At 39.9% G+C, this 64,134-nt stretch overlaps 4 protein-coding genes and 1 pseudogene across 6 annotated transcripts; 3 read left to right on the forward strand and 2 right to left on the reverse strand.

Annotated features, from left to right (window-relative positions):
- Positions 1–1,470: 1,470 nt before the first annotated feature.
- mmp13b (matrix metallopeptidase 13b) lies at positions 1,471–7,215 on the reverse strand. The gene is made up of 11 exons (XM_071909609.2): positions 7,110–7,215; positions 6,728–6,838; positions 6,007–6,134; positions 5,693–5,841; positions 4,828–4,953; positions 4,556–4,711; positions 4,042–4,162; positions 3,420–3,553; positions 2,754–2,913; positions 2,358–2,461; positions 1,471–2,236 (listed from the first exon to the last, which is right to left on the reverse strand). Exons 1-11 carry the CDS (start codon positions 7,197–7,199, stop codon positions 2,136–2,138), a joined length of 1,380 nt encoding a protein of 459 aa, XP_071765710.2. The 5' UTR covers positions 7,200–7,215; the 3' UTR covers positions 1,471–2,135.
- Positions 7,216–20,410: 13,195 nt separating this feature from the next.
- Positions 20,411–41,592, forward strand: LOC139919772 (uncharacterized; annotated as a pseudogene). The gene is made up of 20 exons (XR_013504924.1): positions 20,411–20,549; positions 21,294–21,532; positions 22,584–22,732; positions 23,082–23,207; positions 23,420–23,578; positions 23,797–23,968; positions 24,368–24,501; positions 24,849–25,005; positions 25,918–26,021; positions 33,891–34,178; positions 34,537–34,653; positions 34,969–35,096; positions 35,358–35,506; positions 36,513–36,638; positions 37,020–37,181; positions 40,143–40,329; positions 40,457–40,584; positions 40,718–40,883; positions 41,095–41,198; positions 41,352–41,592. The product of XR_013504924.1 is annotated as an uncharacterized LOC139919772 (transcript).
- On the forward strand, positions 27,459–33,108 carry LOC144539393 (matrix metalloproteinase-20-like). The gene is made up of 10 exons (XM_078284049.1): positions 27,459–27,581; positions 28,547–28,803; positions 29,084–29,232; positions 29,413–29,544; positions 29,800–29,958; positions 30,078–30,189; positions 30,331–30,473; positions 30,690–30,846; positions 31,838–31,941; positions 32,479–33,108. Exons 1-10 carry the CDS (start codon positions 27,462–27,464, stop codon positions 32,577–32,579), a joined length of 1,434 nt encoding a protein of 477 aa, XP_078140175.1. The 5' UTR covers positions 27,459–27,461; the 3' UTR covers positions 32,580–33,108.
- Positions 41,593–43,806: 2,214 nt separating the features above from the next.
- tbrg1 (transforming growth factor beta regulator 1) lies at positions 43,807–52,534 on the forward strand. Of its 2 annotated transcripts, none has more exons than XM_078284048.1 (15): positions 43,807–44,064; positions 44,538–44,701; positions 45,568–45,625; positions 45,757–45,839; positions 46,379–46,415; positions 46,790–46,852; positions 47,180–47,416; positions 47,779–47,849; positions 48,259–48,500; positions 48,625–48,761; positions 49,144–49,290; positions 49,995–50,092; positions 50,568–50,678; positions 51,266–51,411; positions 51,867–52,534. In XM_078284048.1, exons 2-15 carry the CDS (start codon positions 44,583–44,585, stop codon positions 51,953–51,955), a joined length of 1,638 nt encoding a protein of 545 aa, XP_078140174.1. In that variant the 5' UTR covers positions 43,807–44,064; positions 44,538–44,582; the 3' UTR covers positions 51,956–52,534. The 2 variants fall into 2 exon arrangements, with proteins under 2 accessions (XP_078140174.1, XP_071765712.2); XM_071909611.2 differs by having other exon boundaries at positions 43,807–44,069; positions 51,867–52,403.
- A 53-nt stretch (positions 52,535–52,587) lies between these two features.
- Positions 52,588–59,422, reverse strand: siae (sialic acid acetylesterase). The gene is made up of 10 exons (XM_071909627.2): positions 59,229–59,422; positions 58,568–58,729; positions 57,676–57,830; positions 57,094–57,232; positions 56,426–56,606; positions 56,173–56,255; positions 55,207–55,340; positions 54,806–54,960; positions 53,784–53,970; positions 52,588–53,372 (listed from the first exon to the last, which is right to left on the reverse strand). The coding sequence occupies exons 1-10, from the start codon at positions 59,287–59,289 to the stop codon at positions 53,124–53,126; spliced, it is 1,506 nt and encodes a 501-aa protein (XP_071765728.2). The 5' UTR covers positions 59,290–59,422; the 3' UTR covers positions 52,588–53,123.
- Positions 59,423–64,134: the final 4,712 nt, after the last annotated feature.

Here is a 64,134-nt window from a genome sequence, read left to right on the forward strand (position 1 = left end):
AGTTATCACGAAAACCATCTACGAGTTTCACGCTTTCCACTGAGATAATTGGCTTTAAGATCTTATGCTGGGCCATGAAGACAACTTACCGTGTGTAATGTCCCTCTTTTAATATGATTAGTGCTTAGTCTGTTTGATGTGTGGTATGTTCACAGCTAATATGGTTAGGGCCAGAGATTTTAGCCAACGTTTTGCTTGCCAATGAAGCACACACTTTTTTTCTTTTCTTTTTTTCCCCAAAGCCAGGCATGGAGAGACACATTATTCTAGAGACTGAAATCTAAGCTGTTTTGGGGTATTATCTTTATGTACTTGTATGTTGCTTTTAATCTTAACACATCTCACTTATCCTGTCCCATTATTACCTTCAGGACTGGCCTCAGCAATACTGTACAGGCATTGAAGCACTTGAATTGTTGATAAGAGTGTCCTCTAGTGGGGTAGATAGGGAACTACATGACACAGGAGTTTCCAATGTGGGAATTTAAAACTAAGGAGTGCAGACAGAAGTTTTTTTGTAAATCATAAATAAATTAATTAATTAATTAGTTGATTAAGCAATTAATCACAATACAGTAATTTAAGTTGTCTACATAAATATAAAAATACAGTAACCACAAGATGAAATAAATATGTTGAGATCAATATATCATAGTTTGTTTAAGTAGTTAAGGTTTAACTATTGTATGTGTATGGACTGAGCCACATGAAACTTTTATTCAAGTACGTTTGCTTTGATCAAGTCTTGCAAGACGCTTGGAGTAAAAGAGGGCTCAGTCCATTGAATATTGACACAATAAGATAAGTAAACCTCCAGTGCTCCACCCTGGTCAACACTAGAGTCTGGCAGGATTTTAATTGTACACAGCAGCATCTATTTTTCATACCATTCTTACCTAATAACCCTCTGCAAGCTTACATGCACTGAGAGCCCACATTTGGCTTCCAGGAAAACATTACAAATGCTGGAAAGAGGATTATGAATAAACCTATTGCCAACTTCAGTTAAGTCTCCTGTCTGGTTTGAAGGCATTACGCACAGCCAGCGTTTTACATGCAACCATGCAGCCTTATGCAGCTTTATACTTTAATCAGGCTCTCAGGTTGAAGCGATTACCTGCTACAGGTCCGACCTGTCACACTAACAGATGACTAGTAACAAATGAAGTCAAATCAGTTGCATGTGTGAAAGATGTTGTCTGGTCCAGGGTTTTTTATGAATGGAAGCAAGTAAAAATACTACTGTGTATCATATGAGTGTTGACATATGAGTGTTGTCATATGAAAAAAACAACACTTATTACCTAATTTTCATTGAAATCGGTGTCATTGACATTGACATTGATAGTAATATCATAAGTAATATATTGATAAGAAGGCCTTCCACCTCAAGTACAATACTTACATTTTACAGGACAGCTCTGGATTCACATAGGAATGTATGCATTCTCTGTCACATCCATAACACATATTTGCCATGTTATTGTGGTTGGAAAATACATTTTTGGAGCGCAAATGTCACATAATTTTGGAACTGCTCCAAAATGTCACTAGTTGGGTGACTATATAATTTTTCAAACTTGCAATTTATGACATTTTACAAATAAACACACATAGGCTTATATATTATATTCAGTCTTTATTAAAACAATATTATCACTGTAACAGGTTGTTATATCATTAGTTAACAGACCTGATCAAACCAACACTTGTTTTACTGCCAGTGACAAGAAACTTAACCTGCTAAGGATCTTGCTGTCCAGAGTAAAACATTTAGGTACAACATAAAGGTGTGAAATAAATAACTTTAAACGTATCACAAACATTTGCGTGGAATTTTCCAGCATTCTGTGTCTGACAAATTATATGACATACAGGTGTCCAGCACAAATAGAAATATATAATTCTCATTTATCATACCATAAACCTGCTTAACTCTAACAGACTGACCCTGCCCCGCATGTCTCTGTTTATTCAATCTACTGCATCTTCCATTGTCTCATTTTCTGTGTCTGTATTTTGTTTATTGTGAAGATTTATGGTGTTGTATGCCTTGCTGCCAGACAAATTCATACAACAAAGCTTTGAATCTGAACTGAACAAAAAGCCCCAGGTGACGGCTCCACACCACATGATCAGCAGTTGAGAATGGAGTTTGTTCTCAGGATGCGCATGACCTTCCTTGAGTTGTAGCTGTACTCATACTGCACGTGTTCATGGAAGAAATACAAGTATCCTGGAAATGGAAAGAGAACAGAATGGGCTAATTATTAGACAATACAGTACAGTAGTAATGTTGAAAAAAATCCTACTTTTGTGTGCTTCTGGATATTTGAGACTGGGAGATTTTGTGTTACCGTAGTGATAAGCAGCTGCATCCACTTCATCTTCCATTCCAGGGAAATCTGTCTCAGTGGATCTTGGGTAGCCGCTGTCCATGGTGCCAGTGTTCTCATCATAGCTATAGGTGATAAACGCAAGTAATACAACATGGATGAAATACAGAAATGCTATTGGGATGAATGACTCAAGTAGGCTCACTCGCTGACATTACTGTAGACTACAATGAGTATATAAATTATAAGGAACAGTTGCTCTTTTTCCACAAAATAAGCTCATCAGATGAATGCAGGTCAATTATTTTCCCCTGTTAAATCCACTTCAGCTATCAAGGCATGAGACAGACTAAAAGACTTTTACGTTTTCAGTGTTCTTCATGTTTTGTACCGTCAGTGCATCTCATCAACACTTACCTCCAATAGTCCTCCTCAGCGAAGAATAGAGTTTTCCCTGTGTCTCTGATGTACACAGCTGCATCAATTTCCCTCACGGTCTTGGGAAAGCCCAGTTTGTGTATATACTTTGGGTAGCCCTCCACAAGGTCGTATCCGTTCAGGGCCCACATTCGGATCCCTGTTGAAAGAGTTTTGTTGCAAAATCAGACATATACTATCTGAAATAAAAAAAATAAATAAAAAAAAACTAGCACCAATTGTTTGTGTGTTTTTAAAGGATAGCTGGCAATCATTTTTTCAGCAAAATGGATATATAGCGCTAGGGGATATAACTCCTAATGCGCTCTTGATTATACACCTTAAATGGGTTTGTTATTTTGAATAGGTCTTTTAATGCAACTAAAGAAAAACTTTTGTGCTTATGAGTGGAAATTAGTGTTCAGCTGATAGGAGAGGTAGAGAGAGAGGGAGACAGAGAGAAAGAAATCAAATATCAAATGCTGAATGGTATCTACAGTCTACTGTCTATCGTCTGTTTTGCACTGTGAGTGAGTGTGCTGTTGCACCATGACTGTCAGTATGTGCTGTGAAACTGCAACTTGTCAAGATACCAAGACAAATTCCTGTATGTTTATCCCACTTGATGATTAACATGATTCTGGTTGTGATTTAAGAGCAACCCACCACTAAATATGAAGACTAGATCCTTCTCTGGGTTCTCGTACGCTGCGTCCACCTTGTTGGGGATAGAGGGCCAGGTGGACTTGATCAGCGTCTGCTCAGGCTCAGGCATCTGGGGGTGGAGACGCCAGTAGAACCTGCAACAAGGTAGCACGTTTTAACAAATGCCATTAAATGCCAATAAACCATTCTACAATATGCAAATTTCATCAATGATACATGCGATACATTACGATATGATACGATACAATAGTCCGGACAGGAGAAAACTCCATTAAAAGAGCACACTGTATATTTCCACATAGGACTTTTCACACTGTGCATTCTTAGCCAAGGGTTATCGTTAACTCTGGGTTAACATTTAGCCCCAGGTTAGTTCAACCCCGTTTCACACACACCCTATTAAACCAGGGCTTGTCTTAAACCAGAGGCAAAGGGATTCATACTGTGCTCTTCTTATCCCAGGGTTAAAGCTGCACTGGGCAACTTTGCATGTTGGCAGCTCCAACGGCGACAGTTGGCAGTGAGAGCCAGCTGTCTGAAAAACTTGAACTTCAATACCCATAAATCAGTGAACTGCACGTTATGCTCACGTGTAACAACCATACAATAGCTTCTACTGTACCTGTCTTTGAAGATGATGGTTTCCCCTCTGAGCTCTGTGACGGCGTCGAAACTTAACATGGGGTCACACTTGTTTGGGGCGTCAGGCTTTGGCTTCACTTTCCTATGGTTTGGGTTCGGGCCTGCGGTTGGACATTTGACATTGTGTGATATTTCCATAACAAAACAATGACAAACAGTGTGTTTACTACTTTTCATGTTTTGGTAATCTCTATGGAATGAGTCAGAGTCAGTGAGTCAGAGAAAGAATGCTGCTCACTGTGCAGAGGCAGAGAGACACACGCACACACATGCATACACACAGACACACGCATCCATGACACACACACAAGCCCTTGCCACATATCTAAAAAATTGTGATTTTTTTTTTTGTCGTTCCCTGTAAAGCATTTGTGTCAATCCTATTTTTTTTTTAAAGCATTTTCTACATACATTTGATTTGACTTTGATTTGACTGCTCCAGTCTTATCTGTATTTTCATTCTCTAAATGAACAGGAATCCTGTGACTGCTCACCATAGAGAGACTGAATGCCCTCAATGTCGTCTTCAGACAGTGGGTAACCTCTAGCATAAGAGTAGACGGGGAACATCAGGGCACCCGGGTCTGAGGAGTGGGACAAACCAAGGGCGTGGCCAAACTCATGGGTCGCCACTAGAAACAGGTTGTACGCTGTTGGGAATACAAGTACATCAGTCAAAATATTGTTAATATCAACCTCACTGATTACATTCTTTAGGGGCATTATTACAATGGTTGACTGTTATCACGTCATGCAAAAGACTTACCGCTTGAATCTTTGGACCAGTGTTCGTCCTCGTCAAAGTGTGTGTCTCCTCCGATGTCCTTGCCAGGCGGATAGGCATGAGCCAGCAGTCCATCAGGCCCGTCAAAAGGGTTGTAGTCTCCATGCTCTGGAGAATACAGGAGCCATGACAAGGTGGAGGAATTTTAAATATGGAGAGCTGAATGTGCACTACTATATTGTCTATTAGACCCACCAAGGCTCATATATTTTTTATGTATCTTTATTCATCTTGCTCATGGTTCACTGGACCAATAGCAATGCACCGGTTAGTCTCGACACTTCTCTGCATAACTGCAACCATAATGTATGCTACACTGCTCCAACACATAGAGCTATTAAACAGTGAATATATACATTATGAGTGTGCTTTGTGTCAGTAGTATGTACGCTGAAACTACTGAGCACCATCACCAAGACAAATTCTTGCACATTTATTGTACTTCACTGAGTCCATCTACCCTTTCTCCACATGAGAACCATATCACACCCCTCTGAACAACAAGTAGATGTTAAGATATTTCAAGATTTCATTGTAAATCTTGAATTCTAAAAGGAGAGTGGCTGCCCTAAGGTACACACTGTATGTATAAAATATTAGGGTCGTCTTCCTGATATTGAGTTAGAGCCCATCAGATGTGTCAAAGTATAAAAATCCTTCCTTCTATGCTTCTCTTTATCTACATCTCCTCCTTTGTGATTGGTAGAGATTTAATAAGGGAAATCAATAAGGGATAATGGCTTTTACCTGGATTCACCTCACCAGTGTACTACATGAGAAGAGTAAGTGTCCCTGATATTTTGTACATGCAGTGTATATCAGAATTAATACTAAGGGTTTATTGTACCTTTTGTTCCGAAGCCTATCATAATGTCAGCGTTGCCCTCGTACAGTTTCTTGAAGGTCAGAGGGGTGACACCGGCCCAGATGTTCAGCGCGTTGCGGATGGCTCTGTCCACATCAGCCTTCTTCAGATCTGGTGTATAATTCACTATCCTGGAACATCAGGGGATAGAAGACATGTCACTGGCAGGGAAAGTGAATGAATGAATGATGATGGTGTTTCGATGTACGAACGACAATGGAATTCATTGCAGGCATTTTTTTTCGCCACATTGATATGTTTTACATTACATTCACATGTATTAGGTTGATACACACCTGAAGGTGACATTGTTGTTTTGCCATTTGAGGTTTCTGGGGAAGTGGTTGTATTCCCCAATATCCGGGACGCCGCATCTGGCCAACTTCATCACTTCCAAAGTGTTGGCATCCAGATTCCCTGTCACCTTCAGAGGCGGAAAGAGTATTGACATATTTTACAAAAGTAGATGTGCTACTTTTTTTTTTTTTTTTTTTACAGTACCCGTACTTGTTTAGAAAGTTACTCAAGTAAAAGTGTGTTCCAATAAAAAAAGATAAGCTAAAGACATTAAGATTTTGCCCCTTCCTCCCCCAAAAAACACAAAAATGAAATGTACAGTCTTGGAATCACAGGTATTCACAAGAAAACATGTAGAGAGGACTGCAAGAGTATTGTGGATCAAGAGTATCTACACTTGGACACAAGCTGGGGGCTGATCAACCCTCGATGGGTTGCCTCGGTGAGGGTGTTTGATGTTGAAAGAACCTAAACACCCAGTGATATCAGGTTACAACTCCAATAATGTGTTTAAGTGCATTACAAGATATAAGTTTAAATCACATCTCATTGTACTCACCACTATTTCGTCTATGAATAAAACTTAATCAAGCAAAAATTAGAATAGCTTCCTGAAAATACTCAAGTAGAAGTAGTATATTCTTTAAAAAATGCTCGGAATATCTGCTCAATCTCAGTAAGTACAGTAGCTGTAACTAGTTACTTTCCAGATTTGGTCACCTTCAGTTTGAAGAAACTCTGCATCTCCTTGATCTTGGTCCGCATGCCATCTGAAGATTTTTGGGTTCCAAGAAGACCAGCTGGAAGGTCATAGAACCGCCGAAGGTATTTCTGTATATAGAGAGAGAACAAAAGCTTGTCAACTGAATTGAACGACATAGGTAGTGTTTAAAAAAATAAGGATTGGATTGGTGCAGCCATTCTAACACTATGTGCAGTCTGAAGAGGTATATTTTTTCTTAGCTTATGACAGAGGTAAGGTCACTCAGCTAATTCAGTTTTACAAGATTGAGTAACAGGTAAGTTAAGCCTAGTAGTATTGATGCTTTTGATGCTTATTTCAATTTAATAAAAAGTCATAAATAGAGACCCCAGATCTTACCTCTGCTAACAGCCAGTTGTCTGTGTCCCCAGTCGGCAGAGGCAGAGCAAAGGAGTGGGCCGCCATCAGCAGGAGCAGTAAAGCTGTCATTGCTGTTGTCTGTGTGTCGTCCCAGCCAGTCATTGGGGTCGAGGAGCTCTGAGGGGTATTTATAGTGTCTCAGGTCCACGTTTTTTCTAAGGGTCCCAGTGATTCATGTAAAAGCACCTAGCCACTTCCTCCATGGTCATTGCAAAAAGTGCTTGTAGCTCTGAAACCAGAGTGCCTGTGGTTTGAATGGACTGCTTTGAACCCACCTCAAATGCTATGATATGACTTTTTTTTGCCAAATGGCCATGATTTAAGGAGTTTCTCAATAAGTTCATTGAATCTAATGTATATATGGCAGCATGTTTGACTTTTCAATGGACTTGAAAGAGTTTTTAATAAAGGAATATACAGAGAATTTGGTGATTCTGATCTTATGTTGTTGTCAGATTTAGAGGGGATGACCCTTGTTGGCAGAAAAAGACACAGGACGTTCTGTCTGGCTTGTGTAGGAGGATAACACACCTTCTCTACATCCTCTAATAAGAATTATGGTTAGATATTTATTAAAACCATCCTCTTCGCTTTGGAAAAAAAATAATGCCCCACTGTACAAAATGGAAGCAGTTTTGTGTGTTCTTTGAATTATTCAGGCGCTTGTCCCATGATAGTCATTCTGCTTCTTGTTATTTTAGGATAAGACATCAGAAGTGACTAATACAAGCCAGTCACACTAAAAAAATAGATTAAATTTAACATTAAAATGTGACATGTTGCTTTATGCTATATTACGTAGCCCTTTATATTGAAAACCAATGAGCTGGTTCCATGCAAACCGGCCCAGCTTGATTTTTGTCTGGTTCTAATTAAAATGTGTACTCCCTGATTCAAGTCTCTTCTTGTGGCCACTTTGTCTGATTCAGTTTCCTACAAAAATTGCGCAGCATTAAAATGACTAATTGAATAAGTAAATAATTCCTTGTTTCATTCTTCTTTCATTCATTCTCCTGAATTATGAGGAACTCCAGTAAACATGAGTGGGTTTTCTTTACACCATAGAAACCTGCCGAAATGGAAAAAAAAACAAGCAAATAATAAACTACATCATAAAGTGATGAACTTAGGAGTAATTCATTATTTCATTCATTATTACGCCATTTAGTAGTTTTTCCTCCATAGAACTATAGACTATAAAGTTAAGTGGGCAATTTATTCATCATTAGAACTGTAAAGTAACACATTGCCAACCAATTCATAGTGGGATTCTAATTCGTAAAAAGAAGTGAGGAATAAATATAGACACTTGCAAGGAAATAAGTATATGCATTACCCAAATATCAGCTTTATGCCATTCCTATCCCTTTCCCCAGTTTAATCTGTATTTATGAACATTTACTACTCTCTCCCAGAGTAGAGAGAAAAAAATGTCCCAACCCTAATTTGTGTTATTTGATTTTTATTTTGGTGATGACATTAAAACACATATGTGGATACAAACAAATTATTAATCATTCTGTAAATGTAAAATTATTGAGGATAACCCTGAGGTCCTAATGATGTTAAGATGGGAAGGCCTTAGAAGCTCATAGGATGGGTTGGAAAACAGAGAGGGTAACTGTAACAAAACCTAGTTTTCTTTGGATAAGGTTAAAGTTTCTCGAAGGGAACTGACAGCACTGCTGCAATATGAAGCTCATTTGGATGAAAAAGATCTGACAAACTATGTATGAGTACACTGAGTCCAAAAAGTCAGTTTATTGACATTGTAGTAGCACTAAGCTATACATAAGTATAAAATCACAGAATTTTGATGTGATTTATTTCTGGGTTCTACTGCAGTACTGAGACAAACTTCTTCTTGTTCACAAGTTCAAATGATTGGCTATCCAAGACCATGAGAATGTAATGCCAATGAAATGCCATATGAGAATGAAAGAGTATAACTGCGGGTGGATACCTGGAGTCAAGGCAGGTCAAGACATGCTGTCTGTTGCTGTGTTTTCTACTGCATCCATCCCCGTGTGACAACTAAGGCATATAATTATTAGCAATTGCTACAACAATGGAATTCCTCAACTTCTACGTACTCTAAGGACTACATATGACCATCAGTATGTCACATTTCAAAATACCTTGCATACATCCTTGTATTTCAAAGTGAAAATTCACCCAAAACCAGAATTCCCACGTCATTGCTATGAATTTGGCCAATTTATATTTGTATACACGAAGAATTCTCTCCCAGAGACAAGCATCCAAAGACTCCAGTTGGTCTTTCTACTAAGCAACACTTGAACTGAAGTTGCTCCATTGACAAAAATTAGGAGATGGGTCTAAAAAGCTAAGAAAACATTTTGTGATTCCACAGGGTCACTGTTCCAGTCTCGTCCTGTCCCAGTGTTGCATGATTGAAGTTCATCTTGCACCCAGTTGCAGCTTATGTAACTTTGTAAAGAAGGAACAGTAGTTAAACTCTGAATATTTGCCACATACTGGGAGTTAATGTATGTGACACATTAACTTTGGTCACATTATGATTACAGATAAGGCCTACAAGCTTCCTTCAAGAAAAAAGAAACATAGTAAGTCTATCATACATTAGGGTTAGGGTTAGAAGGAAACTATTCAAGTATGACAGTAAAGTTCTAATATTCCTGTAAATCCCTATGGTGATAATGTGTAATAATCTGTACAATCATTTTGCCACAACACTGCTGTCCCAGAGCCAGATATCTGCGGAGTAACATCACTGTTTAGACGGCGGTTAACAGACTGCTCCTGAGTCATGCTAGGGGAAGTTGGCAGTTAGGGGGATTTTTGCTGTTATTTTGAGTTGGTCACTGACAAACACACACACACACAAACAGAATGGAAGCAGAGACACTGCTGATTACTGTTGTGACCCACTGACTGTATTCAAGGAACAGGCTTGAAGCTAGATAAAAAATTGCAGTGTTGTGTTCTGAGAGATATGTGGTTGTGATCTTAACATTGTTTGTATGGCAGGTCTGATTCCTGGAAACTGTGGCCCACATACATCTGGTGCACAGAATGATTTCCCTTGCTGGGAGTCTTATTGTTAGAGATGAAAGCATGTGATCTGATGGTTGCTGGTTTGAATCTGAAGTAACCAACATTACCAGTATGTGGCTGTTGGCTACTGGAAGCTCATATTTGTGGATATTTGTAGCCTACCCTCCCTCCCCCTGCAACTATTCCCAGCAGGTCATTGCTAAATAAAAATGTGATCTTAGTCAACCTGCCTTAAAGGAAAAATCCATCTTATACTGTTAAATATCATACATTTTTTATATTTAATGCATTCCAGGAGTTATTTTGTGATTCATGTAATTTACCTTTTTGTTTTAACCCCTATTTCTCAACCTGTCTAACAACTCTGACCTTTCTTTTGTCAACATTTTCTCTTTGAAAGTTCTTCTTGTCTACATGAATGATGTACAGCAAAGATGTATTTTCAGTAACTAATCATTTACCCTGTTGCCCCACCATTGCCACTGACTGCATCAGCAGCCCAGCCAAGCATTCGCTGCAATTATATGGAATACACAATTTTCACTTAAACTGTTAGTAGTTGTAACTACACACACCAGAATATTTACCAAGTATTTAGTATTATGTGTATCAAGCTGGTGAGTGCTGATCCTCAATTAGTTTTGTCTTTCACATCATTGTGATGTGTTAGGGTCAATGAGATTTCATGTTCCCCTCAAACATGCTATGTGTTTTAGATTTTATTTTTTGATAAATATTTGCTAAATACATTTTTGGAGTTTGCTAAAATTTAAACTTTAAACCTTTAAACCCTGTGTAGCCTAATTTTAACCTATAGACGCCTATAGAATTTTTTAAACAGCTAATCAACGTAAAATAGCTCAGTGGTACATTTATATTTTCCACATACTTAAGAATATGTTGTTTCAACATGCAAAACTGTTGCAGAATGTATTTGTACCTGTAGCTCACATTCAGGTTCAGACTTGTACGGCCAAAATATGTTTTGGTAACCTTGCGGATATGTTATTGAGGGTTGGAAATAAAAAAAAATAAAAAAAGAACACACAACCCCCTTATTTTTTATTTATAGCTATTCTGATATTGTAGTCTCTTATTATGGGTAATGACAGCTATTTACTTTCAGCAGTAGGTGTCGCTATAACACCAACTCAAGCCATAGCCAGTCATGTCATGTCTTGCTAGTTGCAGAATAAACAGCTGTTCACACTTTGCACACTAATCACTTCAGTGTCCGTTTCCTTATTGCTCCATAGGTATGTAAACACTTTAGAAACACTTTATTTTGGGTTAACACTGTACTAAACCGTTACATAAGCATCCGATTAGGTTTGTGAGTGACAGGAATGTTTTATGACAGTTTAAGGGCAGTTTTGTCAGGATTGTGTTCCGTGTATCTTCCAAGCTAACGTCGAAGGCTAGCTCGCTTCAGTTAGTGGTAAAAGTGAAAACATATATTTCATGGGTTTAATTAATCTGTACAAGAAGTGTAATGTGATTTGAGATAATACCAGTTAGTCATGAGTGTTTGGAAAGAGTATTTTGGTTATTCTGAATTCATGGTATGTGTTCCATAGGTAAAATACAGTAATACTGTAACGGCTACCCTCACTTGGCGCATGTGTTAGCATGCAGAGATTGAAGTTGGTAAATTGGTGCATTTCAAATTAATGGCATCTACATGTATATAAATATCTGGCAAATGTCATTATTGTTTCAAGCATTTCTCAAAATATATTCTGAAATATTCAGTATGTGAAATGTATTTTTGCAGCATGGGCTAGCTCTGATGTAACTGAATTGTGTCTGATGATCCCAGCAAGCCATGAGCAAACTGCATCTTGACTTTTCTCAGCCAGGCTGCAGGCATAACTGTGATTGGAAACAAGTCACTTAAATTTCAAACTACAATGTTGGTATTCCCTGGGGTAATAATTGATGCCCTGTATAGGGTACAATAACGTAATTAGGGGGGGACTAAACAAATGTTATCGGTGCTTAAAGGTTCATACACTGGAAAAAGGCCATTGTAAAGTGCTACCCATGTTTCTATTAACTACATACAGGATGTTCTGGAAAAATAAATTCTACACCTGAAAAGCTGAATTGAAGATGAATAACTTTTCTTTTTATTTTCCTAAAGTATCCCCTCAGATATGATAGTAGGTAGTAGTAATAGGTAATAGTAATATATAGTAGTAATAGTAGTAGGTAATAGTAAGATTAGAGTGAGCTAACTTGTGGCTTAAAACAGTGAAAGTGCAATAGGAATTAGCAATTAAAAAGATGTTTTCTGCATAAAAAAAATACAGTATCTTACAAATTCCAAATATTCAGTTATGTGTTTTTTAATCATGTGTAGTTTATAAACCATGCACGAAGTGGGACATCTCTGTCGTCAAAGTTTACTGGAGCCTGAGCTTCATCTGATGAATCATAATGCAGCTGGACAGAAGGCAGCAGAGTTCAGAGAATTTAGAATGTCAGTGTCATAAAGGAGCGATTGACCTGAACACAAACACAGACTCAGACTCACAGTTTCATCTCTGATCGGTGTTCACCTGCACATTGAGACAGAAAACTCATGTTGCATTCATTTGGAGAAACATCAACAATATCTACCTTTTAGAAAGGAAAACATGGAGAGTGATTTCCATCTTGGTAAGCCACATGTTTTTATAATTGTATTATTTAACAGGAAAAGATTAGTACAGAGGATTTTGCTGAACGGATACAAACAAGAGACGGACAGTCAGGATAGACTAGTTGTTTTTGTTGAAGGATTTGCATTTGTGTTCAGTTCTTCCTTAGTTTGATTTACATTGTAAATTCACAGTTAGATTTGTTGTTGAAACAAACAAAACTATGATGAAATGCATAAAGTGAAGCTATGATGGAGCATGTTGATGAATGAAGCTACATCAGGTGGCCTTATGGTTATTTGATTATTAAGATGTTGCCATTGCATTTATTTCAGCATCCATGCAAACGGTCGCTCGACTCAATGCCCTTAATGACGATTGCCATGAAAACATCAACTACATGTTTGCGAAAGTCCTGAATAAGGAGCAATACCTTTATGCTGAAGCCTCTAGTTTCTCTGGAGTGACTGCTGAGCTCGACTGTGACCTTTCACCTCAGTCTGCTGTTGGTCTCGGCTCCAAACCTGCTTGTGGATTTGAGAGCCTCAATATATGGGAACCAATAGCCAGTGCAGCTTCATCAGCATACAAACTTCTCATGGATATGGACAAAGGAGACCTTCCTCCCACAGAGAAAGAGTCTCCTCTCATGACCGAAGACACAGAGTTAGGTAATGCTGGAGCATCCATCCACCCAGCTCAGCATGTTGAGGCTCAATCCAACCTGCTCCGCCTTGTTGAGGCTCCATCCCATGAGGCTCAAATGACTGATGACTTCAAAATCATTGAGAGATCGAGGTTGCTTCAGCACTCCCCCTTTGGTTTTGACAATGACTACCACCTGGAGGCAGTTGGAAAGAGATACCTCTATGCTCCCCCATGTGACACATCTGGATTTGTGGCTGACTGCTGCTCATCCTGTGGATCTACTCTGGGCTGCCTGGATGAGTGGGAGCCACTGGTCAAATCCCACTTTGACTTGGAGAAGGAGGGATTTGGTGAGGAGCTCCTCTACCCTTCATCACATCTCTCTAGATTTGTAGTTGACTGCTCCCCACATGGGCCGACGCTGGACCAGCTTGACAAATGGGAACCTGTTGTCAGCAGCACTGATTCTCACCTGATGCAGTACCTCTCAGTCCTCCTGGAGGAGGAGGAACTTGGTGAAAAGCACATGAATGCTTCCTCAACAGTGAGTTCTACATTTATGGCTGCCTGCGCTGCACACCATGCCCCTACTCAAGATCATCTTGATGAATGGGAGCCAATCGTCAAAGCTGATTCTAAACTGATGCTGTTCCTCCAGGACTTGGAGAAGGAGGATGAACAATGTCCTTTTATCATCAAGAGGGAAACAGTCAACTCCTGTGCACAGACTGAGGCCGCTGCTGAAAGCTCTGTCACCGTCCTGCATCAACCTGAATGTTGTGAGGGAACAAAAGTCAATGTCTTCTCTGCTGGACCTGACAATAGCTCCACCTCAGAGGAGGTTCTCCCCATCTCTCTTGCTGAATACACCCTGATTCACCTGCTTAAGGAAGGATCAACCAACCTGCTTCAGGAGTCCCAGGCTCCAGCCATCCAGGTTGAGGTCAAAGCTCCACCAAGCCTTGTAGTTGAAACTGTAAAGGACACCAAGGATCTGTCCGGTCTGACCCTAGAAAAGACACTTTCACCCGTCCAACTGGTCAAACCTACAGGACCTCAGAGTTCCAGTGCCAAAGACAGCCTGTCGACAAAACCAAAGAAGAAGAAGAAGCATGGCTTCTTTTCTTGGTTATCCCGTATATTCCGGGGGAAGAACAAGAAATCTGCTGACAACATGGCTACAACAGCAGACACGCCACTCCAACAGACCTGCCAAACAGAAGGACATGAGCCAAAGTCCTGCCTGAACACCCTCTCACCTGCAGTCCACTTCTGAACTCCTGTCATCTTCCTATCCACTTTACACAATTAAACAACTGAATCATTTTATTTGAATACATTTATTTGCACACTACTGTTATAGTGTCTTTCCACATTTCACACCTTTATTCCTACAGTTATGGGTAACCTGTAGCCTAAAGCAGTGAAAGTGTAATGGAATTTGTTAATATATGTTAGCCATGAACATTTTCTTTACCTCTATTACTAACAATATAATCAATATTTATTCTAAATGTGGCTGTTTTTTCACTGAGAGTCCATTTTGTTTTTAATATACACTTGTTTTCTGTTAAAATTATTATTATTATGGTAACTAGGGACTATAGGGAACAAGCACTGATAGCATTTGTTTTGTCCCCCCTAATTAGGTTATTGTACTCTGTAATTATTTTTTAAGTATTCAGTAATTACAAAAATAGTTACACCATAACTACCTTATAGATCTCTTGTAATTACAAAATTGTTACCCCTTAATTCCTGGACTTCTGCTGTTATTACCCTGTAACTACAGCATTGTTATTTTATTAGTACCCCATAATTACAAACTAGTTACACCGTAATTAGCGGGCTGTAAAATAAAGCGTTACCAATCATTCCACCACTGGGGAGCTGCATGCGAGCAGCCGCTGGGCACCAGGGGCTCCTCATCCTCAGCATCCTCAGTGCGCATGAAATGATCACGTACTACTACATGCACTATTAATCTTTTCAGATCTCTGAAAAAAACACAGTGTAATGCTTCATTGCTCTCAGTATCGAGTTTGATTGTGACTGAGGCTTGTGAGCTTGGCTTCTTGCATAATGGCTAACAGCTCAAAATGGGTTCAGACAAACACAATGAAACTGGACATCAATGCCAGGAGCACTATTTGCAGCATGCATGGCAAAACTCAATGCAAATATACAGTATATGCCTTTACACACTTGTTTTATGTCTGCTGACACTGGGTATATACAGTTAGCACACTGCTTTATACAGTAGTCGATTTGTACACAAATTTCAAGGGGGATGGTGGGGTCTTATGGAGAAAAACAATTTGGTATCTCAAACAAATCTTCCATTTACAAAATATAATATAAATAGAAAAACCCATTGCTGACTGCATCATTAGACATAGGACTGCAACTCCCAATATAAACTTATTTGTGGTACACCAAGCTGAAAACATCAGCACATCTTTTAAGCTAAATTTCTGCTTAGGCTGCTGTATAGTTACCAGAGGCAAAACTGAATTGATTGAAGAGACAAAAAAAGTAGAAATGTAAAGTTCCATCTGTGTTCAGAGTAGTTAAGCTGAGATATTAAGCTTCTGAGTTCTCACATCCTATAGCAGATTGCAAAACTAATATATGTATCAAGCTTCAGCAATATGTTAAGACCTGTTTGTTTTAGGGCTGCATTACTGTATATGAATAAATGATTATTGACTAAAATGTTAACTGGAATGTTATAATTCCAAGGTCATGATGTGACTCCAGGATGAGACAAATGTAGAGTAACATTTCTGAAGTTGCACTTCTTTGGCTTCTTCAAAATGTCAGCTTGCCAGGTCAGCAAGCTTGGCCATCATGCTGTTCTCTGCCTTGGCCCACGCTTGCTCCCTCTCCTCCAGAAACCGCTCGGTCTCATTTTCTGTCCTGTGGAGAGCGGTCTTCTCCTCCTGCCACTGGAGGAGGCGGCTGTCCAGCTGCTGCTCAGCCAGCTTGACCGAGGCCATGATCTCATCTTTTTTGGCACTTGTCTCCTTCTCCTGAGCCTCCTCTTTCTCCCTTTGGAGAGTCTCCTCCAAAAGTTTAAGCTGCAGGCCCAGGATTGCAGCGTGACTTTCATCTGCAACCTGGGAGCTCAGCTGCTTCTCCCTGTGGAGCATTTAATTTAGCTGCTGTATTTCTTTGTCAAGTGCCTCCTGCTCCACCTCAAAGGCCTTGATCTTGTTAGCCTGCTGCTGTGCCTCATTTTGAGCTTCCTGAAGCTCAACCTGGAGCTCTGGGATAGTTTTCTCCAGCTCAGCACTGTTGGTCTCGATGGCCCGCTGCTGCAGCATCTTCAACCAGCCTTGGCTAGCAGACACAGAATAGACCAGGAATGCCCTCCAGAGGGATGTGTATGAATTTGTGTCATAGCTTAAAGGATCTGCTATGAGGACCTAATGATAGAGTGTGCTTCTCTTTCAACCATAAAAGACTTGATATACACCCCACTTTTGGCAACAGACTAAGGAAAAATCAGTTTACAGTTCTGAGCTTGTTACCTACAGAAAAATATGCTGTACTATTGTACAATCGTGGTGGCATTATGCCTTGGGTTGGAAAAAACATTGTTAAAAGAAACAGTTGGAAAACGGATATGATCAGCGAGCCAAAACATGAATCAGCTACAACAAAGGAAAGACTTGAATGGCTGCCACCGCTAAGGCCAGCAGATTCAGAAATTACACAATATGTAAAAGCAATACTAGCAATTTCAACTATGCACATTCACAAATAAAATAAGCTAAGGGTTTGAAAATACACAAAAGCTGAGCAGCCCTTCAAATTCAAGCCAAAGTACACTGCTGTGTTGTTGATGCCCACTCAGCAAAATTCAGACACCCTATTGATGCAAAGAGATACCACAGGAGGGCAGCAGAGACTCTAAGAATAACACCACCTACTGTTGTACAGTGGCAGCATACAAACCTAAGGCTATTGCTCCTTGACATGTCGCTCATCATGTCCCACTGTTATATATAACCTGATGTTGAAATGTTGAAGATCAACAGAGGTTAAAATTAAAGCATATATATAGAATATAACATTCTTTTGAATGTCAGACTTCCTCCAATGCCAAAAGAGAAAAACAGGCTATTTTTGTGAATAACCTGAATTAACCTCACAAAGTGGAAGAGTTACATAAACTGCTGTTTATAAAAGCACATTTCAGGCTTTTGAGGAGCTGTAGAAATTCCAGCATTTCATGAGGCTACAATATTTTAGAGACAGAAATATCAGTATCACCACAAAATGAATAACCATCATACAATGAAACGGACTGAAGAGTTCAGTCTCTTTCACAGACCTGTTGCCTCGTACAAATGGCCGAGAATATTTGTCAGAGGCAACAAGTCTGTGAAAGACTTTACAATTCTAACCTTATAATTCTTGTGTGTTGTTTAGTTGAGGTTAAGGCATTCTGGTAGGAAAACATGAAACTAGTTTGCTATCTAATTTGGTTCCCTGTCATTAGCCTCATCTCTTGCTTTTACAGCATGTCAATGAACTGGAGACATTTTGTATCGATGGTGAACACATTTCTTGTTGGTGTTTGTTTTCATCACATGTGGTTAAAAGCAAGCTGACTTTGGTGCAGATTGTGCAATGATGGCGTGTACATTAGGTAGCGTTGCATGCCCTTTCTGGCTCACTGGCCTCAGGGTTAGGGTTAGGGTTAGTTATGGATTGTGAAACTTCTGAGAGGAACAAAATATTATCATTGTAGAGAAACAGTGAGGCTTTTTGGAGTATGAAGTTATGTTATTTATGGAAGAATGTTGCTGTTGTTTGACAAAAAAAAGTTTTTTAAAAAGAGAAAAACAATGAAGAGGTAAAAACATTATGTAACCATTTTGAAAAGAAAAACTAAATCATTATCCTTCAATATATTTAAAATATAGAGAATCCAGTCTGTGTATCAACTAAGGAGAAGAGTTACCTACTATGCTTTAAAAGGTATTACAATTTGTTCTAATTTTGCGCCATCAATCCCAGTAGGTGTAAGTGTTTGCAACAAAACCCCTAAAATGTTTACTTTCTATTCTATCAATTTTTGAAATTATACAACAGGGTTTAATCAGGTTTCTAGGGCCGAAGGGTCATGAAAATTACCCAACATGTAAATGAGCATCCATGCAATCAATTTGAATAAGAATTGTATGTTTGGACCAATATTGGTGTTGTTGTAATATGAATATGTGCTGTGTTTCAGGAGTATAGTTGATAATGGTGTGTAACACTACCAACAGGTTTTACATAAAACAGGACAAAGAAAGAAATCAGAGGCAGAGGAAAGTTAAACATTTTGTTTGTTTTTGACAAACATGAAGACAGGTGCATTTTCAGAGGGGAGAAGGAGACATGACATGACATGAAAACATGAATTTGTAGGTTATGATTGAGGTTGGGTTTGAGCGGGTATATAATTGATATTAATTGATCTATGTATTATCAGTAAATCTCTGTCAGGCATTGATATCATTATCTGAAGGTTCCTTAAAAATGGTAATCACTTAGTTTTATCTCCATGCTCTAGCTTCCTGCAGTCTTTTATGATGCAGGTAGTCTCGAAGTGCCGCACCAAGCAGGAAAACATAGAGAAAGCTTTTGCCTCCTTACCTAATTTGAATAAATCATCACTGTAGACAAAAAAGATGCTTTACATGATAGATATGTTCACCTCAGCTACTTGCTCTGAACAGATATGTAACAGCTCTGGCACTTTGTGAGTGTGAAAGTGTATGTTTGGGGCAAAGCAGCAAGGTTTCTGCTGGTCTAATTACCATGGCGGTCGGAATCGTCTCTCCCAGCTTGTAACCTTTCAGCTCCAAACTCCACTCTCTAGATCACTACTGCCTAAAATGACTTCATTACCTCGTCTGTTTGACCATAAAACCAGAGCAACAAAAATTCTTTAAATCTTTCTGCGAAAGAGCACGATGTATCCTGGAAAAGTCGGCTCATGTTGCCCCAGCAAAGGAATGCTGTTGGTCCCATAAAGCCCCACAACGCCCAATCAACCCTAATTGTACCCTGAATTTACCAAGGCACCGCCCTTGCCACTCCAGGCGTCCTGGCTGGCGGCCATTTTCTTTTTCGAAGGCCCCAAATCCATCCCTGCAATTAGAGTCAGTTTCAGTTCCTTTTCAGAGAGCTCTCTCATTGAAAGGACTTACATGCATTTGCTAAAACGGGACAAGAATGGGCTTTGATGGGGTTATTTTGGGAGAGCCTGCAGAATGCGTGGGACTGAGGCAGTGCCGCCCAGTTTATTGTGTTGCATCAGTCTGGATGGATTCGGTTGAGGTGGCCATCCCGTAGAGAAGCGGTGCAAAGGGAATCATTTATTCAGATATCACAACTACTTGGTTTTTGACTGGAAATCACATTTCTGCTGACCACATTCATAGTGACAGTAATGAGCAGATCGTGTCCAGTAAATATTTTTATATCCCCTCATGTTGTACATAGTTTCGCCATTTCTTTGGGATTATCTGTGAGTCAGCAACTTGCGCTCTAAAAACTGCCAGCAAAAACTCGTCATGTCACAACATCAGTTATTAGCAAAGTTTAATGGGAGCAAATTATATCAGTCCTACATTTATACAGAAATTGTTGAAATTTAAATTATAAATTCAATATTATATCCATATGGTCAAAGGACAAATATATCATATGAAATAAAATGTCAAAATTGTCATTCTTTTCCTTTCTTTTTTTTTTTTTTTTTTTTTTTTCTTTTTGCTGTCCTACTCTAAGCAAACCCCTCCCTAATTCCATAGTACTGTCTGAGGCTTCCTTGGCTTTGGCGTGGTATGAGTCACAATAACCATTTAAAAGGCTTTCTCATTAACCAGAACTTGCAACTCCATGTGTTTAAACTAGGCCACTACAATTCCTGTAGTGTTACGTCTGTGAAATGCCTGTCATGTTGCTCTCTTGCCTCTGTGTCTTGGTCTTGGTTTTGCCCGGTCCATGTTTCACGGCTCCCGCATTTATTCCGGAGGGAGAGAGGTCTCCATCCACAGAACCACAGATTGACTTGAAGCTTGCCACAGTAAGTGCATAATTGCATGAGCTGCATTACAGATATTTGAGATTGACTGCATGTGATAGCATCCGTTGTACTTTTTGTAATTTCAAAACATGCTAATTTGAAACTAATTATATTGAGGGAAACGAAGTTGCAAGGATCTGTGCTACCAGACTCTGCTGTGTGTGAGATATTGAGATAATCTTTTTATCTATTTCTTTTTTGTGTGGGTGGGGGGCGGAGGTAAATACATGCACTGCCCTCTGGGTCTTGGTAGCAATTATACTGTATGGTTTTACAGATTCTTTTCAGCCGCTTCATTTTCTCTCTCTCCCCATCTTAATTTCCTTTCTCTTGTTTATGTTTTTTTTCTTTGGTGATAGGAATGTTTATAACAGACAATGATGGATGAATGGGATGTTGCATGCCAAGCTTGTATTCAGTTTATTGTCGGGATTTTTTTAAGACAAAGTATAGCTCTAAATACTGGACAGTTGGTGCTGTTAATCTGCTCACCAAAAGGTTGCAACACATTTATGTAAATGAATTAGGAATTAACATAACAGATGCCATTTAATAGATGCTTTTATCCAAAATGTTTTACAGTACCAGGAGCCCATACATTTTTAGCCTGTGAAGCCCTAAGGAGAATTAAACCTTTAACCCTGGCATAGTCGGTATTCATTGAGCTGTACAGGACCAATTAATTTCACTGACTCTTCAATACAATATGATAAATATGATAGTGGACGTTGAATCTGCTCACAGGAATACCTTCAGCAGTACTACAATCTGAAAAAGGAACCTTTTGGGCGCAGGAAGCGGAGCTGGCCCTCCTTCACCTCCAAGGTGAAAGACATGCAGATATTCTTCGGGCTCAACACATCAGGTGTCCTGGACTCGGAGACCCTGGAGGTGATGAGGAGCCCTCGCTGTGGCGTCCCAGATGTGGAGGACTACAGTCAAAACCAGGGGACACGATGGAACAAGAATATCATCACCTACAGGTATCCAGGTTTCTGTTGAGAGCCAAAACACAAAGGTCAAGTTTCTTCTGCCTGTTTCATTTCTCTATATCATCAGCATTTATTGTAGCAAACTTATAATCAGATGTTGGTGTTCAGTTATGAAGTGTTTACTAAAAGATACTGAAAATACTATCACTCTTTTACTTTCCAGTGCATTGTTGAATTACTAATTGAAACACATGCATTTCTGAGATAGACTGATCTTGTCTTGCACAAATGAATGAATGTTTAGTTGTCCTAAAGATGGCAATCATGCCAATCTTGAATTCCAGGAAGACTAAAACACTTAAATTTGCTGAAAGGATTTCAATTTATTTCAATTGGGGTGATACATGGACAATATTTTGAGGCAGCACAAACAGTCAATAATGCCTCCGGCAGTGATGGGTAATGGCAACTGTCACAAATAATTACGGATAACAGACTTTTGGGCTTGGGACTAAAGGCATTTATGACTTGTTATAATATATTTAAACAGCCTGTTGTGAGGATTTCCAAATATAGGACAATGACAATATCAAACAACTCAAAAGTCCATGCAGTATAATTTTCTGTCATCGACAACTTATTTTGCACTCTAGCACTGTCCCCACCCATCTGGTATTCAATGCAGGTAAAAAAAAAACAACACTAATGTTTATATGCAACTTCTATCTGACCCTGGTCTGCTGGATAACACAGTGGGCTATAGGCAACAAAACTATAAAGAAGAAAATCTTCTAGTTATAACTTATGAAAAAGTTAACCATTTGTCATTGTTCGAAAATGTAAAGTTAATTTCCAAAAAAGGCTTTATATCCATACAACATCTTGAGAATATTAGGGAATCCAGTCTGTATAAGTTTCGTCAACCAAGGACTTCCTACTATCCTTAAAAAAAATGTTTACATTTTGTGCTATCAATCATTTTAAAAGAGTGGATGTAATTGTTTTTTTTTTGTGTTTTTTTTTATTAGTAGATAAGCCATTTTGGAATGATACTCATCAAACGTTGCCCACATAACATGACATTTGCTTGTTGCTGTTGCAGCATTGGTAGATACACTAGAGATTTGCCTCGCAGCACCGTAGACTCTCTGGTTGAGTCAGCTCTCAGCGTCTGGGCCAGAGCCAGCAGCCTGACGTTTGTCAGGTCGTACACCCGTAACGCTGACATCATGGTGGAGTTCGTGACCTATGGTGGGTTTCCCTTTTTATTTAAAATGAGACATTGATAGCAGATATTGTGGGAGATACATTTCATGAAGCACTACAGTAAACAGTTCAAAAGTTATGATAATTTGAATTTGTACATTTCAGTGGGCACTTTTATTTTTCTTCAAACTACCTAACACCTACATGAGGGGCCTCACTGGTAATTTACAGTAACCCCTAACCCGGGCAGTGTTAGCATCATGCACTACTGACTGAACTCCACAGATTTGTTTAGATGAGGCGGACAGAGGCCTGTAATTTTCTTTTGGCATAAAGCGTGAAATGTTTTCTCAGTGGTTTCTATTTTATGTTTTGGCTGGGCTGTATCATGAAGAACATGGTGACTTGTATCCATTCGATGGCCCCAGAGGAACACTGGCACATGCTTTTGGTCCAGGAGAGGGAATTGGCGGGGACACACACTTTGATGATGCTGAGCACTGGACAACAGGACAACAAGGTAACTAGACTGTGTCACGTTTGCTCTGCAAGTTCTTGTACTACAGGAATTTAACCAGTTGGATTGCTGCACACATCACTTAGATAAGGCAATAGATAGTATTCTTTTTAAAATCCATGATATGAAATCTGAAATGTTGATCTTAATAAAAGAAGAAGAGAAATACTTTATGTTTTGATGTATTTGTATATATTTTCTTTGTGCTATTGCAGGGTTTAACCTGTATTTGGTAGCTGCACATGAATTTGGTCATGCTTTGGGCTTGAAGCACTCCAGAAACCCAGAGTCACTGATGTATCCCACTTACAAATCCCCCCGTCCAGTCAACTTATTATCCAGAGAGGATGTAGCAAATATCAATGCACTTTATGGTAAAACATTAAACACATCTATCTATCTGTCTATCTATCTATCTATCTATCTATCTATCTATCTATCTATCTATCTATCTATCTATCTGTCTATCTGTCTATCTATCTATGAATTTACAGTACTTTACTATGACTACAGGAAATCTTTTTGACATTAGAGTATTTAGAAATACAGACAAGTGGAACCCAACACTTAAGTGTCTGCTGATGTGTGTTAGGTCCAAACAGAATTCGTCCAAATTACCTTTCAAGGTACGGCTGGAGCGCTCAGTACAACCCTTGGCTGTCAGGGCCCCAGTTCCCCCGACTAATGCAGGACAAATGTGCCCCGGACCTGACGTTTGACGCTGTCTCCACTCTCGGGGATGCCACCTTCTTTTTCAGAGAAACGTAAGTTGATGATCTTTCTTTACTTGCAGAGTTTATTTACAAAAATCCTCTTTGAATAAAAAAGAATCAGTTCATCTTTCAAGGTTGATAGATTGATCTTAGGATCTGAAGATTTACTCTGTAGAAGTGTTATCACTTTCACTCATTGACTTATGTTACCTTCCGTTTTTTAAAAAGTACTATAATATCAATCCATAATCTCAATGATTTTATTAGATATTGCTTTTTTTCTAAAAGGTGGTTGTCTCATTTTGGAACTAAACTCCTAATTTCTTAATTACAATTTCTCTCTTTTTGTATCATCATGCTAAAACTTATGATTAGTAATGTGATTTGCATAACGCAATGATCAATGATTAAACTGTGTTTTCACCTAAATCATAATCATTTTCCCATAAGGTATCTCTGGATTAAACATAATGAGCAATATGACATCAAAGAAGGTCCTATCACCAACTTTATGCCCAAGATTGAAACCAACATTGATGCTGCCTTCTGGGTGCCTCGCAGATCCACTGCTTACCTCATTCATGGTAACTATTCTTCATCGTTGAATATTGCAGTAGCTTTCAATAAGTAAACTGGTCAATATAAACAACCAAAAAGATCATCCATATACAACTCAACCAACAACAATTGAATAGTTACTATATATAGTATCTGTTAATTTGAGGAATAAAGGAAAACCATCATCACCTGAAGTTTAGCATTCAATATCTATAAACGTAGGTGGTCTATAAAGATGTAGGCTAATCATTATGACAACCACTGAGTATTTCATTTAATTCCTATAATTATATTTGTTTTTATGTCATTTTGTGAAAGCAAGGTGTCATTTCTTTGTCACCTGGATCTGAAGATGTTTCATGTATTTTGTCAGAATCCATGTTCTGGACAGTGAAAGGCTCCCTTGTGAAAGGAAAACCTAGACTGCTAAGCCACTTTGGCTTCCCGGCCTGGGTGCAGGACATTGATGCTGCAGTGCACATAGTGAAAACAGGACGCACCCTCTTCTTCATCCATGACATTTACTGGAGGTAAGACGACAAGTAAACAACATGAATCCATTAGACATTATCAGTTACATAATGTATGTTTTGCTATTATATAACTTATGGCAGTACTCTGTTCGGTACTCTTGAGTTGGATTCACTTCTCCTCATATCTCAGCTTCGACTGTAGATGAATCAGACTTGGATTCAGACTCAAACTCAACATTTAATGAGTCTTAAAACACTTGTGACTCAAACTGAACTTAGCCATGATAGCAAACGCTGCCAAAATGGTGACGGTAAATTGCACTCACTATTAGGTGCATTCCTATTTCCCTATGTCCATATCTCCATATGTCTATATCTCCAGTCTGGCTTGCTGATTCTGATCATGTGTGTTTACGTGAGCATGCAGTATATGCCACTTGTACACTGGGATGAGGATGCTCAAGTTTGGGATTGGGGAATTCCTTCTTTCTTTATGTGTAAAAGAGGCTGGAGTAAGTCTGGCACCATGCATTTGTAAAATATGACATTACACATCCAACGTTTTGCTTTTATCCTGAACAAGTGCTTGGTGGGCAGCTTGGGGAATGGAAATAAATTAAAATGATTTGATGTACAGTTTTGACTGTTTTGATGATTTGTGTATAAATGTAAATATTGGTCTTTATAAGTGCGGAGTCAAATCAGCAAACATTGGTAGATATAAGAGGCACTCCAGCTGGACTTGAACATTGGCAGATGTGACTCAGACTTGACTGAAACATTTCCGCTGTGATGTGGACTTCACACAGAGCTAAAGGCTCAATTTGGACTTGAGGTTTGATGACGTGACCATGCTAGTAGCAGCTATAAACAAATGTTTTTTCTTAGCTTCGAAACACGAATAGATGATGATGAGTAATTAGACATTACACACACTGATACACATTGTTTATGTCATGTCTTTTGCAGTTACAATGAAAACCGAAGAATTATGGATATCGGTTACCCAAAATACATCAGTGAAGACTTTCCCGGACTCAACACAACAATAAGTGCAGCCGTTCATAAAGAAGGTGAGCTATTGTTTTGTTTATTACAGACTGTATGTCTTCCATCCAAGTTAGTTGTTCGATTGATGCATATTTATTTGCAGAATTTGATGTGTAGATAGCAGACAAACCACATAATGTACAAGAGTTGGCAGACTGGGTGATGTTCAGGTTTGTAAGTGCAGTAATCTTGTTTACTTTTAGCAGGCACTGTACTTCTGTCTTTACCTTGAAGGGCTTTTGCACTTCACATTGTTTTCAGGAATGCTAATTTACAGACATGCAACATCAGTCGAGTGGAACTGAATTGGTGTGGTTCACCTCTATCGTTTAACATTTATAATGTACCCACTTTATCACTTAAAGTACTTTATATTATATACTGTAATTTCAATTGCTAGCAAAAGTAGAAATTAATTTTCAGTTGCATGCTGCTCATCATCGTCGTCACCACCACTACACCCACCACCACCAACAACAACAACATACAAGACATGAAGAAGGTGAAATACATAGATCACTTTGTTTGCCACTTGAAGATTTGTTTTTTGTCATCTTAGGCTTCATCTACTTTTTTGTCGGACCGCAAGTCTACAAGTACGACTACACCCAGAAGCATATTGTTGGAGTTGAGAAAGCAAATACCTGGCTTGGATGTTGAAATACTGCAGTTCTGTGGAGGCAATGAAGACATTTACTGATAACCTTTATTAGATTAATTATACTAAACAATGACAAAAAACACTGTGCTTTTTCAGTTTTGAGTGGAGTTTTATTTATCAATAAAGTGTAGGTCATATTTTGTCAAAATAAAGAATTAGAATGTAAAAGAGACGAGAAGTGTGTTGTTTTAGTGTTGTTTACACTGCAGTAAAATGCTTCCAGCAGAGCAGATCAACTAATGTGGTGAGTTTATATGAAATACTTCCATCAAATTTGCTACACCTCATCACTGCGGTGGAGATTGATATATGCAAATATTATGCTGCACTGACAATGTGGGACCGCCTCACCTTTGGCTACATGCCTGATTGATTCAGTACATGACAATATAAAGTAGTCTCCAAGGTATTTATTTATTAATGTTTTTGCTGTTTCCAATTATGGGTATGTCCAATCATCATTGAAAACCTCATTCAAAATCTTTTGCAAGAACTGAATCTACAAATCATGTGCATCACTTTTGGCCAGAGGTTCTTATACTGTAAAACACACTGTATACACATGGGGAATCATCTGTTTTTCCCTCAAGAGACAGGGAAAAGCCCAGACACAGTATGTAGACATTCCCTGAGGTGTTTTTCACCCACAAAACCTCCAGAAAATTGAGCCTGGTAGACAAAGCTGTAACGTCAGGATTTAAGGCTTTTGGGCCATGTGATTGCCCAACAACCTCAAGAATGCTCCCGTATATAAAATCTGAAGCCAGATGAAGATGAGCTCGCTGTGATGTTCATTTAAAAGATGGAGATGTTCTGGTCATGGATACCTGTGTTGGGCTCTCTGATGTTTGTGGATATCTTGTGGACTTTACCCATTGATCAGGATCAGTGGCTGAGGCCTGAGGATGTGGAGCTGGCTGAGGTTTGTGTATGGAAGACTGTCTTGCAGAGTTTATATGGGAATCATGCAGATGCAGAAAGAAGTCATGAACAGATATCCTATAGAAATGTCATAGGTAGTAAAACTATATTACATGTTTATGAATAATATTTTTGTTGTGAGAATCCAGTAAAAATACTTTAATTTAGAAGTGTAACCAAGTAAGGTTTTATTACTGTACCTTCATTTAAGAAGGTCCCTTTTCTAACTGTTATGCAGATTTGGTTTACTGGGTTCCACTATAGGGCAAGAGGTAGCTACAGTATAGTGTAGTGTAGGTTTGTCCTCATCTATACTTCATAGAGGAGTATATATCTGTTGATATACATTTATGACTTTGCAAATGCTTCCTAAATGTAAAGATTAGTAACAAAAGAATGCTTCACTACTTTGAGACAATCGTAGAGAGGTTATTGGGTACATTTAGCCATGGATGACGTCTTTTCAGGACTCATTTTGGTTTTAACCTCATTAATAGATTGCCAAATGAAAATCAAACCATAATATCATACTGTACATGCAAGATAAAACTTGCTGTCTGTTATGGCTGTAAAAGAGATTTCGCAATACTCTAATCTGTCCACAACGATGATGACCTGCAGAATTTGAACTCACTGAAAATGGTCCAGGACACAAATCTTAATGGTGAGATTGAGGCTTGGGCTCCACTGTAGTGTCAGAGTTTATGCTGCTACTCCTGTATAAACGTAGCTGTCAATAAAATGTAATAATTTGCATGAATAATGGACAAGCCCTAGCAAGTCTTGTTTGGCACTGTAGTGGAAACCAGGCTGATGCATCTGAAGCATATACCACAGAAGACACACAACACCTCATTCAGATAACATTAAGACAACTTTTCATGAGAAATCAGAAGACTTTGATGAGAAATAGAGATTTTGGGAGTCTTTTAGTACTTTCCAGACCTAAAGTCCTTTCAATAACAGGGCTACCTCAGGAGGTTCTACAATCTGAACCCCAACAGCAGAATTAGAGTGGCTGGGAGAAGAAGGGCCAGATCCACCTCAGCCATGGAGGAGAAGATCAGGGAAATGCAAAGCTTCTTTGGTCTGAGTGAGACAGGCCGCCTGGACCCTGACACCCTGGCCGTGATGAGGGAGGCGAGGTGCGGTGTTCCAGATGTGGAAAACTTCAGCTTCTACCCACGAAGGCCCAAATGGAAGAACCACACCATTACATACAAGTGAGATGTTTTGTGTCACTTGTGAAACTCGTCCTCTTTTTTTGGACATTATTCAGCCAGTAATGTCCTGTTTTCAACTGTTTCTTTTTAGAGCAATGTTGTAATACTGTATTACTGTAAAAGGGATTTTAGAGATTTTGATTGTTGTCCAGTTATTTACGTATCTATTACATCAATGTTGCCAACAGAGGATGTATTACTGTACCAGCAGCTCTGGAACTTGTCCTCGTTGCTCCAGATGCCTCATGTCTGTGTGTTCACCTTTGTCAATGGCATGCAGGATTGCACAATACACTCCGGACATGAAGAGAGAGGATGTGGAAAGCTCCTTTCGCTTAGCCCTGAAGATCTGGAGTGACGCGGCACCGCTGAGGTTCATCCAAGTCCACCATGGCAAAGCTGACATTGTCTTCTCCTTCGCCCGAAGAAGTATTATCTTCAAACCGCTTTTGAGAAGTTGTTTTGTCGATTAAGCTACACTCAGTACAAAATAAAGTGCCTTATTATGTTTAACAATGCCATAGGAGATAAAGGTAATACGATGTTTCCCATTAACAGCGCACATCAGACTTTCCTATAAGCCCTGTGGGTGTTTTTCTTCCCTGGTAGCTCATGGAGATTTCTTCCCCTTTGATGGGCCCAGGGGTGTGCTGGCCCACGCCTTTGAGCCAGGAGAAGGGATGGGAGGGGATGTGCACTTCGACGAGGATGAAACATGGACGATGGGGAAACAAAGGCCAGGTTTGTCACAGTCAAAACATGCTGTCAATATTGTGCTACAAGCAGGTTAGATAGCAAATTAAATACAAATGGGAGATAAATGAAAAAAGACATGACTAAGACACTTGTTGTGGGCAGATTGTCCAAAAAAAAATCATAATTCTTTCTTACGACTTGTTGATCTGCATGATTATTTTCTTGCAATGTCATGGAATACCTAAGAGGAAAGGAAGACTCTTTAAATGGACCTGATGAAACTGTTGCCTGTTATTTCAGGTTACAGCCTGTTCACTGTTGCAGCCCACGAGTTGGGCCACTCGCTGGGTTTAACTCACTCTAAAGACCCCTCTGCTATCATGTACCCCAATTACAAGTACAGCAGTACACAATACACTCTACCAAAAGATGATACGCTTGGGATCCAAACACTGTACGGTGAGTAACAAGTTCAAAAGGTGAAGTGATTACTAGCACACAAATGGAAATAAATGGATTAATGCATAGTGTACGATGATGTATCATGACATATGAATATATATTGCACTATTTCCTAGGCAAGCCCACTAGAAAACTAGACATGCAAACTATCCCCAAAAAGTGTGACCCCAACTTCTCTGTCGATGCAGTGGCAGTGATGAGAAATGAGATTGTTTTCTTTAAAAACAGGTACGTTTTAAAGGTGTGTGAATAATGTGTTCGAATGAGGTGTTTGAATATGTTCAATCTGCACAACAATTTAATCTTGATTGACATGCACATAGAGTACTTCTGTTTAAAACCTGCACGCATTCACTTGTTTCAACCCAGGTACATGTGGATGAGGACAACATGGACGACCTATTGGAATCGCCTGAGAGAGGGCCACAGCAGCACGTTTCTACTGAGCATCGACTCTCACGTAGATGCTGCTTATGACATCCCTGCCAAAGGCGTGGCGTACATATTCACTGGTAGAGTAATGGGCAGTCTGCAAGGCATCACTTAGGCCTCAGCATGACAAGGCTGGATTTCCAGTAGGAGAACACAAGGTTGCACCTAAATTACAGCCTTGTGCAACTTAAGTGTTGCACTTCATGCAAGAGGCTCATTGAGCTTGGCAGCCCTTGTGGTATGTTGCTGTTTTTCATAGTGTCCCAAAATGCAGTGACACGGCTATGTTTTTCCAGGTCGTAAGTACTGGGTGGTTCAACAGCTTAAGATGAAAAGTCATGCTGGCTTCATCTACGAGTATGGCTTCTCCTCCAGAGTCAAGCAGGTTGACGCTGCCGTGCATATTAGTGAATACGGGAAAACATTCTTCTTCATAGGAGAGTTTTATTGCAGGTAAACTTCCTCTCTGCCACCTTGGCTTGAATGCATCACCAAAAGAAAGAGATTCTCTGCTATGTTTTGTTCATATCATCAATAGAATTTTAATAAAGCATCCATTTTCTCATAGCCAATAGGAATAGATGCTTCATACCTGTACAGTAAGCCCACCTCAAGTAAATAGGCAGTATTCCAGTGCCAAATAGTTAAAGGCTGCCACCTAGTGATTTTTTGATGCCAGGTTATTCAGTTTTAATGTTTGGACCATTGTCATACTGTAAATCAAGTAGCGAGAGAATCCTCTAGCAATTAATGGGCCAGTTCAACTTATTTATCAATACATTAGCAATACCTAAATACCTACAATGGCCATCCAAAGACAGTTTGTATCAGTATGTATGAAAAACAGACAAAGTATCACTGTTAAAAAGACTTTGACTAAAAGTTAAATGAAACTAATGCTCAACAACACTACCTGAAACCTAAGTGAAGCTAAATAGAAACTGAAATAAAATGATAAAATAAAACAACTGAAATTATAAAACTGTAATTTAATGGTTAATGGTTTAATTGTTTGACAAGACATGCAGGTCAGGTGAATTGAAGACTCCAAATTGCCCATAGGTGTTGAGTGTGTTTGTGTGTAGTATAGTGTATGATGTATGTATATGACATAGTATATGATGTATAGTATGTATATGATGTAGTAAATGATGCATATGAAGTATGTATATGATGTGTGTATATATGTAGTATGTACAGTATATATGATGTAGTATGGTATATGACATGTATTTGATGGTATGTAAAGCCCTTTGAGACTTGACTGTGATAAAGGGCTATATAAATAAACAAGATTAGACTAGACTACAACATTAGCCTATAGATATAGACACTGTAGCATGCTGCATGCACTGTGGAAAATACTTATATAATGAAATGGATATACTGAAAAAGGCCCAAGTTGGTTATTCATGCACTTGTATATGAATGATGCAATCCCCAGGTATGATGAGCACAGGAGAAGGATGGACCCAGGCTTTCCCAGACTGATCCAGATGGACTGGCCTGGCATCGTGAGACGGGTCGATGCTGCGTTTGTGTTACATGGTAAGAAAGGGAAACCTGTCACAGTTTCATCGTGAAGTTTGTATTATGCAGACCCTGGGCTGCAGGATACAAATAGAACACAATAGAAATAGCACTTGCAAATTCTTTATATAGTTTGTTTTAGCATACTTAGGTGGCAGATGGGTGGGGTTTGCCACATAGGACAATACAGGGAGTGCCAGAGAGTTCAGAAAATCATAGGACAGCACTTTTCTGTAACTGGTAATTTTATACTGATGAGGTAAGCCCTGCCTGTTTGGTCCTACAAGCAAGTTAAAACAACAACAAATATGTCATTAATACTATTACAACACTATTTTACTAATAATACTGATCAACCCAGTTTTAGTAAAATGTAATTGCTCAAATAGACTTCTTCTGTATTACAGCTGAGTTTTGGTGTTCATGTTTCATTTCTAGTATATTTTGACACAACATGAGGGGCTAACACACATTTTACATTTCAGCACATATTACATGTCTCTGTATGTTCTTGATTTTGAAAACAGATTTTTTTGTATGATTTTCTGTTGACAGGTAGCATCTACCTCTTCAGTGGGACAAAATCCTACCAGTACGACTTTAGACGAAACCGGGTGGTGAATATAATTGCAGCGAATGCTTGGCTGGGCTGCTGATGCAGTCAGTGGCAATGATGGGGCAACAGGGTTAAATGATTAGTTACTGAAAATACATCTTTGCTGTACATCATTCATGTAGACAAGAAGAACTTTGAAAGGAAAATGTTGAAAAAAGAAAGGCCAGAGTTGTTAGACTGAAAGATCAGAGATGTTAAAATGTTAAGTCTGTGATTGGATCATTACACCCCTTTTTGAAGCAAGTGTGTACCTGCTCCTTCTTCAGACAGTTGAATACAATCCCCCTTTGGGGGTTCCTTTGGGGGTACGATGGTGCCGGTACATCTCATGTGCAAGCATGTACCTAATACTTATAATGTGAATATCAAGTGCAAAGCTCATCAAAGCTTTTTCATATTGGGGAGTGGATTAAATTGTACTCTAATCTGCTGCATCCAAATTCTACATTCAGAATTTCTCACTAGATGCCACTTAAAAATGTACCTTAACATAGGTTTGGAAGACTGGCCACATGAGGCTAGTGTACACATCACCTTGTCTATATTGTAGATTTGAGTATGTATAAATAGGATGCATCACATGACATTTTATTTCAATAAAATTGAATTTCCTTATTTTTGTATTAAGCAGTTTCATCTTTGCTCTCCAGAGTCTCATGCAGACTCTCAGACTCTTTTTGTAAGCATGCACAGTTTTTCTTAGACAAATAGAATGAATAGATAGATAGAATTTGTGAACTTGTTTACCAACCAAGCCGGACTATGCTCATGTTTAACAACCAAGCTGGACTATGCTCATGTTTACCACCCAAGCCGGACTGTGGTCGCCTTACATCAACGTATACCAAACGGAGGAGTGAAGCAAAAAGTTGAAAACAAAAGAACATTGGTGAGTCTAGTTTTCTGTTGACTTTGTGTGTGCTTGCTGCTGTTCTGTATTCCGCTCGTCGATTCGTCTCTTCCTATGTGCAGAGAAGATTTTCTGCTTGTGTCCATATCCAACACCAGAATTTCATTCGGCCAAATGGAGCAAACGTACAGGGTGGATGGTACGCTCTTCTCTGATTGGCTGATAAGATGTACTTTTACATAAGAATCTTGCCTAGTGCGGCTTTAAATTAGTTTATAAATTTGCACATATAATGTAAATTACCCAAAGAATAGATATATAACTTTGCAGAGTAAATTTGTGCAGGTGGGATAATGAAACCCTTACAGGGGCTCATAAAAACATCTTGCTTTAAAAAAATCAAGATGATAACAGCACAAAACTCAATTGAACTGTGTTCCCATAGTGTTCCCATGGTGTTCCTATCACTGATAATAACATCTCCTCCCACTCTGTTATCAGAGGGGTGACTCTTTACACCCCTTCCCCTCTAGCACAGGGGCCTGACATTTACTGGAATGCAGCAGAGGACACAGCCTTCACTGGCATCTTATTCAAGTGCTATCTGAACAATACACACCTCAGGCTGTCAAGGTGGACTATATAAGAGAGTGGATGGGGAGAGAAAAAGTAGTTTTTAACAAAATGGGCTCACTTGCTGCTTTTGGGACAGTGTTGCTGGCTTGTCTGGCTCTGTGTCATGCTGCCCCAGCGGGCCAAATTTCACCAGAAGAGGAAGAGCTGGCTGAGGTAATGCAATGTACTTTGAGTAAACTCTAGGAACTTTCAATGAAATAGACTGACCGGGCAAATCCAGGTGAACGTTTTATCCTTTTTTGTGTTCATCTTTAAATCTGCTAAAGTCATGAGGGGGAGATGTAGGTGAGACAGGTTAAAGAAGGATTTTTAATGCTTTAGATAACTGAGACAAGTGAAAGTGGAAACTGTTCTTAATATTTTGTACTATTCAGTTTAAATCCGATTTGTGAAAAACTACCCTCTAGCTATAGTGGAAGAAATAACATTTCTACTATCTAATAAGCATGATCATAATCAGATGAAATCTGAATCACTTTCTATTCAGTCATCTTCCTTCTCTCCATATCAGGGATACCTTTCTCAGTTCTACACTGATGTTGGGATGACCAACTCCTCAATGCGAAGCATCACCAATTCCTCGTTCAGCCAGAATCTACAGGCCATGCAGGCTTTCTTTGGCCTGGAGGTAATAACAAGGAATAGCAAGGTTTTGCACTTTTAAAGAATGAGCTGAGATGAATTGAGATAGTTTGTCAATCTCAATGAAGGGTGCTATATATTTCCATCCTGGGAAAAAGAAATACCTGATATTCATTGTACAATATTAAAAAAGGTGATTCCATCCTATAAAATGTTACTATTTTGTTAACAAGTTAATATGATCGTCACATTTTTTAAATAGTGGCTATGTCATTTTGAAATTACTTTTTCAATTATAAAAAAGACATGCAAATCTCTATGTGGCAGTTATCTCACATCATCCACCACCATTGACCACCAGGTGACTGGCATCCTGGATAAGGAAACTGCGCAGGTGATGAAGGCGCCCAGGTGCGGCGTCTCGGACATCAGCCGATATGGACACTTCCCCGGGAAACCCAAGTGGGAGAAGAGGCTGATTACCTACAGGTACTGTGACCTAGAGAGGTGCAACACTGTTTAGTACCTTTGTCATACGGTTGAATTTTAAGTGGCTGAATATATGGGCAATGCCCTGATATGATGATGGTGATTGTGATGGAAATGAATATGGGACAATTTTTGTTATCTCCGTATTGCATTTCTCTTTCAACCTATATGCCGTGTTAACATATTAAAATGTAAATGTATAGTATAAGGTAAGTGTAAATGTATTTCATATACCAAACCATCATAACCTGATGTGAACAGGATCACCCAGTACACTCCAGATCTGAGCCGGGGTCAGGTGGATACAACCATTGCTCAGGCCTTCCAGCTCTACAGCGACGTCATCCCGCTGGACTTCAAACAGATCTACAGCGGAACTGCGGACATCATGATCCTCTTCAAGGGCGGATGTGAGTCTAGATGGAACAGGGCGTTTTAAAACGCATACAAAACCTCTCATCGGAAATGGGTGGAAAACATGCAAAGAAAAGAACAAAATTCATTATTGAGTAATAATACGTTAGAGGCTCACTGATGTACCCATAATCACAAGAATCTTGTGATTATGGGTACATCGGTGATAGCCTGGTAAGACCATCCTGATCACGTGACCTCACATTCTGTTTCGCTCCACGGATCAGTCTGGACTTCTAGCCGCCCACATCGATTTCAGTGGGCGGGAGTACTTGCCTTGACAGACAAACTCCTTCAGCCAATCAGCGAATCCAAATTCAAATCCACTCGGAAGAACGGCGAAAACGTCTTTTCCGCCGAGAAACTCCGCTAGTGCATACTCTTGTTCTTGTTTAATTGTTGTTATTGAGTCTATTTCTGCAATAACTGCACTTATGGCTGTGTTTACTCTACAAACGTTAACGTTACCGCTCATTGCTTCGGGAGACGCCATTACTGTTTTGCCAGCGGCAGCCTGTATTTCACGTCATCAACTACGACGCAGTCCCTGATTGGCCCGGTTACGTCATCAACTACGACGCAGTCCCTGATTGGCCCGGTTACGTCATCAACTACGACGCAGTCCCTGATTGGCCCGGTTACGTCATCAACTACGACGCAGTCCCTGATTGGCCCGGTTACATTGTAATTTCAGGAAATCGATTTGGGCGGCTAGAAGTCCAGACTGATCCGTGGAGCGAAACAGAATGTGAGGTCATGTGATCAGGATGGCCTTACCAGGCTACATCGGCGATGCCAGCTGTAATTATCAACATGGTTGGAACGTGTCTTTGACCAATCAGATTGCTTGCCTAAATCTACCAGTTGTACTAAATTGTGAGAGAGGAGAATTGCTTTCTCTCTGGATGCAAGTGCAGACATAACTCATCTCTGTTCAAACATACTCTCATTCGTTTAAGCAAATAAACTACAGATTGCGTTATCTCCTTTGTCCCAATACAGATCACGGGGACTTTTACCCTTTTGATGGGCCAAGTGGAGTGTTGGCCCACGCTAACTCCCCTGGACAGGCGCAAGGAGGGGACACACACTTTGATGATGATGAAACTTGGACTCTAACCCAAAAAGGTAAAGTCTTCTGCCATGTCATTTTAGCAAAGCTGGAGCCGCCCTGATTAGAAATATTGAAGTGGATTGTTTTTCTACACAATCTCACTGTATTGATAGTTCCTTAATATGTGGGAGTTTTGTGAAAATTTGAAGCAAAGGTATTAAGATTCATTGAAGTTTGAATTGTCACGGGTGCTGTAAACATGATGAAGTTTGATAGCACACAGTTATAGAGGAGTGAAGTGTCTTACTGACTGATTTACCTGAATTTGCCTTTTGATAAAAAAAAATAATAACCACATGAGAAATTACTATTAGTATTTTAAATGAAATATGTATGATACCTGACCATCTTTTGAGTCTCAACTTGCTAAACATCATTGCAATTGTTGTAATCAGGTGTGAATCTGCTGTTGGTGGCGGCCCATGAGTTTGGCCATGCCCTGGGCCTGGACCACTCCAGGGACAGACGTGCGCTGATGTTCCCCACCTATCAGTACGTCAACACAAACGGATACAAGCTGCCAGATGATGACAGGCGCGGGGTTCAAGCCCTCTACGGTAATGAAAGCCATTAGATCCCATGTGATGATTAATTTAACTAAAGGATCCACATTTATCAAGTCTATCAGAACAATCCACTATTGTAACGACTATACATGTTTTTATCATTCCTGTCATAGTAAACTATGACAAGTCTGATGTAATATGCAGGAATTTAATTTTCTGGTGGTTTGGACTTCATCTGCACCACTGTTAATCCAGTTGGCCGTAATTATAGTAATTTACTAGCGATTCAGACTGCTCACCTGGCTCTGATTGTGCAACATGCTACCTCTGTTAGTTCATTTTGCCTAAATAATCCAAATGTTTTAAAGTCCATAAAAGCCTGGGATTGTTACATCTAAGTGTAAGAGGTCTGCTACAAAATCCAAAACTTAATGTTAACATCTTAGTCAGTCTGACCCTGACATTTTGCTTCTCACTGAAACATGGTTAAAAAAAGTGTGCTAATTCAGATGTAGCCCTAAATGGGTATAATATCTATGGAGATAGTAAAGGAAGGGGTGGTGGTGCAGCCAGTTATGTCAAGTTCTGTTTTACTGATACTGTACTGCAATCTTTGGTGATCTAGATTAACACAGGCCTTTAGAGTCAACCTGTTCAAACTTTGAAAAACCCAGCAAAATCAACCCTCATTGATCTAATCTCATTAAACAGGCCAGAAAAAAATGCATCACAAGTGGTGTTTTGATCTTTGTATTAGTGATCACTGTCCTATTGCTTGCATTAGAGACACGAGCATGAAGAGAACTCAACCCTATTTTGTCATCAAGAGGAACCTCAGGAGTTTTAATGAACAAGCTTTTATGCATGATCTCTACCACAGTGAGCTATCTGACATGCTACAAATCCCTGAGGCTGAATTGGCATTAAGCTGCTTTGTAAGCGCTTTGAACTCTTTGGTTGATAACCATGCTCCATTTAAAATGTTTAGGACACTGGCTAAACGCCCAAAGGAACCTTCTCATTCGCTTGCCTTCAGGCAGCTTATAATAACCTCCTCTTTGAGAAAAGCCAAATCATAATATTACATCAACTCAATCAGTAGCTCTTGTGCCCACCAAAATTTTAAAAGTAAAAGCATTGCCTCGCCTCCTGCTCATATAAACTCTGGAGATTGTTTAATAACTAGGCAACAGGAGATAGGCTCTACCTTGCTGCCAGCCATCTCTTAGTATATTAGGATCAGCTTTGTTATATTGAGTTGCATCCCCTTTTGTACAATCCATGTCTCAAGTGTAAAGGCTTTGAGATCCTTCTCCTTCTCCCATGCATGATTGAAGCAGAATTAAAAGGTAAAATCACTGAGGAATGATAGCTTTCACCTGGATTGACATGGTTAGTCTGTTTAATAACAAAATCAAGTGTTCCTGGTATTTTATTTCCTATACCCAGTGTATATATTTGGCCCTAGAGTGTATGTGCATCATCAGTAATGACTGTAGCGTAGCCTCAGTACTGACAGATATATTTGTGGTGCCTGATTGGCTGATATTGTGTTTGTCTTACTGGGATGTAAAGGAGGGTAAACCACCTAAACTCAGTTTCCCTGTCTTTGTACTTGCAGAATAGAGTTTACAACCTTTTTAGTCACAGTGTACATGATAGTAAATAGTATCAAACTGATAAAAGTTATGAGAATAGGGTCAGTGCATAAATTGTTTCTGGAAATATAACTGTTTATATGAATGAGAATGAGAAGAGGTGGTGAGAATGGGTAACCTCTCCTTCTCTGTACTGACCCTGAGCACCGGAGCCCCTCAGGGCTGCATACTCCCCTCCTGTACGCCCTGTTCACGCATGATTGTGTGGCCACGCGCAGCTCCAACGGCATCTTTAAGTTTGCAGACGACACCACCATCCTGGGTCTCATCTCCAACAACGATGAGACTGCCTACAGAGAGGAGGTCAGCGCCTTGACAGAATGGTGCCAGGACAACAACCTCTCTCTCAACATCTGCAAGACTAAGGAAATGATCGTGGACTTCAGGAAGCGACGGGGGGGGGGGGTCACGCCCCCATTCACATCGATGGAGCTGAAGTGGAGAGAGTCTCCTGCTTCACGTAAAAACTGCCCAAAGCGCCTATACTTCCTGAGGAGACTCAAGAAGTTTGGAATGTCTGTCAAAACTCTCACTAATTTCTACAGGTGCACCATTGAGAGCATTCTCACTGGCTGCATTACTACCTGGTACGGCAGCTGCTCCGCTGCTGATCGTAAGGCCCTCCAGAGGGTGGTGAAGACAGCGGAGCGCATCATTGGCTGCCACCTCCCCACCGTGCAAAGCATATACCATACATGATGCCTCAGGAAAGCACGGAAAATCATAAAAGACTTCAGCCACCCAAGCTGTGAACTGTTCTCGCTGCTGCCGTCTGGTAGACGTTACCGAAGCATCCAGGCACGGACTACCAGACTCACAGACAGTTTTTACCCCCAGGCCATCAGGCTTCTCAACCAGCAGTGATCACACTGATCACATGATCACCTCAATGGGTAGGAAAAAGCAGGTGTGAAAGGCCCAGGTCAGGGATTTCCTCCTACTCCTCCTCCCCCATACTCACCCACAGAATAGCACTCCTACACTTTATATTTATAATATTTAATACTCCTTTATAATATTTAATACTCTTATTCTTACTGTTCATATTGCCCATCTTTACTGGCTCTGGAACTGCTGTACTTTTGCTATTTTTGCCCTTATTTGTGACTCTTTTTAACATTTAATATTTGATTTTTTTTTTTTTTTTTTTTTCTTATGCCTACTACGTAGTTGTTGCTTGCCTTGTCCTAAGAATTTCATTGTTCAGAATGACCTTGTGTGATACTGTGCATTTGATAAATAAAACACTTTGACTTTGACTTCTGACTTTGTTTTTTGTTTACATTGGTGATGGTTTGCGCTATGATGATCACTGACTGGAGATCATCTTTTAATTTCCTACGGCATCTTCCAGGGAGCCGCACACCTGTGCCCACGCCAGCACCAAAACCCAACCCACCTCCTGAACCAGAGCCTGAGGAACCAACAGAGGATCCCAGCCCAGACCCTCAGCCCAACCCCAGAGATGAGCAGTGCAGCCGGGACCTGGTGTTCGACGCTGCCACCGCCATCAGGGGAGACCTGTACTTCTTCAAAAACGGGTACATTTCGGAAGATTTCTTTGTTCCTCGGTGATGATCTTCTGTTTATATGGAATTCAAGCATACATCCTTTTTCTGATTAATCTTATTCAAAGTCCCAAGAAACAGTTTTTCTATTCCTTAATAGTTACTACTGGAGGAAGAGTTCAAGGTCCGGAATCCGGTTGATTAAAGTGAACACAAGATGGTCACGGATTAATGCGGTCGATGCTGCCTATGAAGTCCCATACAAGGATGTGGTGCATTTTTTTGAAGGTACTTTTCACACAGGTTGAATCTGCTTAAATAAATGAGCTGAGCGAATATAAATCAGCAAGGAAATATCCATACACCTCCTGTAAAGCTGTACTTTTAATTGGCATAATACCCTCCAACTGTTTGTCCACAGGTCGCCAGTACTGGGGCATAAGGGCTTATGCAAAGACAATCATTTCAGGCTATCCAAAGCCCATCACCAACCTTGGCCTCCCCTCCTCAGTGAATAAGGTGGATGCAGCCGTCTATGTGCCGACCACCAGAAAAACACTCATTTTTGTGAATAACCAGTATTGGAGGTGGGAGTTACAAGTCATGATCATATTGTTATCATATTATTATTAAGTACCTGTTTGTCTTCACTGGATGAAAACACAGTATAGATATACACAAGCCAAGCTAACTAGCAAGCATTTCCAGCAGTTTCTCTTTAGGCCTGTTAGCATTACAAAGTCAGTTCTTGCCATTTTAAAATGTGATTCATCCAGATAATTGATGTGCACTTTCCAGCTATGATGAGAGCAGGAACCAAATGGACCGTGGATACCCAAGATACATCACTCGAGATTTCCCCGGCATTGGCTCCAAAGTAGACGCAGCCTTTGAGAATTTCGGTGAGCGATGCAAAATCATTCCCATTAACGATTTGACCCTTTCCGCACAAGTCAAGATCCATCTTTTTTTTTTAACATAAGGATGAAAAGCAAATCGACTCATTCCACATAAGTGCAGCAACATACTCATGAACTGAACATTCCCTCCCATAGGATACCTATATTTCTCCAATGGCCCAAGGCAGAGTGAGTACTACCTCGCTTACAAGAGAGTGATGCGTGTTCTCCTCAACTACGGCTGGCTCAACTGCTACTGAAGCCTCGCGGACACTACAAGACTTTCTGTCTAATATGTCCAAAATGTAACTTGTCTTAGGACTGTGTGCATAACATGAATCAATGATTTGCATAAGAGGCAGTAAGATCTAGGCCTTATTCTAATATGAATAACAGTTCTCTGAGTCTTGTTTTATAGTGTAGCCAATGCTTGGCTGTTGATTTATAAGAAATGTAAAAAATACAGGGTCTTCAGTCATCAGTTATTTATTATCATTCTATCAGTCCTGTTTTAAAATGTTTTTGTTCCACGTTTTTCTGTGTTGAAACTGCAAAGGAATGTACTGATGGTGAATGTATTTCAATTGCCTGGAGGGTTTTGCTCATGTGATTTACTTTCAGTGATGTCAAATTGCACAATTGGGGCTGTAATGTGAGGGGTAATCAGCTGTTTAGACTGTTCTGTCCCTACTGTAACGTCCTCTGAACATACCCTAGGGATTCAAATAAATGTCAGAACTGAGTTACGCAAGAGCACTCCTGCCATTTTTTTACTGTGCCCTCTAGCAATAGCGGGACCCAACTTGCAGGCTATTTTTTATTTGATTGTATCATCTTGCCCATGTTCCCTCAGAGCAGGGGAGAGTGACACAATTTGAGCCACTTTTTTCCTCGATCATCTCTGAACTGTTGTGAAATTGTTGTGAAATGCTCCTACTATCTGGCTCGCGTGCACTCCAGCAGGATGCTGCAGCTTTAAAATGAGGACCAATCAAAAAGAAGTTGTTTAGCTCAACTTTAGCCACAAAGGAGATGATCCAGTATACAGGGTGAGTCACCACTGTTTTGAAGCACGTGAATATAGTTTAGTATTTTATAGTGTTGTATTGCATGTGTATATGCAGTAATAGGCTATGATGGTTGTGGCACAGAACAATTACAGGCCAAGGAAGTGAGCAACTGCGGTGGGAAACAATAATCTGGGAAGGGAGATCAACATTTTAAACTCCTCCTGGAAATCCGGTGGCCTTAAGATAAAATGACAATAAATAGCTCCTTCAGATGTTCAGGAAAACAATCCCTGTTATCTAAGCAATAATGCTAGTATGGTGCGTGAAGTCTATCGAATGCTTCTCTCTTGGCAGCCCAGTCACGCAGCAAATCAGTTCAACCTGTCTCAATTTTGGACAGGGTCACAAATCGCTTTAAGGGACTTGTGTTTGTTTTGTTCTACCATGGGACAATCCTTATTGGCTCTAGGTGTGGCATACTCAGGCTCTGTCCCTGTAATCTGACTGTTGTTCAGTGCACATAAAAACAACCACACAAGCATTTAGGTCCGTACCACAAAGGTCATTTTGCAACGATGAAGGATGGGGAAAGATGTGATTTGGAAAGAGTGCTTTCATGTGATTTGGAAAATGTGTTTTCACATACACATCAGAAGAATGATTTAGTTTGCAGCACACTGTCATAGAGTTTATGGTGTTCCCATGTGAAGGTGCCAGATGGAGAACAACAGCACATTGGAGTAGAAAGAATGACCCAGAAAGACCTGAGTATTTTGGGGAGTTATCTTAACCTCATAGACGGCTTTCCAGATTCCCATATTACAAGCTAACAGTTACAGGAGAACAACCACAGTTGAGAATAAAAAGGTCAGCAGCCAGCTGGGAACTGGAAACACTGACTCAGTACCTGCTACGTCAGTTACATTTGTCTAGAAAACGTATCTGGAAAAATAAAATACAGTGCATAACTTCCCAAGAGCACTAAATTAGGCCTACTTTCAAGCAATAATCATGATCCAAAATAAGACACCATTTTAAATATTGAATTTTACAAAATGATTCCTGACATCAAAGTATGTGTGGTCTAAGCTATTAGCCAGATAAAGACCTTTGTCAACAAAATACTTATTTCTGAGGATAGGATAACTAGAAGATACAGGTGTTTTAGAATTAAATCCTTCAGTTGGTTTCAAAATGTGTGGGGTGTCCGGGTGGACATTGCTTTTCCAGGGTATTTCAATAACCAGTGCCAGATAGGTTAGGTTACATCACAACGTCCTTTTAACCTTGTAAAAAACTTAAATGTACCACTACTCAAAACCACTGACTGTAAAAAACAACAACAACTTAAAACCCACTAAAAAGAAGCATTTTAACCCCCTCACCTCTCATATCTTTGTTATGTGTTTGTTTCGACCCGTAATGAACCGTGGGATAGTGTTATCTAATAACACACTAATTCAGGAGGAGTCTTGATGGTTTCAGAAAAAAACTACACTTCCCTGCGATCCAACATCAACTGAAAAGGATATCCGGGGAAAGTGCTCTCAGTATTATGTTCGGTGAATTCAACTGACGGTCTGCATCTAGTTCCTGTAACAGTCGTTTTTTTTCGACTATGGTTTTTTCCCCTTCAACACTCACTTTTTAAGCAAATTGTTGTCCAAATAGCGAAGTAGCCATTTGACTTGTCTGTAGACACAACCTTATACTACACATTCACGACGGAGCCATTTGCTAGCTAGCTACCGTTAGCCGTTTAGCCACACCGACACCGTATGTAAACAATGCGATGGACAGAAGTGAAGGCTCCCCGATGATACACGGAAAAGAGCAATCCAGAGCACGACTTGAAAGAAGTGGGGTAGGGTTTGGTGCAGTTTTATCTAGGTGTATGTGTGTTTTACCTCAACCCTAACCCTAAGACTTTCATATTCTGTTATAAAGTAGGTTTAGTATAGTATGCAATAGTATGCACGCCTTATTTCTGCCCTGATAAACCAAACAGCAGTAACTGTGAGTAACGTTAATGAAACTCACTTCAAAGTTTATGTCCTTCCCTCACAAAAGTATTGTTGGTATATCATTTAGTAGCATTTACAGGTATATTTTTTGATGATACTAAATCTAAACCCATGCCATTGCTTCTGACCTTTGAAACCCACAAAAAGTAACAGTTGTTGCTGTTTGGTTCTGTAGGGCAGATTATAGTCTCTGAGTGGATGTGTGTGTGTTATGTTTTACCTCTAACACTAAAAGTCATATTAACTGTGAGTGTGTGAGAGAGAGACAGAGAGAAGGTTAGCTAGTGAGTGTCTTGTTTATGTTTCAGCCGTCTACAAGCAGTACCCAGGGCAGAGGCACGTCCCTGTCTCCTATGGAGTCACTCAACACGTTTGAGTCTGAGATGGAGGCAGATGGACAGGGGAACTATTCTCTCTTTCCTGCTTTGGACAGCATTGCAAGTCTGTCGGGGACCTCTGAAACTCTTGAAAGGTTGTTGAAAACAAGTTTGATTCCAAAAAGCTGTGTTATACTTTAGACTTTTAAACATTTTCAACTTATGTTCATTGCTTAAAGCTACATTTGGCAAGATCTTTATGTAGAAATACACCTGTTTTGCCAGTCTAGATTACAGTGGGGCTGGAGAAGAGTATCCCATGCCCCTCTAATTGAGACACCATAGATCCACCCTATTTGCCCAAATAAAAATCTGGTGTTGGATATGTACACGTCTCTGCTCACGGGAAGTGACAAGTCAAACTTAAGAGTGAAATACAAGCTGTCTCCTAAACAGCAGTGAGCGAGCGCTCCGTCCAAAGAAAACTGGACTTTTCATCTTTTTGATCTTTTCATCATTAGATCTTTTTCCTCTCTCGCCCCTTTGACATCTTTTGGTGTAAAGCATCACACTGGCCGGGTTGGTAAACATGGGTGAGCTGTGTGCAGATAACTGACATCACCTTACAGGACTTCTGGGTATTGAAGTTCAGATTTTTCAAACAGTTAAATCCTGCTGCCATTTGGAGCCACCGGCGTGAGAAGTTGCCCAGTGCAGCTTTAATATTTACTTAAACGCAGATGAATACATGCTCTAAAATGTTGCTATTTTATAAGCAAAGATTTACATTGCCAATAACTTAGGTATTACCTCAGAGTCGGGTTTACTTTCATATCAGGGGGCATTATTTCGGAGTAGGTCTCACATTTTAAAATGGTGAATATCTCATTTTTGAATGGCCTCCATATTCACTCTTTTGGATGCTTCTGGAAAAAAAGGTTTAGATTTTATCTTCTATGAAAACTACATGCACAGGATTTGTCTGTTACACCAGATGATGCTAAACCTTTTCTATACGCAGTGAACCGCCCAGTGATATTGCAGAGAAGCCAAACCTCACATGGCTCGATGCTGCACAGGTATCTCCTATTTCCTCATTACATTTCCGTACAGTGATATTAAAAGGATTTGCTATCAGTCATCGCTGTGAGGGATTTTCGTTTTTGTTTGGTAACCAGTGCTTTTTTTTCTTCCCCTTTTTTTCATGTAGATTGTCTTGGAGGAAGCTGGACGTCCAATGCATATAAAGGAGATTAAACAGAGAATCATCGACAGGGGACTCGTTCAATCCAAGTACAGCAATCCTATCAAATTACTACGCATCAGCTTGTCCGTATTCTCATGTGAATATCTCTGTTGTTGAAAGTCAAATCACGAAACAATGACTCAGGCTATTTTGGCTATTCAGCTTGCAATTATTCTGGAGTTTGGTGATTAGAATTTCACAAGATCCAGCTCATTATAACTTGATAAAAGTTGAGATGGTATTCATTCAGACAGAGTTGGCCCAAGTTCATCGAGACTGAGTTTGTGCGTGATTCCCGCCCTGCTATTTAGTGAATCATAAAAGTAGTCAATAAATCATAAAACTAGAGGGAAATTAGGGTGGCGGTGGGATGCGAGAAAACAGCTGATACCTTGGAGCAGCTCTGTGACAGTTTGAATGACATGGGAGAATGAAAACAGTATGATTGGAGGACGAGAAAATAGTTAAGGCACAAGATAAATGTGAAGCAGTAGGTGTCTTGTCCTATCTGGTGTTTAGTGCTAAGGACAGTCATCTTTCTGAAACTAATTTGAAACTCTGCTTATGTCTGTTCTCTCCTTGGCAGTGCCAAGTCGAGCCTGGAAGCTGTTATGTACCGTGAGGTAAGAGGAATGATGATGCTGTCTGACAGCAACCTCTGCTGTTGACTACAATAGATTGCACTTCCATTCTGCATTTCTGTTAGTTCAGTTAATACATGCTTCATCTGTAGTTCTGTCTGTTATTGTCTTTTATTTCTCCATATTTTCTCATCCTGCTTCTTTGGACTTGCATCCCTTTATTGAAAGAGAGGCAGATGTTAATGCGCTGTAATCAGAGTAAAGGATGCTTTGTGCTCAGATGCACAAGCCTTAAACCTAATGTAATACTGATGAAGTTTGACTGGACTCTCGGGTTTAGCTCAACCCCAGCTTTTGGGTTTGAGTTTGGCTTTTCCAGCCCCATGCCTTGGCCTCAGTGTCCCACTATGTTTCAGACACAAAAAGGCAGCAGGAGATTCAAGAGGATTGAGAACAGAAACGGAGTCTTTGCACTGTTGGTGAGTGATGTGGCATACTAAGAGGGAAACCCTCCTTAGAGTCGTCACGGACATAAAGAAAGACTGGGCAGAGATAAAGTCGAAGTAGAATCTGAATAAAATGAGAAATTATTTTATTTTTGAATTGCTCATGTCCATTTTTTTCAATTATTTTCATTGTTTGTCGTGTTGCAGTTTAAAGTATAAGCTACATCAGTTATTATTTAATCATCCATATTTGATTCTGTATTTTCATACATCATCCTGAAGGCAAAACCAGCACAAGCCTCAGGCTCTCCTGTTGCACAGGGACTGATCTCTCTGGTTCTCTCCCTCCGCCCCTCACAGACCGATGAGGAGCGGCAGCAGGCCCTGCAGGCCTTCAGTACCCAGTCTTTCCTGGGCTCCCCTCCCCAGACTACCATCTCCAGCTCCGGCTCTGCCGCCTCGGTGCCTGCCTACCCCTCCCCCACCAGTTCCTCGGAGCATAAGGTCAAGATGAAGAGAGGCGCGCGCAAGAACCAGAACGAAAAGTACCGGCTCAAGTACCTCAGGCTGCGCAAGGCAGCTCGTGCCATGATATTTGTGAGTAAACTTTTATGCAATAAAATTTAAATACTAGGCTACTGTGTAGTATCATGGAAAGTTATTGTTAGGGCTGGTTATTAGCATTTTTTGGAATCCAATATTGGTGATGATAGTTGAAATATGACACTGGTTTTGAAACATTTCCTTTAAATGCCTTGAAGTAAATTTCTTTCTTGTAAGCATTTATAGATGTGATTTGATTTTAAAGTCAGATCTTTAATGGGTAACAGTTTGAAGATTTTTGATGCCTTGCAATATATATTGTTACCAAAAATCAGTATGTTACGTTTGATACCCAGCTCTTTCATTAGTACAAGCCTAAATGAGTCTTCGGTGTCCTAATGATGGTTTACCCACAGGAGAACGCAGCCATCTGTGATGAAGTTGCCCACTTGGAGGAGAAGTTTCTGAGAGCAAAAGAGGAGCGGAGGTGAGCTGAGGTGCTCCAGCTATGCTGATGATTCCTGTAAAGTAATAATGAATTGTTAGAGGAATAAAATAATTGTTTTTTATGCCAACTGGTGTGGTCACTAGTTAGAGCTAGTTAGTCATCCTACTTTCTCCTGTTTTTTATTCATATATACTGTTTGTTCGCAACTTTTCGAAATGGTAACCAGGCGTAACTAAATGTCACAATACCCTAGACAGCTTTTTTTGTATTCACTGTCAGCCTATGTAGAAACAAATCTCCTAACAATAGCTGGTAGAATAGAAAAAACTTACTATCATAGCCAGAATTTACCATTATTCATTTGATGGCTGGTATTCATTTTCCTACCTTGTATACATATTACTGTTGTATCGTTCAAAAGCCGATGTGGGATTCGTTCTCATTCCAGGTTCTTACTGAAGTCCTTGTTGCAGTACCAGTCTCTGTCTGAGGGGGAGCTGTTGCCCACACCCAGCACCAGTTCTCATCCACCTGTGCCACCGGTGGCCTTAACCTCTGGTCCTGCTGCAGCTTCAGGCCTGTCTGGGGGGCATAACCTGGGCTCAGCAGGGTCAACAGGGGAGGAGGGACCTCATAAAAAACCCAAGAAGGAGAGGAGAGAGCGAGGCAGGGAAAATGGAAAGGAGGAAGGTGAGCTGTGAAATTATTTTCTTATGTATATGTAGATATATTGAAAGTTGAGTGACTTGAGTCTTCCCAGCTAAGGTTCTTGGGGATATATCATTACTGTGAACACTTATTTGTTTTTCTTCAGTTCCCAAGAAGATGTCTAAGAAGAGAAAGCTAGCGGACGGATCTCGCAAGCTGGTGCAGCCGATCCCTCTGGACTCCTCTGGGCGTCCTGTGTTTCCCATCGTACTGGGGGGGCTGACGGTCTACAGCCTGGGAGAGGTCAGTGGCTCACGTGACACAGACGGTGGCGGCTTTGTTACACCATTGTGCACCGATGATAAGTTTCTGACCTCCAATCCCGTGTGTTATGCATATCATTTCCTAGTCGTAGTTCAGTGGACTGATGCCATCTGAAAAACATCTTTCTATCTTTATTGGTCTGTTTCAATATATTAGCAATTTGAGTTTGACAGTATCAACTGTGTCCATTAACTTCTTAACATTATCCACATGAGTCTAGTTTCAAGTTGTCTATACAAATTATTGAATGTTTCATTGCTTAATCTATGACTTAGCACATGTACTTTTCCCTTTTGTGCAAATAAATATATACCAAGACTAATCACTGATTACCAAACACAACGTTTGTGTTGCTGTCCAGATCATCACAGACAGAATGTTGTTCCATGACCAGTGTGCCATCTACCCAGTGGGCTTCTGCAGCACACGAGTCTTTGCCAGCATGAAAAACCCAGACCAGCAGTGCCTCTACACCTGCCAGATCAAGGATGGGGGAATGGGCCCACAGGTACATACACACACACAGTGCAGTTGTCTTAAGTGCTGCTTGCTAATTTAGATACATAGGTAAAGTAAAAAAACAAAAATTAAGAGAAAATAGGCTTTGGTCCCCCAACCCATCCACACCTTTTTAGATTCCCATTCAAACCATTCAAGATGTGTTAACATGTTTGTCTTTGCTGTCAGCAGGCTGTAAAATGGTAAGAATTAAAAACTTTGTAATACTAACGTAAAGAGCAACTGGCAGCAACGCAAATGAATTAGCTGTACACTGCAAGTACATGGATTGTCCATATGTATCTTTACAGCTCTATGGGCTTTTCCGTAAATGATCTACTAAAGGAAAACCGATCTGTTTTGTTTTACAGGTCGTTCCTATTCATCTTATTTATCTTTATAGTGCAGGACGGCCACCAAAGTTAGCAGTTTGTAGTGCACAAGTTTCACGCTAAACTGGAACCATCAATCAAAAAATATTGGTGGAAAGGATTTTTTACTGTGTACTAGCTTGTTTATTAAGATCTAGTTGGCTGACATAATTTTTATTGAAACATTTTCATTCACTATCAAATGGTAATATTTTATACCTGGTCCTCAAGGAAGTCATCCATTGGGACACACACACAGGACTTTATGTTGCAATGGAGGATTTGTTTCCTGGATGTGTCAGATGTGGCGACTTTCACACTTTTTTCATCATTTTCCCTCTAGTTTGAGATTGTGCCTGAAGAAGATCCTCAGAATGCCATTGTTGCCTCCTCCGCCCTGACCTGCCACTCCAACCTACTGAAGGCCATCGCATCTGTCAGGTACGGCTGCTTTAATCACCTGGGCCAACTTACTGTTTAGTATATTCAATTATTATTCATTCAATATCTTTTATAAAAAAAAAAACATTAAACATAACATAAAAACATTTATTTCTATAGTTTAATTTGCCTGTTGTGCAAAATGTATGGACTTTACAAACTTAATAGATTTTGCCCTTTGCAGAGAAGAGGCAGAAATGTTTTGTATTTATTAAGCCATGCCATGTCAAACTGCAAAATGCACGAAAAAGGTCAGTGTACATTTTAAAAACAAACATGCTTCAAGGCTGCAGGTTCCTACATTCTTTTCTGTCAGTTTGTATTTTTGTATTTTTCTGTGCACCAACTGCTAAATAGAGAGGAGCAGAACACAGCAGTCTTCTTTGTTTTTCCAAGTACTATTTTAAATGGTATTTTGGGGCAGCTAAGTCTATTTTATTTAATGTATTGCATCATCCAACCTGTCCACCTTTAGATCCAAGTCTGTGGCGACCATCGTGCCGTCAGGAGCAGACTTCTTTGGCTTCTCTCACCCCACCATCCAGAACCTGATCCAGAGCTGTCCTGGAGCACGCAAATGTAGCAAGTAAGCTCACCCTGCTCCCTGAGCCTCGTTTGTAAACTACACTGCAGGACTTTCACTTGAGATCTCTTCACCTGAGAATGGTTTGTTAGTAAGCTCTGCTAACAAACCAGACTGTTCACCTCTTTAGAACTTTTCTGAGCAGCAACAACATTTACATACCAGGAAAGAATAACATTTTTACGTCACCGAAGCACTCAGACTTGGAAAGTCATGTAAACGTCATGGAATTTTACATCAGGGCCACAGTGGGAGCTCTGCTTTTTAATTTAAGCCAACCAACTGCAAGCCTCAGTCTTCAAAGTTAAATCTACCTTCCCAAACCTAAATAGTGCAGCTATAATTTGTCATGGAACCTCATTAATCTAGTGCTTAAACTTCCAAACTGAAGCTGAATGCCAAAAAGGAAGATATTATATTTTTGATTTATGCAATTATTTAAACTGCAAACTAGACAACGAATTACAGGACATAATATATTTAGATCATGTCAACATTTCACTAGTTCAGACAACCTCCATTCCCTAGGAGTTTAGATTTCCCAATACATGGTTTTAAGACCTTATTGGCTTCTTATTGTGCTTACACAGCTACCAGTGGATACGTTTTGATGTGTGTCGGCCTGGAGATGGACAGGTTCCTCACAGCCTATCAGAGGACGACGCCTCGGTCAACTTTGAGGCCTACCAGAGACACCAGGGCTTCGAGGATAACGTGAAGACGGAGCACATCACAGGTTGGTTGGATATTAGATTCATTGACCATATTGACTATATTCTTAGCTTGGCCTTAGCCTATCTCTGTCGTCTGTTTTGTTATGCCTATGACATTTTTTGTTGTTGGACCTTGATTACAGCGAGTACAAGAATCTATACACACTATACATTCACTTACACTGCAGTCTATGTGAATGTATAGTGTGTATAGATACACCGCGGTATTGTGTGGTTAACTGAATAAAATGAATGAGGATGTGAGTGTGAATGAGTGAGAGAATGTAAGAATTAGGATTTCAAAGTATGAGCATAGCCAAACTTCCAGTTATTTTCTAGCACTTCTTTATACTTTTTGCATGATCATCTTTACCATGCTGCATTTCATAATGCCAGCGTTATGAGAACTCAACCCATGACACTGACGACAGCTCTGTTTCCACCAAATGATTAATGAAGCATCTCTCCCTTTCCCCAGGCCAGACACCGCAGTCTCCTGGCTCCTCTCATCAGCACCACCTGACCTCCCCCACCATGAAGCCCTCTACCTCCTACTTCAGCTCCTGAGATTCTGGTCCAAAGCGAGCTGAAATCAAGGTCATCTCCCATGTAATTCTCATAGACTTCCATTCTTATTTACAATGCTTCCATTTTTTCTTTAAGTTTCAAAACTACCTACATGGTCCAGTTATTAATGAAACGGAGGCATGTAGTGTGGTTCTTTATTGTGTTGTCATCTTATATTAAGTCCCTGGATATAACACCATTGGGGATCTGTGCTTGAAGCTAATATACTGGATGTGGCTAGTGAGTTAGCTTTCTGCTGTACCTGCCTATAGCAGCCTACATGCAACACCTCTGTACTGGAACCTCTTTTTTGTTTTTAATATTTTTCAACATCTATACTGGATTTCAGAGACTCTGCCCCGGCTGATATTATGTTAAAAAGACACTTAGCATTGGCTTTCATACCCAGAGGGATTATACAGAACAGGAAAACTTGAGTCATGCTTCCGTATATAAAAGTTTTCTGTACATAGCATACTCTCTCAGAAGTAATTAACTGTTGGTACCCTATGTAGCTGTCATAATACATAATTATTAAAGTTGATTTTTTCCAGTTGAAATATCTGTAAAATCATCATATCACGTTTGGATAAAAGAATACTTTTATTACATAGTGTGTCACACACACACACACACAAATATTTAAGTGTACAAATGATGCAAGTTAAAAATACATTTATTTGTATTGTAATCATCAGAAGTTAAAAATATTGTGATTTTTTTTACATTCAGAGCAGCAATACTTTTTTTGGCTTTGTTTTGGACTTAACAGCATGGATTGGACACGGGGCAAAAAAACCCCAAATTTTTATACCCATCTGCCACAGAGGCAGATGGATTCCAATCTTCACCAGGCACTTTAATTATTTTACAAGACAGATTGATTTTTATAGTAGCAAAAAAATCATCAAATGATGCTCGGTGTCCTTCCAGAGTAACTGGTAGAGCAGCAAACTTTCCAACCCTAGCCAAGACATACCAGCATTAGACTGGTGGATGGTGTTTCCCATCCTGATTGGAAAAAGAAAAAAAAAACACTGTATGCCCAGAACCTATGGCCAAATCCCAGGCACCTCCTTAAGACCTGCAGGAGCATGCAGTAGCAGTGCGTTTATGGCAACTATTTTGTTTGGATGCTCCAGTTCCTGCTGCAGGAGCGTCTCCACCCTTATGTGTCTCCCGGCCAGCGGTTGATTTTAAAGGGAGGTGCAGGTAAATCCCCAGTGCCGCTGTAGACTGGACAAGCTTTAAAGTCACACGGCCAGTCTTTCCATGCATATCGAAGGGCAGCTACTTTGTCTGTAGGCTGGCACATGCTGGTGGACACCTGGACAGTGGTCAGACCCCACTGCATGATGGGAGCTGGGACCCAGAGGGACTGAGGGCCACACGGAGCTGGAACCTCTGAGCAACAGATCTGGAGAGAAATTGGACCGTTTTGTTCACTTTTATATTGGTTTTATTAATTTTGCAGTTTTTCTTGGAAATGATCAGACCACACATTAACTACACATTAACTACAACTAATGGCTATTTAATAGTGAATTTAATATGCAACTACAGCAGTAGTACCTTAAGAACATATTTAATTTCTTAAGAAACACATCATGAAAGTCCACCTTGACTATTATTTTGTCCTGGTGGTGTCTGTGTGTAGACACATTCTTGTGAACACAGTAACTCAAACAATACATGATAGAAACTTCATACTTTCAGCACAGGTTCCCCCTATAGGGGAGATGATCTGATTAGATTCTGGAGCATCAGGCTGTGGTAAGTCTGGTAAAGAAATGCCAAACCATATTGACTACACTGCTGCCAGCCTTACCTCAAAGATGTCTTTAGATGAGGTGACAGAGACGGTCTGGTCGTAGGTGATGTTGAGATACGCCTGATCGATCAAGATCTGGCTAGGGAAGGGCCCAAGGAAGGACACATTCTTCTCATTATAAGCCACTGCCCTTGCTCCCAAGGTCAGTCTGTACGCTACATCCTGCTTGTCTCTGGGATGGATGCTGGAACAGAAATTCAATTCAAATCATCATTGTCGCATAAGGAAAATTTGGTCTGTAGATGAGGTTTAGAAATATCTAGCAAATGACATCATATACCGTTCAAACCAACATCAAGACCAACAACATCAAGTACCAGTTGCTAAGAATAAATAAGTCATTACAGTGAAAAGAAGCCTTGTATACCACAACAGGCCACATCATCACATGTGCATATTAAGTAACCTAATTACAGTGGGGGCGAAGTTTGGTCACTTTAAAGCAGCGCCCTGAGGACATCAGGTCAAACCTCAGAGTAGCTGAGAGTGGCTTTGGCCTTCTGCACCACATCTCTCTCAAAGATTTCAGTTAGTTGTGCCTGGCTCCTGACTTATAAAAATGTAGAAGACTTGCTAATCAGAACTATAGAAGTGAAGGGAGAGCGAGTTGAACATAATCGCTTTGTATGTATTCCTGTTATGTGAAATGCATAGGTGGAGGGGTTTGTTGGCAGGCCAGTCAGTTCGTTCTAATGGTTCATTTATCTCTCCACATTTCATGTGTCTGCATGTGTGTGTGCTTATGACTGTAGAGTGGGCAGGGTTCCCATGCAGGCCTGGAAAAGTATGGAAAACTCATACTGTTCAGTCCCAATTCACATATGAGTACACATTTTGTGATATTTGTTGTGGTGAGGAATACTCTTCAGCTACAAAGTGATATGGCCCAGCCACTTTCAGCATACATCATACTGAACTATACTCTGAATGGGTATACATACAGGTATAAACAAAGTGCAACACTTTTCAGTATTGTGAACATGTCATCTCCTGCTATGACTACCTATAAACATCCTTACGTGCCGTACGGTGACGTCTCATCTGGCAAGTCCATAGCCACGGCCATGAAGGTTCTCTTCATCCTGGGGTTGGGAACAAAGCCAGTGTCCGCTGTCTGGTGCCAGCGGATGTTGGGAAAACCTTCATCTGTGGAGCCTTTTATGTTGGTGGAGAGCTGCAGGCACAAAGGCTTCATGGATCAGCTCTAGGTCAAACAGTATTTGCTAATACATTTTGTGGTTTGTTTTAGTTTACCCAGATCTCAGGTAGGTGGGGTTTGCCACATTGGACAATATAATGAGTTCCAGAAAATTTGAACAATTACGAGAAAGCCTGCTATCTGAATGGTTCTGCTGTGGTATACTCCTACTTGCTTCAATTGTGTAAATAAATCAATTCTAAAATACTAGTACAAACATACCTGGACAAATCCAAAGGGGAAGTCTGAGGCCGTCTGCCCCCCTGAGCCCTGGTGGAAAGCCATCCTCCAGTCATCGATCATGGCCGGGAAGGAACATTTGTACTCCTCCTGATGATAGTCTGCATTGTTCTCACCTTAGGAAACAGATGATAGCTAACCATAAGGTGAACAAGGTCCATTGCAAACGCACAAAACATTAACTTTTAAAGATAATTTACTTTTCAAATAGAGACTTTACTCTTCACCCTTTAGCAAACGCTATATGATCAATCAAGGCGGATACCACCCCACATTTCAGATGTTTGCTGGTTTTCTGTAAAATTATTCATTTTCTGATCCCTTTTCTTTCTTTCTGTTTGGTTTTTGAGTGACGATTTTTAGTTCCATTTCTCAGCAACCTTTGTTTTGGTTTGGCATTTTAGGGACAGAAAACTAACCTCCCCAAAAGACAGGTCAGTGTCCCAGCACTCACCAAAAGCACTATTTATTTATTTGAAATAATGGTTCAAATGATAAATGAACTACTGAAACTTTGCTTTGGGGGGGAAATGAATGATATAAACTGAGTGACTAATTCTTTATTAGCTGTTTGGTTGTATAGTGGAAACCAGGTCACTACCAACCCTAATTTTCTATGAGCAAATAAAAAAAAATGGCTACATGACTCCGTGTCTGGTGAGTTGCTGTACTGTAATACTGGAAAGTCTGTACAGAGGAAGCAAAACCTGAACACAGCTGCTGCTGCGTGGTCAAACACGCTTGACTCATGGGTCTTAAGCAGAGTTGTTGCATATCATTTGTAGTGTTTGTTTCTGTCTGCTTGCAGATGAGCGGGGTTTACTGCAGCAGGACAAATCAGATGATTAATGGGCTTATCTGTATCTTAACCAGCTACTGGTGACATAAAGATGCATCAGTATGGCTGTAGAAGCATGCTGTGCTTAGTGGGCCAAGTCGCAGTCTTACCTTGGTACCAGATGGCTCCTTTGAGGGTCATGTTGAGCAGCGGGTGGATCATGGCATTCCACAGGATAGAATTGTTCTGTGGGCTAAGATCATAAGATAATGGACAAAGTAGCAGTGCAATTAATGCAAGTTAACCATGCTTGGTTATTGTACAGAATTATTCACAGCACACAGAAATGCAAAATGAAGAAAAGGTAAAAAGTTGTTTGTATTGTACTTTATTTATATAATAAGTACCCCTAAATACCCCTACCCGTTCTCAAGCTCCTCTAGCCCACACTGCTGCAGCGCTCTTGAAGACGACCAGGCCTCGACAGGCGTGCCCCCCCAACACGACTCCACTAGACCTATGGGGTACTTCAGCTTGTCATACATGTAGCGGCCGAAGAGCCAGCACACTGCAGAGAAGTGGACCAGCTCTCCTGGAGATGCACCTGCCCATCAATCAGTCAGTAGAAGGGAATTAGTAGTAGTAAGTATTTAAATAAATAAGCATCATGCTTGATATTTGACAGTTCAATATGTTCACTGTGCCATGTTTATATGTTTGACACAGTGTGAATTTGTCAAATGAGATTACACAATATCCTTGTTTCCAATTCTCTACTAAGATGACTCTACTGTAGTGCTACAGACAATAAGGATATTCAGGAATAGCTGGAAAAAAAGTCAAATGTTAACTCTGATCTGCAGCAATAAATATAACAGGATGTGTATGTAGAGTATATCTGTATAGGGACAGTGTAGTGTCTGCGTAAAAGTAAACACTAGGTTAGGTTTAGGAACATACAGCAATCCTCATGTTTCTATTAAACAGAAATTATTACTGGTTCAAATGCAGTTCGACGCATCAAACCAAAAACGCTTCACTTCAAACAACTCTTTGATCACTTCAAAAAATAAAAAAAATCTTTCCCATACTTGCTGTGGGCACAGACCAGGGCACCTCCACTTGAACCAAGTCGGTCAGTTCAGTTTCACTGAGGTTCATGGCTGCCATAAAAATCCGCACCTGAGGATATTTCACTGCAAGGGCCAGCTCCTCCGACGAATTGAAAACCTATTAGGGTAAAAGAAACAAAACAACTGAAATATCACATATAGACTTTTGTCAGAACGCTTCATTACCACTAACCCATTTGTGCAACCATTCAAACTATTAAGGCCACATTAAGAACGAATTCCAGACTGGGTTTGATTGTCTGCTTTTTTTCTTTTATTCTGTTTAATGCACTTGCAGCACCAGATGAGAGGGTTTACTGCATGTCAGTTAAGCTGTCAATCACAGAAAAGGACACTCAATTGACTTTCATACACCCTGAACTTTCTGGCATTCATATTGCCCTTTGAGGCAAACTCCCAACTCTGGTACACCAAGCAGGGTTTAAACAACGGCTAAAGCATATTTGATCCGAATGTGTTAGTTCAAAGAAAGTCTGTGTTTTTAATGATCTGTGTCATTTAATAAAAAGACAGATCAGGTGTTGAGCTGGCTCGGCCTACCTGAGATGTTGTGAAAGCCATGTTGCTCTGCCCTCCGCACAGCCAAATGTCTCCAAACAGCACATCAGTCAGAGCGACGGTGCTCTGCTGAAGGGCTGCTGTCACATTGTAGGGACCCCCAGCTTCAACAGGGTCAAGGGTGACTCGCCAGGTGCCTGCGTGTGTTGGAATCAAGTCATCGATTGAACAGCCATTACATACGCTGAGTCTATACAATACTGGCAGCAGCTGGTCTTTCTGTGAAGCAAACTAAGCAGATGAATCCAGATGAAAGTTTATTGATTTAACTTCTGGGAAATGTAGATGGAGGGGTGGAGGTTTTTTTCTAGACCTTTAGACAACTGGGACATTCACTGTGCAAAAGTAGCTCCAACTCAATATAAAGAAGGGGTTCCTGATATTTTCTACACAGTAATGTAAGTCAGAACTGCTACATTTGATGTGGTGTGACTGGCCAAGTGTCCTCTGTGTTAGGAGGTAAGAAACTTCAGAAAAGACAGAGAAACTTCAAAGTTCATGTCACAAATACTCCATCTGCTCCATTAAAGTACATAGAAAGATTCAGTCACAACAATGGAAAATGATGCTAGAGCATGACGCAATAAACATGTAACGCCCATAGAAAGTGGCTGACAACTGATTTCCAAACCAGTACTTTCAGGCCACACCCGAATTCAGGTTTCCCTAACTCTATGTGCAAATGAACTAAACTAGCATCTCTGTGATTTCCATCCCCCTCAGGAATGACACATTTTACACACTCGGTTTATGTCAGGGTCACTCCGTATGGGTTTCACCTGCCGAAAAATGAAGTAGGGCACCTCTGCTTTAACTCAGCACCCTGCAGATGTCAGCACAAACCTCTCACATGTCAACAAGTGGCGGCGCTCACCTTTTGTCACATTGACCGGAGGGGTTTTGTGCTGTGTCGGTCCTGACAGAGAGACGGTGACCTGCGCTCCCTCAGGCCCGTAGCCCCACAGCACGGCTCGCTCTGGAGCCTTCTGCAGCACCATGTGGTCTCCATAGTAGGAGGCAAAGCGCAGACTCTCATCTACAGACAAGAGCAATTCCGCATTTCTGAATACTTCCTCAATCTGCAGGGAACTGGCACACCTTACTCATTGAAAACACTGTAGCAAATGAAACTACCTTGGTATGACATTTGAATTAACTTTAAATAAATAATATATCAAAATCATATAGAATGCAATGAGGCATAATTAAAGCATGTCAATTAGTATTCCTGGTAAACATAAAATAAGTTAGACTAACCTGTTTGAATAATTAAGTCACACTTTAAGGAATCAAATCATAATGTAAGGAAACATAAAATGACAATGATTAATTCATGAGGTGATACTAAACTAATTTTATAAAGGTTGTGCTGGGTAACTCTTGGAAGAGCAGGAAGCAGACACTTCGACTAACATTACAGATCACTTCTGTTTGATACTTCAGTATAGGAAGTAGGCTGTTTGGCTTCGACTCTGCTAACAGTGTCAATACAATGCGGTGTAATGCTGACACACATTCCGACAGATTTTACTCACCACAGCTGTAAAGAGATGCAAACAGTGTAACGACAACACACACACATATTCTCCCAGCCATTGCAGGCAGACTAAAAAGCAAACTACCGCGCGGCTATATAAGAGGAAGAGGAGTATCTGTCATGACACCGCCGGTCACGCTGCGGGAGCTGCCTGGCTGGGTTACAAGTTGCGTTACGGAGAGAAAAGATGTTCTCATAAACATAGACCAGCCCCGGTTATGAATCATGAAGCTTCACACTGTCCTGAGATCCTTTTCTAGAAGCGCAGCTCGTGACTTCCGGTTGGCGCGTTCAGCCTTCAAAATAAAAGCGCGAACGTAAAAATATAGATTTAAACGACCTATTTGTTGTATCAATCATCCAACCCAATAGACGACAACTCAGATTAATGTTTTATGTCATGATAATGTTGAAAAATACCACAGTGTGCACAATTTCTAACGAACAACAATGAACACACAGCACACTGCACAGCAGCCATACTAAACACATGGAAATAAATTGGACACTGCACTCCACCTTTCATTGTTGCTCTATGGTAAAATAGGCCTACTCCTACACACCAGTACTTACAATATACTAAGATTTATGATAGCAGACCCTCAAAATCAGCCATACTGCTAAAATGGTGCACAAATTGTATATATAAATTGTATGATACTAGTTGTCTAAGTCCAAAAACACAGTAGTAAGAGCGTTCATATTGAACTAAGTATGTACAGTCAAGATACAGAGAAATATGGAGGACCAGATTAGTCATAATTAAATAAATTTAGATGAGAGACAAACATAAAACACTAGGGGGGAAATGAAATGAAGATTTGTAAATGAAACACTTTCTTGCCTTTGCGCTGGATTTAGAATACTGCTTGGTTTCCTTGGCAAACAAAGAAAATAGGTTTTCTTTTTGTGTAGCCTACTTAGGGGTATGAATATGAAATTTAGCTAGCATTATAATAAGATTCATTAGAAAATATTGGTTTTATATCTACTGTTGTATTCAAGAAAAACAGATGAGAGACATCACTATGTTGCCAATTATAAATCTAGAGATATCTTTCCACAGCTTTTTTGTAAACATGCAATACCAAAATAGATGAAAAATACTATTTGGAAGCGCTTTACTGAAGGTTACATCAATATGTGTTTTTTAAATAATTGATAGCAGGATATTTTTTTGGGCAGCAACCTTATTCCAGTAAATGTTATCTGTCAAATGATCTAATAGATACTGTATCTTTGTTATAAATACCTCAGGTTTATCTGAACCATGTTACACACAAACTAAAAGTAGCCTACTGTTCACAGCCAGAGCTAACATTAACATCTTTATGGTGGTGACTTAAAATCACTTTGCTTCAGGTCTGTACTGCACCAGATAGGTTTTTGGGTAATGGCTATGGTTACCGCCTCTGCCTGATGCAATATTGCATGAGAGTGCAAGCATGAGGGAAGTGTATGAGGTTATTTTTTTATTTTTTTTTTGGTAACAGTTGAGTGATTCATGTTCTAAATCATAGATAATCTTTGGTGATTACACACTTTCTTGGAAAGGTTTTGAATGACTGCAGCTCCCGCATTAGACACACAGTGCAAAACAGGAACCACATGACTTCTAAGCCTGCAATATGCTGACAGTTCCCTTGCAGATTTGTGACTTAAGTAAACCCTGGCTAGCTAAATAAATAAATAAATTAACAAACTATCCTACTACAACTACAAAAAGTACTTGGAAAGTGGGAAACTTTAAAAATAGACAATAGCATAATAGATGATAACATGCAGTCCCCCGAATTTGCCTTTCAGACCAGCAAAACAAAATGGGACGTAGCTGTGAGGTGAATCCTTATGAAGGCCAAACTAATTAACATCTATATAGACTAAAACAACAACGTGAAAAATGAAGGCAGGTGTAACGTTAATTATCCAACGGTTTACGAGCCAGGTGTTTATTTAGCGAAAGCTTTTTTACACGTTTGCCTGTAGTAAAGACAAATGGACACGCCATGTTGTGCTGGCATGCAATTTAACAACAAACTTCACCACTTGTACAGAGATTAGTGATGGATATAGGCAAGATAATGGGGGAAAGCTGTGGTTTGGAGCAATAAGTAATGAGAAAACTTTTTAACTAAAAAAGTATAAGTATAATTGTTCAACATATAAATGTAGAGGTGTGCGTGCATGCTCTGTTTTATATCGACCCTGCAGCCTACAATGGGCATCTGCTCTGCCAGTTACCCAACCAGTCAAATGCCAAAGATAGTATACAAATCTGTATGAGGGTGATAATTTACAATTAAATAACACATTTATCTGCAGGCGAACTCAAGGCCCCGGGGCATGTAGCTTGTATATCCTGCAGGCATGAACAGGAGCCAGTGTCTTAATTGTTCTGAAGCCATGCCTCATATAATAGAGTCTACAGTATCTGCATAGCTGAGCTTTAATACTATGTTGTTTTTTTTGCCTAGGTTTTCAATGCATTCACCTTTTATTGTCGGTTTCATAGGCCATCGACTTCTGCTAATTGACATAGCTGTCAGATCCTACTACAAGCCTGTCAGCGCATCTTTGGAAGCGCTTCTAACACAGCAGCAGTTGAACATATGCCATTCAAAACATTTTCATCATGATGAAAAGGAACTGAAAGGGGAATCATCCTCTCTGTGTTGGGCTGTTTCCGAGAGGTCTGTCTGAAAGGCGCAGGCTCTTTGATGTGACTGTGTGTGAAATATTGGATTTTCATAGGTAGACATCCGTTTTAATGCATGTCTTTGTGCCAGCTGGAACGTAATCCTTGTATCTCGCAGCCGTTACATTTTGATACTCGCACACACCTCGTCAGCCCTGATCATAAACATGAACGGGAAGCAGACTCTTGTTATCACATTGTAGGTGCATTTGCTTTCAGACTGCAAAGCGGAGACACAAAAAAAAATACAGAAAGGAAATTAACCCACAGATTAACCCACATGTAGTTTTGTTTAGCATTATGTAGCTGGTGCAGGTAAATATGAATTTTACATGTTTTTGAGACTTTAAACAGTTTGTTTGCAGGAGTAAATGGAGCTGCATTTTGAGTCATGATAGGTTAAGAAAATTCTAAAAGCTTATTTTAGTCAAACTCTTCAAATTCAGATATTTTTAATATACCTGTACTTTAGATTAAAAACTTCAACTGCGAGGCAATGAGAGTGTTTGAGACAATTCATTAAGGAACATGGTATGTCACAGGTGTGTCTCAGTGACTTCTACTTTACTGTATCCATGCCATTACCCATTGCATGACTTTTCTTTATAATTAGGACATTCAATTCACATACACTGAAAGATAATATTGCATTGACATGAGATAAAACCCATTAAATGCTGCCTGAGTGGTTTTTACTTGGATCGTTGAGCAATAAGCGTTAAATCAGAGCTGAAAGACTTCAATTCTGATGCAAACCATGTTGTTTCCGCTGACTGCATCAAGTCAAGCTCTACTTACCCTTGGACTTGCTGTCAGTTAAAGTTATTGACTGAAATCAACAAGGACACTTTCTGTTAGAGTGGACACTGTTCAGTTCGCATAAGTGATTTCAGAATATACTGTAGCTCATTACGCAGCAGGAAGGCTTATTAAGCATAGAGGCTGCTCTTCAGCCGGAGGATTCAGAAAGCATCCTGCTGCAACACGCTGCATCCCTCCCAGCTCCAGCTGCTGCACTGTAACACACCCTGACCTCTGACCTCCCAGTGGAGGGGGCAAGCAAGAAGAGAATTTCTCTCTTAATTAAATTATCACTATATCAAGCGATAAAATATATATTCTGTGCTTAGTAAGTTGTGGATCATCCAGAAGGAACATGCCACAAGTGTCATGATCCAGATGGGTCATATATGAAGAAGTGAAATTTACAACAAAGGGTTATTATTTTTTCTAATTTTATTATAGGTTCATCATTACCAAGGATACCAATAATTCTGAAGTGGATTGTAAATGCACAAATATATCTCAAAAAAGGAATAGTGAAAATAAATCCTGTAAGATTCCACTGTGAAAATCCATTGGGTTCCAATAGGAATTGTAAAGGCTTGGTCTTGGTGTGTAAATATAATTATTTTTCTAACTGGATTCTTGGAAGATTTTCTTCTCGGATCATCTCCAAGAAGAAATCACTTTTGACAAGTGATTCAATGCTATTCACTGCTGATACTAATCATGTTATTGTAGATGACATTTAATTCTGTGGGGAGAATTATATTTGTGAAATTGCCTATTCACCATGAAAATTCAGCCACGCCACGACTGCACATTGTGTTTTGGTACTATTCTACAAAAGCCTGCATCAGTAATTCATCAAAGAAAAATGCTTGTGAAAGCACCAAAAATTGAAAAGTAGAATTCAATTAAGAGAATTGTATTGATCTTGGTGGTGGCTGACTCTTCTTGTTCTTCTTGATTTTTAGCTGAATACATTTGCATACTCTAACTTCTTATTCTTACAGAAACCAATGCGAAAAGGCCACAGTGGAAGAAAAATGATCTGGCCCAGACTTCTTAAAAGTATTGTAGTTTTCGAACATCTTAACATCTTCATTCCCTTGTGTCCTTTACTCGACTGCATTTTATGCCAGGCTTCCTTGTAGACATGACAGTGAGTTTTTGACTTACAGTGGAGAAAAAGGTTTGCAGTTGTACTCAAATGTGCAAGCTATTTTTTTGGTAGATTTACAACTAGCAGAAAACTGAAGTGTTGTGTTGTAGTAGTGCATTGCACAATCTTTCATTTCTCAACATTGTTGCCGTTAACATGAATTAGGTAACTGAGATTGTGTATAAACTGACTGTATAATGCAGAGAACTTGGAGAAGCATTGTACTTTTTTGCATGTGCACCATAACCACTTTTCACAACA

The sequence above is a fragment of the Centroberyx gerrardi genome, chromosome 6 (genome assembly GCF_048128805.1).
Source record: "Centroberyx gerrardi isolate f3 chromosome 6, fCenGer3.hap1.cur.20231027, whole genome shotgun sequence".
Lineage (NCBI taxonomy): Eukaryota > Metazoa > Chordata > Actinopteri > Beryciformes > Berycidae > Centroberyx > Centroberyx gerrardi.

What these genes read in the sequence shown, in the direction of transcription:
- siae (XM_071909627.2), bottom strand. Translation starts at nt 59,289, where the DNA reads ATGGCTGGGAGAATATGTGTGTGTGTTGTCGTTACACTGTTTGCATCT. An exon ending in TGCATCTCTTTACAGCTGTG is followed by an intron (nt 58,730 to 59,228) that starts GTGAGTAAAATC and finishes TCTTGTCTGTAG; the next exon opens with ATGAGAGTCTGCGCTTTGCC. An exon ending in CTAGAGGAGCTTGAGAACGG is followed by an intron (nt 56,256 to 56,425) that starts GTAGGGGTATTT and finishes TTATGATCTTAG; the next exon opens with CCCACAGAACAATTCTATCC.
- LOC144539393 (XM_078284049.1), top strand. Translation starts at nt 27,462, where the DNA reads ATGGAGATGTTCTGGTCATGGATACCTGTGTTGGGCTCTCTGATGTTT. An exon ending in GATGGGGAAACAAAGGCCAG is followed by an intron (nt 29,545 to 29,799) that starts GTTTGTCACAGT and finishes CTGTTATTTCAG; the next exon opens with GTTACAGCCTGTTCACTGTT. An exon ending in TGCTGCGTTTGTGTTACATG is followed by an intron (nt 31,942 to 32,478) that starts GTAAGAAAGGGA and finishes TTCTGTTGACAG; the next exon opens with GTAGCATCTACCTCTTCAGT.
- tbrg1 (XM_071909611.2), top strand. Translation starts at nt 43,998, where the DNA reads ATGGACAGAAGTGAAGGCTCCCCGATGATACACGGAAAAGAGCAATCC. An exon ending in AAGCTGTTATGTACCGTGAG is followed by an intron (nt 46,416 to 46,789) that starts GTAAGAGGAATG and finishes ACTATGTTTCAG; the next exon opens with ACACAAAAAGGCAGCAGGAG. An exon ending in ATGGGGGAATGGGCCCACAG is followed by an intron (nt 49,291 to 49,994) that starts GTACATACACAC and finishes TTTTCCCTCTAG; the next exon opens with TTTGAGATTGTGCCTGAAGA.
- mmp13b (XM_071909609.2), bottom strand. Translation starts at nt 7,199, where the DNA reads ATGACAGCTTTACTGCTCCTGCTGATGGCGGCCCACTCCTTTGCTCTG. An exon ending in AGAGTTTCTTCAAACTGAAG is followed by an intron (nt 6,135 to 6,727) that starts GTGACCAAATCT and finishes CCGCCTCTGAAG; the next exon opens with GTGACAGGGAATCTGGATGC. An exon ending in CTGGTCCAAAGATTCAAGCG is followed by an intron (nt 4,712 to 4,827) that starts GTAAGTCTTTTG and finishes TATTCCCAACAG; the next exon opens with CGTACAACCTGTTTCTAGTG.